The sequence below is a fragment of the Papio anubis genome, chromosome 3, assembly GCF_008728515.1.
Source record: "Papio anubis isolate 15944 chromosome 3, Panubis1.0, whole genome shotgun sequence".
Lineage (NCBI taxonomy): Eukaryota > Metazoa > Chordata > Mammalia > Primates > Cercopithecidae > Papio > Papio anubis.
Window position 1 is genome coordinate 131,642,143 of NC_044978.1, and position 72,089 is coordinate 131,714,231.

General features: G+C 39.5%; 1 protein-coding gene across 1 annotated transcript; it reads left to right on the forward strand.

The window, feature by feature from the left end:
• Nucleotides 1-30,705: 30,705 nt before the first annotated feature.
• Nucleotides 30,706-38,469, forward strand: DMP1 (dentin matrix acidic phosphoprotein 1). The gene is made up of 4 exons (XM_021938437.2): nt 30,706-30,975; nt 31,461-31,504; nt 33,659-33,691; nt 36,095-38,469. Exons 1-4 carry the CDS (start codon nt 30,918-30,920, stop codon nt 37,430-37,432), a joined length of 1,473 nt encoding a protein of 490 aa, XP_021794129.1. The 5' UTR covers nt 30,706-30,917; the 3' UTR covers nt 37,433-38,469.
• Nucleotides 38,470-72,089: the final 33,620 nt, after the last annotated feature.

Here is a 72,089-nt window from a genome sequence, read left to right on the forward strand (position 1 = left end):
GTATTCTTAGACCTACCAACTCTGTGGAAGGAAAAGCTTCCATGGGGAGTTACCCACCAAGGGTACTTGCTAAATTCTACTGATAATCCTGTAGATTTTCAGTGGGGCTTTAAAAAAATGCCCCTCAAATGCCAAAGCAATTCAGCATGATAATTTAAAAAGCTAACATGGGTATTTGTACTCATCTCAGGAATTCCGTTAGATACGTTTATGTTGTGCTCTTAAATGCCTCTCCTTCATCAACTCCTTTAGTTTCTCCTCTTTTTAACTCCCATATTCTCCTATTTCTTGTATTAGCTAATCCTGTTTTGGACTATCAACCCCGGTTTTTATCTTGGCCAATCTTTGGGACAACTGCTAGCATTGGATTGGCTCTGTCAGCTGCTATCTCAGGTAAGAGGTTCCTCGTTGCTACTTTCTACTCCTTACCATCCTCTCACTGCTTCTCATCATCCTCAGTTATGTTACATGACCCTTCTTACCGGTTCCCAGTAAGAAGGGACTAGTAATCAACAAGATTACTAGTTCAACATAAGGGACTTGTTGAACTAGTAATCACCTGTTTTGTTCTCTGAAACTCAGTAGAGTGATTGAGAGAAGTGCCACCCGTGGAAAAGATGGAAAGAGTTGTGACACAGTCCAGTGGTTCTCAAACTTGAGTATGTATCAGAAACCCACGAAGGCCTTGTTTTAAACAAAGATCCATCCCCTGTCTTTCCCTGCTGAGTTTCTGATTCGGTAAGGGTAAAGGCCAAGATTTGCATCTCTGACAAATTCCCAGGTGATGCTGATACTATTGCCTGGAAAGTCACACTTTGAGAATCCCTGAGTTAAACAATGTCAACCAGGCGAAGTGTGTGTATTAGCATCTGCAGTGAAGTGGGTTTTTTTGGAAGGGAGGCTAGGTTTAATTAGCTTGAATTAAATCAGGAAAGCCAATGTTAAGATCTAAATGCTGCATATTGATTAATATGCTTACCTAGGATACAAACTCATCCATAACGACATCTTCTTTTCCCTTCTGGAGTGTATGGTCAATAGACAATCTAGACTGAGAGCATTCCTTCATTGCAAGCTAAGTTAGCTTCTGCTGAGTAAATGAAATAGGTGTTTTCTATATTTTATAGGCATTGAAGATTTAAGGCAAATCTTTATGACCAATGAGAATTCTCTTTTTCGTATGTAGAAGTAGCAACCCATGACCTAAAAATTATATTATAAGTTGTGATGGTTAATTTCATGTGTCAACTTAGCTAGGCCATGATACCCAGATATTTGGTCAAACATTATTCTGCATGTTTCTTCAAAGGTATTTTTAAGGTATTTTAAGTTAAAGTTAACATTTAAATCAGTAGACTTTGAGTAAATCAGAATACCCTCTATATTAGTCTGTTTTCATGCTGCTGATAAAGACATATCCAAGACTGGGCAATTTGTAAAAGAAAAAGGTTTAATTGGACTCACAGTTCCACATGGTTGGGGAGGCCTCATGATCATGACGGAAGGCAAGGAGGAGTGAGTCGCATCTTATGTGGATGGCACCAGGCAAAAAGAGAAGGCTTGTGCAGAGAAATTCCTGTTTTTTATTTTTTATTTATTTTTTTGACAGAGTCTCGCTCTGTTTCTGGGCTGGAGTGCAGTGGCATGATCTGGGCTCACTGCAACCTCCGCCGCCTGGGCTCAGTCGGCTCTCTTGCCTCAGCCTCCTGAGTAGCTGGGACTACAGGCATGTGCCACCACGCCCAGTTAATTTTTGTATTTTTAGTAGAGACATGGTTTCACTATGTTGGCCAGGATGGTCTCGATTTCTTGACCTCGTGATCCACATGCCTCAGCCTCCCAAAGTGCTGGGATTACAGGCATGAGCCACCCTGCCCAGCCGAAATTCCCGTTTTTAAAACCATCAGATCTTGTGAGACCCATTCACTATCACAAGAACAGCACAGGAAAGACCCACCCCTAAGACTCGATCATCTCCCTGCCACAACACGTGGGAATTATGGGATCTACTAATGAGATTTGGATGGGGACACAGAGCCAAACCGTAACACTTTCCATAATGTGGATGGGCCTCATCCAATCAGTTAAAGGCCTTAATAGAGAAAAAACTGACATCCTGGGAAGATGAGGGAATTCAGAGCAGATCCCCTGCAGACTCTTTAGAACTACAACTCTTCCCTAGTTTTCCAGCCTGCCAGTCCACCCTGCAGATTTTGGACTTGCCAGTCTGCGCAATTGAGTGGGCTGATTCCTGAAAATAAATCTTTTTCTCTCTCCCTCTTTCTCTACATATGCATGTTACTGGGTCTGTTTTTCTGGAAAAACCTGACTCATAAGGAAGTAATGACAACTCTAGAAAACTTCTTGCTACTTGATGGGAGAAACATTTGTATAGCATTTCCTAGAACGTGATCCATAAAACCCTGTTCTGAAGAATGTTCAATAAAAAGGGGGGCTCTGGACATTGCCAGTAAGTATTAGCTCATAACAGACTCTGAAAATCCCTATAGTTAAGAAGCTCATTGACTTTTTTGAACAGAGAAGTTCCCAAATAAATCTGATCATGGAATCTTTTTTGCCCTGCATTAGTTACTGGCCGCCGAGGGAATCTATATTACAGAACAATTTGGGGATTGATATTTTAGTAATTTCATTCTCTCTTACCCTAAAAGTTACATTCATTTATACCCATTCTTTCCTCTTTCTGAGGTGCAGATGGTTTCTGCATCTGTCCAAGGCTGATCCATCTGTGTCTTAGGCCTCTGTATTTGTCTCTTAGAGTTCTTATATGTCAAGTAAGAAATCCTGCTAACTTTCTGCTGCCATCCTGTTAGGGAGATACCTTGGATGTCCAGCCCTCAGCTATTCTTGCTATCTCTGTAGTCACCAGAAATGTGACTGAAGAAGGTTTCAGATGATTCCTGTCCTAGCCAACATCTGAGAGCAAACGCAGGAGAGACCTCAGTTGGGAACCAGCCAGTTGAATCTGTAGTTGACCTATAGAAGTTCAAAAGATAATAGCAATAATAATAAATTGAGGTTTCAAGTCACTAGGCTTTGGGATAGTGTCATGTGCTGAATATTTGTCCCACTCCTCCCCATTCATTCGTTGAAATTCGAACCCCTAATGTGATGGTGTTAGGAGGTGGAGCCTGTGGAATGTAAGTAGGTCATGAGAGTGGAGCCCTCATGAATGGGATTAGTGCCCTTATAAGAAGATGCCAGAGAGCTAATCTACTCTCTTTCAGACATGTGAGAGACATCTATGTGCCTGTGTCTCTCATCAGATTTTACATTCCTGAAGAGCAGACAATATGTCTTATCCTTCCTTGGATCCCCAGCTCAGTGCCTGGAAACTAACTTGATCAATAAATTCATAACGTGAAGAGTGCGGAAAGAAGTGCTTGTGAGTTGTCAGGAAGAAGACTATCTTGACTGTTGTATTTGAAGGGGGGCTTTAAAAGATGTGTAGATTATGGCCAGGCACAGTGGCTCACGCCTGTAATCCCAGCACTTTGGAAGGCTGAGGCAGATGGATCACCTGAGGTCAGGAGTTCGAGACCAGCCTGGCCAACATGGTGAAACCCCATCTCTACTAAAAATACAGAAAGTAGCCGAGCGTGGTGGCAGGTGCCTGTAATCCCAGCTACTTGGGAGGCTGAGGCAGGAGAATCGCTTGAACCCAGGAGGCAGAGGTTGCAGTGAGCCGAGATTGCGCCATTGCACTCCAACCTGGGCAATAAGAGCAAAACTCTCTCTCTCTATATATATATATGTGTGTGTGTGTGTGTGTGTGTAAAATAAAAATAAATAAATAAAAGATGTGTAGGTTATTGGTAGGTGGCAAGGAGGACGGACATTCTGAGTGAGGTGAACCATTGATTAGAAGCAGAATGTATTGGGGGTACAATGACTAGACCAGTATGCCTGGACCATAAGATTCATAGAAATATTATGAAAAAGAAGATGAGATAGGGAGCTAAGAAAAAAATAATGTAGGGCAATGCTTGTTGCTACATTTCAATGGGTTTTGTTTTTTTAAAAATTAAATTTAAAAAAACAGCAATTTCAAATAGTTTGACCTAAAGTAATAATAAATATGATCTTGGACAAACCTATTCATTCCTTTAAATTATTCAAGGAAGGGAATGTTATCTTTTTTCAAAGTGCCTACAAGGATTCTTTCTGACCCTGATGATAATTAACAAGCACCTAGAGAAAGAAGAGAAAAAGAGGTTAAGGAGTGGAAGAAGAAATTGCGAAATTTTAAAAAGTTAAAAGAGATTGAGACCATCATGGCCATCATGGTGAAACCATTTCTACTAAAAATACAAAAATTAGCCGGGTGTGGTGGTGTGTGCCTGTAGTCCCAGCTACCTGGGAGGCTGAGACAGGAGAATCACTTGAATCTGGGAGGCAGAGGTTGCAGTGAGCCAAGATTGTGCCACTGCACTCCAGCCTGGCAACAGAGCGAGACCCTGCCTCAAAAATAAATAAATAAATAAATAAACAAACAAACAACAACAAAAAAAGTTAAAAGCATTAGCAGGCCAGGTGTGGTGGTTCATGCCTGTAATCCCAGCAGTTTGGGAGGCCGAGGCAGGCAGATCACTTAGTCCAGGAGTTCAAGACCACTATGGTCAACATGGTGAAACCTCATTTCTACAGAAAAATACAAAAATTAGCCAGGCATGGTGGCGTACATCTGTAGTCCCAGCTACTTGGGAGGCTGAGGTGGGAGGATTGCTTGAACCCGGGAGGCGAAGTTGCAGTGAGCTGAGATCACACCACTGCACTCCAGCCTGGGTGACAGAATGAGACCCTGTCACAAACAAACAAACAAACAAACAAGAAAAGCATTAGTGAAGAAATAGTAATAGATTAGATTGTTGAAAATAAAATTAGAAAATATATTAAAATGAGCACATAGATTTCAATTGATATTTATGTATGTAATTTTACATACTCAGAAATGTAACCTAGTAGACATGTAGATATTCTATTACTAAGAAAGGAGAAACTATTTTTGGTCTTACAATTAACGGGAATGTAAGAAAGCTTTGAGAAGGTTAGCAATTTTTGCACCTGTATTTAAAGAGGACACCTCTAACTTGGTTCATGTGAATTCTTAAACATACCAATCAAACCAAGGACTGCAAATGTCATAATATGATATGAAGCTTAATGCATGCCTAAGTGAAATGTTTACCGGTCTTCGTAATAATTACTGTTGTTGGGCTGGGCATGCTGGCTCACACCTGCAATTCCAGGACTTTGGGAGGCCAAGGCAGGTGGATCACCTGAGGTCAGGAGTTCGAGACCAGCCTGACCACTATGGTGAAATCCCCTCTCTACTAAAAATGCAAAAAAAATAATAATAATTACCATTGTCAAAGGTATCAGTGATTATTATGGTTCTGCTCATCAAATTCAGATAACCTAGAGTGGCAAAACACCATTGATGTAATTAACTACTGGAGAAGTCAGAAATCTACTTCAGCATCGCCTTTCTTATTATCTTTTGACATGATGGTACATTTGATGAATATTTTTATACATATATAAATTTATAGAAATGTATGTATAATCTGGTTTGCCAAAATTACATACTTTATCAGCAAAGCGAAAAATCCTAATTGGTTTAAAAAAAAGAGGTCATGAATAAGGACAAGGTGCAGTGACTCATGCCTGTAATTCCAGCACTTTGGGAGGCCAAGCGGGGAGGAGTGCTTGAGGGCAGGAGTTCGAGGGCAGGAGTTCGAGACCAGCCTGGGCAACATGTTGAGTCCCCAGCTACTCAAGAGGCTGAGCTTGGAGGATTGCTTGAGCCCAGGAGTTGGAGGCTGTAGTGAGCTATAATCATGCCACTGCATTCCAGCCTGGGTAACAGAGTGAGGCTCTGTCTCTTAAAAAAAAAAATGCCATGAGTAAAAGGTAAGGAAGCATTTGGAAGAAAATATGCCCTACCAAGTTTGTCTATATCCAGAACCAATGACTATTTCGTTGATGCTTCATGTTGAGATGCTTTGATGGTGTTGCTCTACTGTCTTATTAAATGATGTCAATGGAAGGTTTTCACACATCTTTATCGAGATCGGACTGATCTGTCACTGACAGAAGACTTATCTTCAGATTAAGCTACTCTTTTCTAGGCCAATCTTTTTCCTTTTGCTAATTAAGAACTGACTCTTCTGGAATCCTTTTATTGACCATGAAGGGTGGTAGGAAGGAAGTTTCAAGGAGAAAATGTTGGAGAACTGATGCTGTAATCTATTCTAAGCATTATTTAAAGTTGGCAAAGAAAAATGTGGGATATAGTGTTCTCAGTGTTAGCCATTTTTATTCTACTAGCAATTTTCTCCAAGATCAGAACATCTTGAGGTCTCCAGATTGGAAAAGAATCAATTTTTGTGGCAGAGCGAAATCAACCTTTTTCAAATAACCAAGCTGTGGTGTTGTAAATTCAAAAATAATCTCCAAATAGCTGCAGCTTTCAACTGTTCTTACAAATAAAACATTTTTAAAAGACCAGTTTTATCCACTTCTGAATCCTAAGACAAAGAATTAATTAAACTACCTTCATGGAGAAGAGAAACATTTTTAAAAATCAAATGCATTCTGATATGAAAAATTACGAACACTTACTTACTTAAGATTAGAAAAACCAACCAAAGTGATGCCCATAAAAATGGTGAAATTACATTATGAGCTTATAGAAGAACTGATCTTAACTATCATATCCAGTATTAACTTTTTGAAAACAGAATAGTCATCTTAAAGACTTTTTACTATTAAATATAATCCAACTTTAACAAACATTTAAAACAAATGCTTGTGTAACCACCATGCACGTTATGACAAATAATACTGCTGCCTCTCCAAAGCAACTCCATAACCCTCCCCCAGAGACAACTCTCAGCCTGACTGTGGCAATCACTTCCTTGCATATCTTTTACTTAATATATAAATATGCACCTAAATATGCATTCTGAAATACCATTGTGTGAATTCTGCCAATGGCTACTGGCTACTACATTGAAACACGCAGATGTAGAACACCTCGTCATCTCAGAAAGCTCTTCTGGACATGCTGCTCTAGAATGCCAACAACTTCAGAGCCCAGGCTATGACGCCTTCTTCTTATATCTCCATGCCCTGCCCCGAACCACAATGCCTGATACAGTATTCTTTTGACAATTTCCTGTTGGACTAGACTGCCTCCAAGGAGGCTTAGAGTCCAGTGGTGAAAATAGAAAATAAGCAAAATGTTAAATGAGGTTCGAAAGGCTGAGAACATGACAAAAGTGGCCAATACAATAGTTTTCCAATATCCTAAATATGTGAGAAGGAGACCATGAAACAAGTATTAGTGATCATTCACCTTCGCCTTATGAATGGGGGCAGGTGATGTGGGCCGGGCTGGGGGAGGTGGCAGAGAGAGAAAAGAGGAGAGAAAAAGAGATTCCTTCAGATACATTTGGAATGTTCTTGTATCACTCCCAGTCTCCATTCATAATGTAATGTGGGATAAGGAGAGGATTGCTTTCTCTTCATCATAAACCAAGTAAGAAAGGTATTAAGGAGACCATTAAGGAGACACAGCTTGCATGTGTCTCCTGGAGCCTGGAGAACATAGAGACGTCAAAAGTATAATATTTGGAATCCCCGGCTCTTTGACTTGCTGACTATGGGACATTGGGCAAGCTGGATAACCTCTTGGCATTTCAGTTTCCTCGTTTTAAGGTTTGGATATGACAATACCTATTTCACAGGGTTAACATAGGCATTAAATGAGAAAATCCATGCAAGGTACCAATAATAGCAAATTACTTCACTTCATTTGAACTGGGTCTGCTGGTTGGCAAATTCCTTTTACTATAAATCTTTGAACATGGTTTTAAGCTCAGCAGCTTTTGGCAGCTAAGCAGAAAATCTGGCTTTCTGCCAAACATGTGCTCTTTATTGTAAAATATGGAGTGTTGTCTCTGGGAGACACGTTGCTGGGCTCAGGACTCCTTCCCCTCCTCCTTGCACTCAGATATGCCCACGTCACAATGATGATCAATGGAGTGTGAGTAGAAATGATCTGTAATACTTCTAGACAGGCTTTCCCTTTTTCCTCCCTTCACACATTCCACCTTATCCACCACCATTTTGCCTCCAGTAGCAGGTAATTGAGTTATTAATTATCTTTAGTTTTTGACATGCTACTATTTCATTTTTTTTCCTTTTAGCTTCCATCCCCACACCCTTGCTGTTTTTCCCCATATCCCACAGACAGCTGAACTCTGATATTTTGGTATATCTTTCGATACATATGTATCATAGAAAACTCTATTGTGCTGTGTGTTTTAAATTAATACAAGTAATATGGTGTCACAGGTCTTATAAAACGTATATGCATGGATTAAGGAATTGCATTATCTCTCATATCGTATTAATTTTTGTAAGATATGAGGTTATATTGTACTAATATTTTGCATATGTTTTTCTATTCATAGAATGTGAATCTAAAGTAGAGAGGCTGTGTCTATCACTGGTGCCTGGAACAGTTCCTAACCCAAGGAAAGCACAGAATTCAACTGTGGAGTAGACATTTGAAAGAATACAGAAGTATAAAATTTGAAAAAGTTAATTGTTTTAGTTTTTTCCCTCTAGAAAAATCCTTGATTTATCTAAGTTCCATGTGTTTTCAAATAAAACTGAGACACTGATTTGCAAGAGTATTGCCTACTGAAGGATACTGCGTGGTTCAATGAGTCCTATTTGACCCATTTAAATTCAAAGCTATAATCTGACATGAATAAGGAATAAATTATAGTTATAATTAACTCAATTATATTCATGTACATTTGTATTGAATGCATCTTATGTAGTGCTCGTTATTGTGCACTGAATTTGCATTTTAATGAATATAATTTATATACAATTAAAATAAATTAATCCATCTGAATTTTATATACTTAAGTTGTATAGACTTACAATTTTATAGTTATATAAAATTACCTTTTATTTATAGGAAATACATCCAGGTTTCATATTGATATTATGAAATACACAAATTGATTCTCCAGATTGTGTATTTAAAATTAAAAAAAATTCGTTGAGACACAGTCTTGCTCTGTCACCCAGGTTGGAGTGCAATAGCAAGATCACAGTTCATGGCAGCTGTGACCTGATGGGCATGTGCATTCTTCCTGCCTCAGCCTCCCAAGCAGCTGGGACTACAGATGCACACCACCATACCTGGCTAATTTTTTGAATTTTTAGTAGAGACAAGATCTTGCTATGTTGCCAAGGCTGGTCTCAAACTCCTAGGCTCAGATGATCCTCCTGCTTCATTACCTGAAAGTGCTGGGATTACAGGTGTGAGCCAGGCCTTTTTATAGTTTTTAATTTTAATTTTGGGGGGTGCATAGTAGGTATATATATTTATGATGTATAAAGGATATTTTTGACATAGGCATACAATGTGTAATAGTTACATTAGGGTAAATTGGGTATCCATCCCTTCAAAATTTATCTTTTGTATTACAAACAATCCAATTATACTCTTTTAGTTATCTTAAAATGTACAATTAAATTATTATTGACTATAGTCACCCTACTGTGCTATCAAATACTAGGTTTTATTCATTCATTCTAACTATTTTTTTGTACCCACTAACAATCCCCACTTCCCCCTGTGCCCACCTCCTCACTACACCTTCCAGCCTCTGGTAACTGTCTTTCTACTGTCTATCTCTGTGAGTTCAATTGTTTTAACTTTAGGCTCCCACAAATAAGTGAGAACATGTGAAGTTTGTCTTTCTGTGACTGGCTTATTTCACTTAACATGACACTCTCCAGTTCCATCCACATTGTTGCTAATGACAGGATCTCATTCTTTTTTATGGCTGAATAGTACTTCATTGTGTATATGTACCACATTTTCTTTATTCATCCTTCTGTTGATGGACACTTAAGTTGCTTCTAAATCTTGGCTATTGTGAAGAGGGTTGCAATAAACATGACAGTGCAGATATCTCTTCAATAACCTGATTTCCTTTCTTTTCAGCATATAGTTAGCAGTGGAATTGCTGGATCATATATTAGTGCTGTCAGACTCTATAACATTTGACAATCTATTGATACTGAAGACCTGGTTAAGTATCTGACATAATATTTTATCCTTAACTTCTTTTTGTGGAAAAATTTAAAAATATACAAAATTAGAGAAAATGGCATAATAAACTACTATTATTCATACTCAGTGTCAGTAGTGATCAATCCATAACCAAATCAGTTTTATCTATTTCCCTACCCAATTATACACTCCCATTTATTTTGAAGCAAATTCCAGATAGCATAACATATAAGTCTCTTAAAGTACAGATTCTCCAGTTGGAAACACAGAAATCACCTGCCTTCTGCATTGGTCTTGCTGGGAGCTGCAGACCAGAGCAGTTGCTATTCAGCCATCTTGCCAGATTCCCTGGTTCATCTCATTGGGACTGCTTAGACAGTGGGTGCAGCCCATGGAAGGCGAGCCGAGCAGAGTGTGGTGTCACCTCACCCAAGAAGTGTAAGGGGCCTGGGAATTCTCTCCGTTAGCAAAGGGAAGCCATGAGAGATTGTGCTGTGAGGGAAGGTGCTGTCCAGCTCAGATACTATGCTTTTCCCATGGTTTTTGCAACCCGTAGACCAAGAGATTCCCTCAAGTGCCTAGGCCACCAGGGCCATGGGTTTCAAGCACAAACTGGGTGGCCATTTGGTCAGACACTGAGCTAGCTGCAGCAGTTTTTTTTTTTTTTTTGAACCCCAGTGACACCTGGAACCCCAGCGAGACGGAACCATTCACTCCCTTGGAAAGGGGGCTGAAGCCAGGGAGCCAAGTGGTCTTGTTCAGTGGGTCTCACTCCCACAGAGTCCAGCAAGCTCAGGTCAACCTGGGACCCTGTAGCTTGATTGGGGGAGGGGCACCCACCATTACTGAGGCTTGAGTAGGTGGTTTTCCCCTCACAGTGTAAACAAAGCTGCTAGGAACTTCATACTGGGCAGAACCCACCACATTACAGCAAAGCCACTGTAGCCAGACTGCCTCTCCAGATTCCACCTCTCTGGGCATCTCTGAAAGAAAGGCAGCAGACTGAAACTCCCATCTCCCTGGGACAGAGCAGCTGGGGAAAGGGGCGGCTCTGGGTGCAGCTTCAGCAGACTTAAATGTTCCTGCCTGCTGACTCTTAAGAAAGCAGCAGATCTCACAGCACAGCACTTGAGCTCTGCTAAGGGACAGACCGCTTCCTCAAGTGGGTCCCTGACCCCCCTGCCTCCTGACTGGGAGACACTTCCCAGCAGGGGTCAACAGGCACATCATTCAGGAGAGCTCCAGCTGGCATCTAGTGGGTGCCCCTCTGGGACGAAACTTCCAGAGGAAGAAGCAGGCAGCAATCTTTGCTGTTCTGCAGCCTCCACTGGTGACACCCAGGCAAATAGGGCCTGGAGCGGACCTCCAGCAAATTCCAGAAGACCTGCAGAAGAGAGGCCTGTTAGAAGCAAAACTAACAAACAGAAAGCAATAACATCAACATCAATGAAAAGGATGCCCACGCAAAAACGCCATCCAATCAACAGCATCAAAGATTAAAGATAGATAAATCCACGAAGATGAGGAAAAACCAGTGCAAAAAGGCTGAAAATTCCAAAAACCAGAATGCCCCTTCTCCTCCAAAGGATCACAACTCCTCACCAACAAGGGAACAAAACTAGATGGAGAATGAGTTTGATGAATTGACAGAAGTAGACTTCAGAAGGTGGGTAATAACAAAGTCCTCTAAGCTAAAGGAGCATGTTCTAACCCAATGCAAGGAAGCTAAGAACCTTAAAAAAAGGTTAGAGGAATTGCTAACTAGAATAACCAGTTTAGAGAAGACATAAATTACCTGATGGAGCTGAAAAACACAGCACAAGAACTTTATGAAGCATACACAAGTATCAATAGCCAAATCGATCAAGTGGAGGAAAGGATATCAGAGACTGAAGACCAACTTAATGAAATAAAGCGTGAAGACGAGATCAGAGAAAAAAGAAAGAAAAGGAATGAACAAAGACTCCAAGAAATACAGGACTATGAGAAAAGACTAAACCTATGGTTGATTGGTATACCTGACAGTGACAGGGAGAATGGGACCAAGTTGGAAGACACACTTCAGGATATTATCCAGGAGAACTTCCCCAACCCAGCAAGACAGAACAACATTCAAATTCAGGAAATACAGAGAACACCACAAACATACTCCTCGAGAAGAGCAACCCCAAGCACATAATTGTCAGGTTCACCATGGTTGAAATGAAGGAAAAAATGTTAAGGGAAGTCAGAGAGAAAGTTCAGGTTACCTACAAAGGAAAGCCCTTCAGACTAACAGCAAATCTCTCTGCAGAAACCCTACAAGCCAGAATAAAGTGGGAGCAATATTCAACATTCTTAAAGAAAAGAATTTTCAACCCAGAATTTCATATCCAGCCAGACAAAGTTTCATAAGTGAAGGAGAAATAAAGTCCTTTACAGACAAGCAAATGCTGAGAGATTTTGTCACCACCAGGCCTGCTTAACAAGAGCTCCTGAAGGAAGCACTAAACATGGAAAGGAAAAACCGGTACCAGCCACTCCAAAAACATACCAAAATATAAAGACCAATGACATTATGAAGAAACTGCATTAACAAATGTGCAAAATGAACAGCTAGAATCATAATGACAAGATCAAATTCACACATAACAATATTAACCTTAAAGGTAAATGGGCTAAATGTCCCAATTAAAAGACACAGCCTGGCAAATTGGATAAAGATTCAAGACCCATCAGGAGACCCATCTCATGTGCAAAGACACACATAGGCTCAAAATAAAGGAATGGAGGAATATTTACCAAGAAAATGGACAGAAAAAAAAAAGCAGGGGTTTCAATCCTAGTCCTGATAAAACTGACTTTAAACCAACAAAGATAAAAAAAAAAGACAAAGAAGGGCACAACATAATGGTAAAGGGATCAATGCAACAAGAAGAGCTAACTACCCTAAATATATATGCACCCAACACAGGAGCACCCAGATTCATAAAGCAAGTTCTTGAGACCTACACAGAGACTTAGACTCCCACACAATAATAGTGGGAGACTTTAACACCCAACTGTCAATATTAGAAAGATCAACGAGAGAGAAAATTAACAAGGATATTCAGGACTTGAACTCAGCTCTGGACCAATAGGACTTAATAGACATCTACAGTACTCTCCACCCCAAATCAACAGAATATACATTCTTCTCAGCACCACATAGCACTTATTCTAAAATTAGCCACATAATTGGAAGTAAAACACTCCTCAGCAAATGCAAAAGAACAGAAATCATGACAGTCTCTCAGAACACAGTGCAATCAAATTATAACTCAGGATTAGAAGAAACTCACTGAAAACTGCTCAACTACATCGAAACTGAGCAACCTGCTCCTGAATGACTACTGGGTAAATAACGAAATTAAGGCAAAAATAAAGAAGTTCTTTGAAACCAATGAGAATGAAGACACAACAGGCCAGATTCTCTGGGACACAGCTGAAGCAGTGGTTACAGGGAAATTTATAGCACTAAATGCCCATAGGAGAAAGCAGGAAAGATCTAAAATGAACACCCTAACATCACAATTAAAATAACTAGAGAAACAAGAGCAAACGAATTCAAAAGCTAGTAGAAGACAAGAAATAACTAAGATCGGAGCAGAACTGAAGGAGATAGAGACATAAAAAAACCCTTCAAAAAATCAGTGAACCCAGAAGCTGTTTTTTTGAAAAGATTACAAACTAGATAGACTGCTAGCCAGATTAATTAAAAAAAAAAAAAAAAGAAGAGTCAAATAGACACAATAAAAAATGATAAAGGGGATATCACCACTGATCCCACAGAAATACAAACTACCATCAGAGAATACTATAAACACTTCTATGAAAATAAACTAGAAGATCTAGAAGAAATGGACAAATTCCTGGACACATACACCCTCCCAAGACTAAACCAGGAAGAAGTCAAATCCCTGAATAGACCAATAACAAGTTCTGAAATTGAGGCAGTAACTAATAGCCTACTAATCAAAAATCCCCAGGACCAGATGGATTCACAACCGAATTCTACCAGAGGTACAAAGAGGAGCTGGTACCATTCCTTCTGAAACTATTTCAAATAACAGAGAAAGAGGGACTCCTCCCTAATTCATTTTGTGGCCAGCATCATCCTGATTCCAAAACCTGGCGGGGACACAATAAAAAAAGAAAATTTCAGGCTAATGTGCCTGATGAACATCAATGTGAAATTCCTCAATAAAATACTGGCAAACTGAATCCAGCAGCACATCAAAAAGCTTATCCACCTTGATAAAGTCAGCTTCATCCCTGGGATGCAAGGCTGGTTCAACATACAGAAATCAGTAAACGTAATCTATCACATAAACCAATCCAATGACAAAGAACACATGATTATCTCACTAGATGCAGAAAAGGCCTTGACAAAATTCAATACCCCTTCATGCTAAAAACACTCAATAAACTAGGTATTGATGGAACATATCTCAAATTGATAAGAGCTATTTATGACAAACCCGTAGCCAATATCATGCTGAATGGGCAAAAGATGGAAGCATTCCCTTTGAAAACTGGCACAAGACAAGTATGATCTCTCTCACAACTCCTATTCAACATAGTATTGGAAATTCTGGCCAGGGCAATCAGGCAAGAGAAAGAATTAAAGGGCATTCAAATAGGAATAGAGGAAGTGAATTTGTCTTATATTTAGAAAAACCCATTGTCTAGCCTCAAAACCCCCGAAGCTGATAAGCAACTTCAGTGAAGTCTCAGGATACAAAATCAATGTGCAAAAATCACAAGCATTCCTATACACCAATAATAGACAAACAGAGAGTCAAATCATAAGTGAATTCCCATTCACAATTGCTATAAAGAGAATGAAATACCTAGGAATACAACTTACAAGGGATGTGAAGGACCTCTTTAAGGAGAACTACAAACCACTGCTCAAGGAAATAAGAGAGGGCACTAACAAATGGAAAACATTCCACGCTTATGGATAGGAAGAATCAATATCATGAAAATGGCCATACTGTCCAAAGTAATTTATAGATTCATTGTTATTGCCATCAAGCTACTATTGACTTTCTTCACAGAATTAGAAAAAAGCTACTTTAAATTTCATATGGAACCCAAAAAGAGCCCATGTAGCCAAGACAATCCTAGGCAAAAAGAACAAAGCTGGAGGCATCACACTACCTGACTTCAAACTATACTACAAGGCTACAGTAACCAAAACAGATATATAGACCAATGGAACAGAACAGAGGCCTCAGAAATAACACCACACATCTGCAACCATCTGATCTTTGACAAAGCTGACAAAAACAAGCAATGGGGAAAGGATTCACTATTAAATAAATGGTGTTGGGAAAACTGGCTAGCCAGTTTTATACAGAAAACAGAAACTGGACCCCTTCCTTACATCTTATACAAAAATTAACTCAAGATGAATTAAAGACTTAAATGTAAGACCTAAAACCATAAAAACCCTAGAAGAAAACCTGGGTAATACCATTCAGGACATAGGCATGGGTAAAGACTTCGTGACTAAAACACCAAAAGCAATGGCAACAAAAGCCACAATTGACTAATGGGATCTAATTAAACTAAAGCGCTTTTGAACAGCAAAAGAAACTATCATCAGAGTGAACATGCAACTTACAGAAAGGGAGAAAATTTTGCAATCTGTTCATCTGACAAAAGGCTAATATCCAGAATCTACAAGGAACTTAAACAAATTTACATGAAAAAAAAAAACACATCAAAAGTAGGCAAAGGATATGAACAGACACTTCTCAAAAGAAGACATTTATGTGGCCAGTAAACATATGAAATAAAGCTCCTCATCACTGGTCATTAGAGAAATGCAAAACAAAACCAAAATGAGATACCATCTCATGCCAGTTAGAATGGCGATCATTAAAAAGTCAGAAAACAACAGATGCTGGAGAGGATGTGGAGAAATAGGAATGCTTTTCCACTGTTAGCGGGAGTGTAAATTAGTTCAAGCATTGTGGAATACAGTGTGGCGATTCCTCGAGGATCTAGAACCAGAAATACCATTTGATCCAGCAATCCCATTACTGGGTATATACCCAAAGGAGTATAAACCAATCTACTATAAAGACACATGCATGCGTATGTTTATTGCAGCACTATTTACAATAGTAAAGACTTGGAACCAACCCGAATGCTCATCAATGATAGACTGGATAAACAAAATGTGGCACATATACACCATGGAATATTATCCAGCCATAAAAAAGAATGAGTTCATGTCCTTTGCAGGAACATTGATGAAGCTGGAAACCATTATTCTCAGCAAAGTAACACAGGAAGAGAAAACCAAACACCGCATGTTCTCAGCCGTAAGTGGGAGTTGAACACATGGACACAGGGAGGGGAACATCATACACTGGGGCCTGTTGGGGGGTGGGGGCCAAGGGGAGGGAGAGCATTAGGACAAATACCTAATACATGTCCGTCTTAAAATACAGATGACGGGTTGATGGGTGCAGCACACCACCATGGCACATGTATACCTATGTAACAAACCTGCACGTTCTGCACATGTATCCCAGAACTTAAACTATAATAATAAAAAAGAAAAAATAGAAAAACTAACTATTGGGAACTATGATCAGTACCCGGGTGACAGAATCATTTGTCCCCCAAACCTCAGTATTATGCAATGTACCCATGTAACAAACTTGCATATATATCCCTGAATTGAAAATAAAAGTAGGAAAAAAAAGCTAAGTAATCTTTAATAAATGTAACAATACCGTTATCATGCTAAAAACAAAAAGAATTCTCTAAAATCTTCAGATTTCAAGTCAGGGTTTACATTTCCAATTGTTTTGTAACCGTCATCTCTTTCAGCTTTGTTTTGGAATTAGAACACAAATAAAATCCACATATTATAAGTGATTGCTTTGTCTCTCAGTTCTATTTTAATCTGTAGGTTCTACTTTCTTTCTTGCTCTCTTACTTGCGACTTATTTGTTGAAGAAACAAAGTTGTTTATCCTATAGATTTTCTCAGTCTGGATTTTACTGAGTTTGCAGTTCGGTTTGGGTTTGCAAAATAATGATATTCTAATTTTATCGTTCCTTCTTCGTTTATGTCTGTAAAGAAAAACTTCTCATTTGTTACCCAGTGGTATAGTTTATAAAGGAAAGAGAGGATAAATGCTTGATTATTTTTATTTAGGTAAAGTTCAAAAATAATGAATTGGTTCTTTAATATTCTCATTGTTGGGAAATGTGTGTGTGTGTGTGTGTGTGTGTGTGCGTGTGCATTGTTTTGTTTTTGGTATCATTAAGAATGAAAAAACTGGCCAGGTGTGGAGGTTCACACTTTTAATCTCAACACTTCAGGAGGCTGAGGAAGGAGGACCACTTGAGCCCAGGAGTTCAAGACCAACCCCCATCTCTACAAAAAATAAAAAAATTAGCCGGTGTGGTGGAGCACACCTGTAGCCCCAGGTACTGAGGAAGCTGAGGTGGGAGAATCACCTAAGCCCAGGAGGTCGAGGCTGCAGTGAGCTGCGATTGTACCACTGCACTCCAGCCTAGGCAACAGAGTGAGATCCTGCCTCTAAAAAAGGCACACACACATTGATTTAAATATATTTTAAAATTTTTATTGTAAAATAACTTCAGTTACAGAAAGTTCCACAAGATGAATCTGTAGCTCAGTGAGTTATTATATGAAAGATATGCTTGAAATCACCACCCAGGTTGAGAGATAGAGGTCGAGAACTCACGCTAGAGTTCCTCTCTTGCTCTATCGCAATGAAACACCTTCTAAGAAGTAACAACCATCCTGAATTTTATAGAAATCATTTCCTGGACTTTGTTTTTTTTACAGTGTTATTACCCAAGTGTGTGATCTTGACACTATAATTTAGTCTTGCCCATTGAAAAAAGACTGCTGTGTATTTTAAGTCTCAAAATCTTTTAAACCGTACTTCAATTTTTTATTTTTTTTCGTAATAATTTATCTGTTGAAGAACCTAGAGTATTTGAATTGTAGAGTTTCCCACAGTCTAAATGTTACCGATTACATATGTAATGCAACTCAAAATAGTCCTGCTATTTGTATTTCCTGAAACTTGATGACTGGATCCAGAAGTTTGATCACAACGAATTTGATCCCTTTAACAGACTGTAGGTGATATTGTGTTCTTTCACCAGGAACCACATAGTCTGGTTGTCTTTCTTTTCATGAGTGAAGTAGACATTGATTTGCAATGCCTGGATAAATTCATTGCGAGTTGTAAAATGGTGACTTATTTCATTTTCTATTTATTTATTTATTGAGATGGAGTCTCGCACTGTCACTGGGGCTGGAGTGCAATGGTGTGTTCTCAGCTCACTGCAACCTCCGCCTCCCAGGATCAAGTGATTCTCTTGCCTCAGCATCCCGAGTAGCTGGGATTACAGGCGCCTGCTGCCACACCTGGCCACTTATTTGAATTTTCAGTAGAGATGGGGTTTCACTATATTGGCCAGGCTGGTCTCAAACTCCTGACATCGTGACATCGTGATCTACCCGCCTTGGCCTCCCAAAGTGTTGGGATTACAGGCGTGAGCCATCGTGCCTGGCTCTTTTAATTTATTAATTGGAATATGTATTAGGATTCTCCAGAGAGACATATCCAGAGATATATATCAGGAGCCAGCTCCAATAGGGCTCTACTGGCCAAAGATGGAGCTATGTAATCTTTAAGATAGATAGTAATTGCAACAGACTGAGACCTATCAAATAATTTTAAATCTGTGAGTTCATAATAATATTACATAACCAACACCGAAACATATTCTAGTAAGATAGACATATACAGATATACCCCTGTATATGTCTCTCTGGAGAACCCCGACTCCATATATATATCTGTATCTATATAGGATATGTATACACAGCTATATATATAGAGTTGGAGTTCTCCAAAGAGACATATACATAGGATATATACACACACACATAGGATATGTATACACATATACATATATATCTGTATATATCCATGTATATCCCATATATATATTATAGGATATCTGTGTGTGTGTATATATACACACACAGATATATCCTATATATAGCATATATTTATATATATACATATATACAGATATCCTATTTATAGGTATTTATATATCCTATCATATGTATATTTATATGTTCTATTTATATAGGATATATGTGCGCGTATATACATCTGTGTATATATCCTATATGAATAGGATATATAAATATATATAATAGGATATGTACGTATATGTGTATAAATAGGATATATATATATCATATTAATTGATAAGGGACTTATTAGAGAAATTGGCTCATGTGATTATGGAGGTTGAGAAGTCCCACAACATGCAGCCTGCAAGCTGGAGACCTTGTGGTGAGGATAGTGTGGCTCAGTCCAAGTTTGAAAGCCTCAGAACATGGGAAGCTGATGGTGTAACTCTCAGTCTGAGGCCCAAGGTGTGAGAACCCGGGTGTCGGGAGGGGTAGGCTGGTATAAATCCTGGAGCCTAAAGGCCACAGAAACTGGAGCTGTCATGTCCAGGGGCAGGAGAAGAACAGTGTCTCAGCTCCAGGAGAGAGAGAGGAAATCATTTTCCGTTTCCTTTTTTGTTCTATCTGGGTCTCCAGCAGACTGGATATTGCCTGTCCATACTGGGGGCAGATCCTTCTCACCAAGTCCACAGACTCACATGCCAAGCTCCTCTAGAAACACCCTCACAGACAGGCCCAGAAACAATGCTTTACTAGTTCTCTAGGTATTCTTTAATCCAGTCAAGTTGACACCTAAAATTAATCATCACACAATTCTTTTACAAAGATAAGCTTCCCCTCACGTCTAATTTGGCTTAATTCATAAAGGTCTACACAAATGCCTCATTCTTTCCACTTACAAGTTTTCAAGGTCATGAAGTGGCTTCCTGTTATCATCCCAAGGTGATCAATTAGTATTCTATTTCATTTTTGTAACATTATTATGAACTCAGAGATCTAAAATTATCTATTTTAAAGTCTACATTGCTCCATCTTTGGCCAGTAGAGGCCTATTCGAGTTGGCTCCTGAGTCCTTTGACAGAATATTGGTAATCTTTGATAGCTGTCCTGGAATCTGGGATGACAAGATGTTCCAAACTCATCTTGCATATTTTGGGTCATAGACCTGGGATCAACCAATTTCCCAACGGGCCCCAGATGCTAGATCACACTCCGGGTTCTAGGGGTCCTAGCTACGACTGTGTTTTTAGTCTCTATGGCGACAGAGCTAAGATACACATGTGGGATGTGTGTTTGTGTGCATGTGTCTTTATAATAATTCCTGAGTAAATTCTAATCTTTTCCATTTAAATTCAGGATTACTGGATTAAGGACATTACTCTTTTTTTTAATTTTTAATTTTAATTTTTTATTTTATGAGACAGGGTTTCACTGTCACCCAGGCTGGAGCGCAGTGGCATGATCATGGCTCACTGCAGCCTCGACTTCCTGGGCTCAAGCAATCCTCCTGTCTCAGCCTCCTGAGTAGCTGGGACTACAGGTGAGAGCCACCATGCCCTGCTAATTTTTTGTACTGTTTGTAGAGACGAGGTTTCACCATGTTGCCCAAGCTGGTCTGGAACTCCTGGCTCAAGGTATCTGCTGGCCTCGGCCTCCCAAAGGGCACTTACACTTCTGTATCAAATTTGTATCTCCTTTCTTTCACACTGAGAATCCTGATTCTCATGGATGCATTGATTAAAGAAAGAGAATAATTCAAAATTGCTAATATGCTTTATTCCACGTTACACATACAACATTCTCAGAATAACAATAATACTGCCATCACTAGTATAATTATTGAGAACAGCTGAAATTATTTTTGCATATATGCTCTCCATTCGCCCCACCTTTGTAAAAGCTGCACTATATCAATGCTAAGTATTTAATCATTATATACTGTGCTGTCTCCCATTTAGCCTCACTTAATTACATTTCTGCAAGTAACTATATGTTTTATGCTTATCACCTGTTCTTGTGACAATGCCTCTCTAGTTATTTTGGCTGTCTGAAGCTCTTTATCTAGTAGATTCCCCAGCAATGGTTTGAGGAAATAATATTCCTTGAATTCTTGCCTGTTGATAACAGTTTGCTTTAGTCTTTCATACCTAAAAGTCAGTTTTGCTGACTTACAAAATCCTTGCTTCACATTTTCTTATTTTGAATGCCTTAAATATATTACCTTATTTTTCCTGGTATGAAGCATTACTGTCAAAGTCTTAATGATAATCTAATATTCCTTCCCTTATGAATCACTTGTTGCTTTTGCCTAGAAGCCCAAAGGACTTTTTCTTTATCTTCAAAGTTCAGTAATTTTATTAGAATGCGTTTTGATGTTGGTCATTTTGGACCCATATTCTCAGGTACCTGATATGCTCTTGAAATAAGAGTTTTTAATCTTCTTTTTTTAAATTCAGGGAAACTTCCTTGGATGATGTGTTTGTTATTCATTTGTTTTTTAGTACTTCTGCTGTTCTCTTATTTTTGTTATCTTCTTTAGGACTCCTATAATCTGTAATTTGGATGTTCTTTTCCAGTCTTTAATATATGTGACTTTCTCCCAAATGCTTTTTCTTTATTTTCTTAAATTTAAAATACTTTCCTCTTTTTTGCCTTCTAATTCCATTGAATAATTACCTATTATATTTATTCTCTTTTGTGGTCCTTCTAGACTAGTCTTCATTTCTAAAATAATTTTTTTCTTTTATTCCAACATTTTCCTGAGTCCTGATATTTATTTTCTGAGTTATTATAGTTTCCATGTATGTTTTTTTCACCTATTGTGTCATTTTCTTGATACTTCTTTGCTATTTTAAAAATAGAAACTTATGGTTTTAGTTTATTATTTAATTATGTCTTCTAAGCAAACTTTCATTGTCTAGCAGGTTGTTATTCTGCTCCTATGGGATTTAACCTTCATAGATTTTTTGCTGTTTGTTTTATATGAAATTGGGTTTCCTGTACTTTTAGAAAGTTCAGGGTAACTTTCAAACTTCACACGGCTCCCTCTTCTGTTGCTTTCATGTTATGTTAAAAAAAAAAATAGCAGTTTTCTAAGATTTCTTGGATCCATTCCCCTCTCCCATACTTATCTATGTTTTCTCTGTTGTCTATATCCTGTGCAATTTTTATTCCACTCCCAGAAGTTTCTCCTCTATGTGAGTCTGTCTTAGAAAGCAGCTGTAGTGGCTCAGAATCCTTAGGGGCTAGACTGCTGTAGATCCTTCAGCTGTGTTATGAACCATTGGCACCCATCAGCAATAATTCTTGATGGCTTTGGGTTCTGCTGTTCTTCTGTTCATCAGATTTCCTATTGCTTCCCTCTGCTCACTCCTGCATAGACTCTCTAGGTCTTGTGGCACTTGGTCGTTTGTCCTTAGTCACCTTGGAGTTAGTGGATATAACTTGTCACACAGGGTGTTAACTAATCAAAAATGGCCTCAACATTTCCTCTGCTCCCTATACATATGCATCCTGATCTGACACCAAAAGGTACAGAGTATTTCTTCTTATGAATCTGAGATCTTCTTGTGACTGACTGACCAACAGAATATGGAAAATTGATATTCTAGGAACTCTTGGCCCCCAGCCTTCAGGTTGTGAGAAGGCCAAGCCAAGGAGAGGCCATGTAAAGAACTGAAGTGCTCAGAATTACAGCTCCAACTGAGCTCTCAGGCAACAACTATGAAAGTGGCATCTGAAATGTTCTGCCCCAACTGAGTCTTCAGATGACTACAGCGCTAGCTGTGAGAGATAACAAAATGGTAGTTGTTTTAAAATGCAAAATATTGAAGTGGTTTTTAATATAGCAATAGATAACGAAAATGCCTGGTTTTATTGTAAATGTTATCCACAGTTTTTAACGTTGTTACTTAATTGCTCCTCTGTTTTTATGCAGGGATTTGAAGAGGGTCTAAAATAATGTCTTGTAATGCGATCTGCCCAAATCTGCCCAGAATCCAATTCTGTCATAAGATTATAAGGTTCTTCTAGCATAGATCTCAGTCAAGACCCATGAAACCATCAGAGAGTATAATTCAGAACCAGAGCAAAACACAGGGAATTTATAGCTTCCCCATACGGACTTTGGCTTTCTAATCAACCCTAAATGAAAATAGACATCTCTTTCCTCGTTGTGCACACCACCCCCTCACCATGTTATAGTTCATACTAAATACGTTGACAATCCATATATCTGACATTAGTTGCCTGAATAAATTGGGCACTCTAATTTTCTAGATCCATGTTAAGAGCATCAGCTAAACTTTTTTTTTTTTTTAACAATTAAAGCATTTTTTAAAAAGTCACAGTGAGTTATGCAGATACTGTAATCAAGTTAATAGTTTGGCTAATTTTCCAGCCAATCCATTCAGTCATTCAAAGAGTACTGAGTGCTTATTAAGAACTGTTCTAGGTATCCAGGCACTGATGTGATTATAGACCAGTAAACAAGTAAACATCCCTACTCTTGGGGAAATTAAGGTCCAGCAGCTCATATTCTCTAAATACCTGTTCAGTGGTCATCCTACTGTCACTTAAACACACGCCTTGGAAATTGCCAAACCCATTTCCAGCTCCCTACAACTTTTAGTACACTTCCTCGAAAATGTTTTGGTAAATATCATTTTATCCATTTCATTACATTTTCAGTGGTGGCATAGAATTCCTTCAAGATTAGTTTCCTTGGATGCTACCCAACTACTATTCCTCTTAATCCAATTCTGATTTCAAAGAGTCATTAAAATGTGGCAAACAGGGGAAATGATTAAGTGTTAGATTTAAATTTTTTAAATAACACTATAGTTACTAAGGGGGGTACTTTAGTGGATGCTTTATTAGATGAGTAGGAGTTTGGGATCTTTGTGTGTATATGGGAGTGGGGAGATGGGAGGAAAAGGAGGTGAGTAGTAGAGGTTGTTAAAAGAGGAAAAAGGAAGAAATAAAAGCCCATATTCTCAAAACCAACAATTTAAGAAACTCTAGTATTTTAGTAGCTTTCTCCATGTACAACCTGGAAATGTACATTAACAGGAAACTTTCTACCCACCCCTGCCTCCGCCTTTCCCATCCTTGGGTCTGCTGGGATCTGTCGGTGGGTAGAAGACATTGTCATTGTTTATAATGTTCATAAGCCTGCCTGAATGTGAATGACATATATTTAGAAATCAAAATAAAGCTTTGGGAAGATCTTCAATTTAATGGAAACTAGTCTAGTCATTTGGGAACCACAAGAGCTTTTTAGGGAAAATCTGCCTCTGCCAGCTGGAGGAAGTGTGGGTGTACCGGGGTCCCGGTGATACCTTGTGATGTCAGTCACCCCCAGGCTGAGGTTGATTGGCTATGAAGAGCTGCAGCAGAGTTTAAATTCCTGCACCATCAGAGAAGTGTCCAGAATATCAACACAAGAGTGGCTTCATTGGGCATAGATTTCCTCCGTGAGAACGTCAACCTGATTTTTGAGACTTTTTGAAAAAAGTCTTTGTGAACTAAGGAGGGTAAGCCATTTATATCACTTAATTTTTTAAAATGACTTTTGCTGGTTGTTTGGAAAATATTAAATATGTATACATGTTTGAGGCATTATACCATGAAGAGAGAGATGGGAGAGCTGTGCTTTGGGTAAAAACAGTTCATATTTTTGTGCCTGTTGTTTATGCCACAGTAAATAATGATATTAAAATGACATGTTAGGTCAACAGAGCCAGGTGTTTTTCTTGGTAATGCTTTAATTAGATCTCCGCAAGATGCTTCTAAAAGGGAAAGTTTATAGAGCAGGAGGCAGATGGAAGGTCATTTGAAATTTAGTTTTAATTAGCAAAACATACAAAACTTTTACATTTAGGTTTCATGAATATGGGAATGTTTATGGCCTACAAGATTGTGAAGAAAAATCTAAACTGGATGGAAGGACTTTCAAAATAATTTTTTTAAATTAAAAAATGTAATGTTATTCATCTAGAGAGCATCTAGTAATATTTTTTATGAACTGCATAAGTAACTAAAAGATGATTAAACTACTGAAATAACTGAGGGTGTGATCATTACATTTTTTGTATTGTTTAACTGGGTATTCACGTTAGCATGATGCCTTGGATACAGTCAGAATTCAATAAATGTTAGTTATAATTGCATTTAAAAATATTTTTTAGTGTAGAGAACTTGTGTATATGTTCCTGTCCATATGTATTTTTATGTACTGGATTTACTGTACTTCATCTGTATGACATTTAGCAGAGTCCATGTGTTTCAGCAGCTTATCTTCCTTAAGAGCAGTAACTTGTGCTTAACCATACTTTCCGTTTAACGGAGGCTTGACTAACCTATTTTAACCTTGTTTAAAAATGTGAACAAACTATTTTCTAAAGGGTATTAGTCCACTTATCTGCCTGAAAATGGTGATGTAAAACATGCCTCAGATGCTTAGAGGCCTTCCAAATCTATATTTAATTTTGGGGACACCTCACAGTTATTTTCCTGTGGTTAAAAGCATATGATATTGGATTCATTGTAATTGACCTTAAGACACTTACAATAGGAACAATTGGAATTTTTTTTTGGTTTGTTTGTTTCTCTGGATTCCTGGTAGAGTTCATATCCTGGCCAAGTTTGACTCTATTTTCAAAGAGTAATAAGAAAACAAATTCTAGCAGGTTCTAGTTAGTTGGATTCAGGGTAATTTTACTTTTGTAAAACCAGCTTATTTTATTATTGTTACAAATTTCTGTATACTCAGCACCTAGAAAAGTGTCTAGCACATTGGATGTTCATAAATATTTATTGACTGCTAATGAATGAATGTATCATTCAGTTGTGTTCTTGAAGATAACAAACAAAGCAAATTAATATGATGAATTGTTTTCCAAAAGAAAAAAGAGCCTATGACTTTTCAAACCTTTATTTTCTTCCTCTGGCCTATTTCCTTCATTTTGGTTTACATAAAAGAAGACATATATTTTACAAATGTATCTTAACCTTGAGAAAATTCTAGAACAAATTTCCTTACTTAAGAGCCCAAAGAAGTTTTGGCTACATCTGAAGTCTTGACTTTAGTTTCCCTCTCCACATTCTAAACATTTGACTCTTTTCAACTCTATGAAAACAATTCAAAAAGTCAGAAATTCTCTAATACACTGCCTTCCAAAGGGATGGAACTCAGGTTGTTGATTTCCTTTTGTTACGTCATCTCACTGTAGAATGACAGCACATGGAACGTAGAAATAACATTAGCCAATCCTTGAAGAAGAACTCAAAGTTCTAGACTTTTAATTGCAGACTTGTAGCTGTGGTTCACAGTTACTATTCAGAATAGGGCTACTGCCTATCTGCTTCTACTCTTTTTTGAATAGTAGCCAAAATGTTTATTAAAAGTTTGGAGCTCTTGTTTGGAAAGCACTTCACAAAATTACAATTATTTTTATCAAAAATACCAAATGCAAACCTAATATGGGGTTTAAGATCTGACTTTCTTTAATGCTTAAGGTTGGACTATATTCTTTGGGTGGCAACATCAGCTCTTTCAGAACTCTAGGGTGTCTTTTATTTTAGTTTACTAGACTTGCATCTGGGAAATTACTGCTTTAGGTCAGGGTGCTAAATAGTATTTCTAGAATCCTGAGCAAGTTAGGGCATCTTTCTTACGCTTTAGAATCTTCCATCCCTAAGAAACTTGAGCACTAGGGGCATGCACTTCTTTGGGAAAAAACACAACATTCATTGGTTTAGAATAAATGCACAATGGCATCCCCAATTTTCTAATTATTTAGATGAGAGAAACTAAAGAAAATACAAGAGAATTCAATAGTCATTGACCTTCTGTCAAGGCTCTAACATTTGCTAGTTTTCAGAGAATCATGAAATTATAACCGTATTCAAATTTCACTTTGAAAATTAAAATGGTGAGCTATCTAATTTTCATTTGATCTGTGAAGCTAAAACCATTGACAGGATTATTTTGAGAATATCATATTTGAGAAAATTTTGCTCTCCTGAAGAAATAAACCTAACAAATTTAAAAAACAGTTTTGATTGTGGGATCTAAAGAGAAGTAACATCTATTAAATTAAGCTTGATTTTGGTATAGTTAAGTATTTTCATGTTTTTCTTTGTTGATACTAATTGAAGGATTTTTAAAAGAAATTAAGATAGTATCAAACATAAGGACTGATATACGCTATGCTGAATTAGAATAAAGAAAGTAGCACAAATTAAGAATAACTATGCTGAGGAGAGATAATGCCTATAATATACATGAGAGGTTGTTTGAGTTGTGTGAAGGTAGAAATGAGAAGCCTGTTCAGGCTCCTTATCTTAGGATTTCTATTATTTTCTTGAATACATTAAAAATAAGGTTAAATGACTTCTTGAATCCAATGTTTCAGATAATATTCAGCATATTCAGGCATTATTGAGTGTTATACATTTATATACACATATGTACACATATATATGTATTGCATATATATACGTGTGTATGTATATGTGTATATATACATATGTATATATGTATATGTGTATACATACATATATGTGTATACACACATATATACGTATACAGGTATACACACATATATGTATATGTGTATATATACACAGGTACATATGTATATGCACATATATACATATACATACACATATGTGTATACACATATACATACACACATGTATATATATGCAATACATATATATGTGTGTATATATGTGTATATATACATATACATATAATTTTCTTTTGAAACAGGGTCTTCCTCTGTCACCCAAACTGGAGTGGAGTGGCAGGATCATGGCTCAGTGCAGCTTCAACCTCCCTGGCTGAAAGAATTCTCCCCACTCAGCCTCCTGAGTAGCTGGAACTACAGGCACGTGCCACCATGCCTGGCTAATTTTTATTTCTTAGATCAAGTGTTAAAATCTCTTGTGGAACTTTAAAAACAAACCTATTCCTGTGCCCACCCAAGTGAATGGATATATTGCCCTGGGATGGGATTTGTGCATTGGCATTTTAAAAACCCTTCCCAGGTGATAGTAATATACATTTAGGGTTGAGAATCTTTGGCTTTTAACTCCTATCATTAGTTTAGGGGCCAAGGGAAAACTTACCCCTCACCCTCTGAAGGTTCGCTGAAAATCAACTGACAAAAGATAGATTAATAGGAGAAAAGGAACACAAATTTATTTTTATGTGACACAGGAGCCTTCAGAACGAAGACCTGAAGATACAGGAGAAACTGTCCATCTTTATGCTTATGTCCAACAAAACGTGGGCAGCCATGTAGAAATATGATTGGACAAAAAGGTTTTAACCTTATACTAGTAGACCAAGTCGGGTGGCCCAGCCAGGCCTGTCCAGATTCTTCTTGGCGTCTCTGTGCAGCATTTCTTCCTTCTTGATATGGGACAGTACCTTCTCTGGAATGGGGGTCTTATGACCTACAATTAAACTAGGTAGGTCAGAGAATTTCTTTATGGCCAGTTGTTACACAGAAAGACAGGGGGACTTAGGGGAATATTTTTAGGTTTTATTGCTGGCTTTGGGGAAAAGAGGTTCTGGTTTCTATAACCTGCCTTTGGGAAGAGGGATTCTAGTTTCTATGGTTAGTCTCAGGGGAGAATGAGGGACCAGAGATAGGAGGGCAGGGGAAGGTCAGAGAGAAGTTTTTGCTTCTGAGGCCTTCATTGTGGAGTATTGTTTTCTGAGTTGCTACACTAGTAAACTATTGCAAATCAAAGAAAATGACTGAGTTGAGTCTCAATTATTTTTTGGAGACTTATCTTGTCAAAATTGAGGATACATTTGGGAAAAAGGAACACAAAACCACCAGAAACATCTATGGTAAATGTTTCTTTACAAAGAGAGTCTGAGGACTTCAGTATTTAAAGGGGAAAGAGCAGACAATAGAAGAAAGAGGAAGGGGATAAAAAGAATGGGTAGATAAAAGAGGCAAGTGGTTGCATTCCTTTGGGTCTTTGTTTAGTGTTCACTGAACCTAGATTTTATATGTGAAAGGGTAGAGGAATAGTTAATTATGCATTTGTCTCATGCTCAGTGAATCTGCATTTTTACATAAGATAAAGTAAACATAGACTAGAGGAAGCTGTCAGACATGCATCTGTCTCAGGTAAGAAGAGGAATGACTTTTAGTTCTGTCCTTTGTCCTGAACTTGTGAAGGTAAGCTGTTAATTTACATGGTGACGGTGAAATTCAGCCAGACTGTTTTAGGGTAGAGATCTCAGGGCCCACAGGAATTTCCCTGTGAGAAAACTGTGAGGGAGGTATGTAGCTTTTTATCCCTGTAGCTATCTTTTTAAGAACAAAATGGGAAGCAGATCTGAGTGACCCAGTTCCTAGGTTGACTTTTCCCTTTGGCTTAGTGAGTTTGGGGTCCCAAGATTTTATTTTCCTTTCATGGTATACATTTAACATTTAAAGAAATGAAACAAATCAACAAAAGTGAAATAAACTTGCAGGATTATTTGTGGAATATATGGAAGTTCATTGGACAAGTATGCTAAGGCAGCTACCAGGGCTTACTAGTGCAGGGTAAATTGCGTTCCTTAAACCATTTCAATAAATTTTTACTTTAGCATCTAGTACATCTATTTTTAAATACAGAACAAAGTGTTTTCCAAAGCAACAGTTCTTGAAGTGTGAAATGAAGTTACCCTTCAGAAAAGCAGTTTGATTTGGCATGTTTCTCTCTGCATGATTTACAAGTATATCCCAAACCTCTAATCTTCCCCAAATCCTTCAGTACTGTGAACGCCAGCAAAAATAATTTAGCATAATCATGTATAATGTATGATTAAATGTGTCACAGTAGATATTAAGAACTTTCTGAAGTTGTAATATGCAGCCTACTCTAGCACATCTCTTGTAGATTAAAAAAAAGCGAAAACAATCTATGTTGTGTAGACATTGTTATGCAGTCATAAACGTGACTTAGAAGCCATTGTGTGTGTGTGAAAACAAATGCCCACCACCTATCACTGGTGTCAATAAGTGTAGTTTTTAGGGAGAATACATTTGCTAGGGTGCTCTGCCACACCAAGCTGCGTAATTATTGTAAAAGTGAATGGATAGAAATTTCTGTATTCCTCTTTCTTTACTTTTTCGTCAATTTATCATACTTTATGTGTTAGTGTTTGTAGATCTCCTCATTGGAACATTTTCAATTTATTTCTTAGGAGTGAGGTTTTTAAAAACCAGTTTGTTGAGTTATAATCTATACACCACATACTTCACTAATTTGAAGTGTATAGCTCAGTGGTTTTCCGTATATTCACAGAGTTGTGCAACCTTCACTATGATACATGGAACAGTTTCATCACCTCCAAAAGAAATCCTGTACCCATTAGCTGTCACCCCTCAACCTCCCATCTGCACAAGCTCTGGGCAACCACTAATCTGCTTTTTGTCTCTGTAGCTTTGCCTGTTCTGGACATTTCATGTAAATAGAAGCATTCCAATGCGGCCTTTTTATCTGGCTTCTTTCACTTAGCATAGTGTTCTCAAGGTTCCCCTATTCTGTAGCACGTGTCAGTACTTCATTCCTCTTTATGGATGAATAATATTCTGTTTTATAGATATAGTAAATTTTATTTATCCATTCATCAGTTCACGGACATTTGGATGAATTGTTAATAAGAAGAAACTGTTAAAAAGTTGAAGCTACTTTATTTCTTTAACATGGAGAGAAACATCTATGTCCTTCGTTCCAGGTAGACGTATCACACCCAACTATGAAGATCAGCATCCTGCTCACGTTCCTTTGGGGATTATCCTGCGCTCTCCCAGTAAGTATTAGGGTAGGGATATGTGAAAAAACCCTTTTATACTTAAAACTCCGTGATTTTCACTGGCTATGAACCAAGATGGCTGTATATGTTCCAGTCCAGTAAAAATAGTAGTTTCTTAGAATGCTGTTTTCTTAAGAAATCTCATTTAAGTTGTTTTTTATTCTGTTCAGTTGCCATTCATATAGATATCATTCACATTTTTCTTCCCTATAAGCTGTGGTTCTTAAAGTGTCATCCCGGAACCAGCAGCATCAGCATCAACTAGGACCTTGTTAGAAATCCAAGTTCATGGACCCTACCTCAGAGCTGCTAAACCAGACTCTTTAGGGATAGGAAACAGAAATCAGTGTTTTAACAAGGCCTCCAGGTGATTCTGATGCAGCCTAAAATTTGACTATCCCTACTCCTATGTATGAAAAGTGTTAATAACTGTTGCTTCAGAAATTTCTCTTTGGATTTACCATGTGTACTAAATTTTCTAGGTAGCCAGGTATCAAAATAATGAATCCGAGAGTTCTGAAGAATGGAAGGTGAGTAGAAATATGACTTTTTGAAATATTTTAATTTTAATTTATTATGAGTATAACCAAATTGACTTATTGCAAATGTTGAAACTGCTAATGACTTCATGAGCATATTAATAAGCTAAACTATAGAGTTCATAGATGAAAATAATGCTGCGATTCCAAGTTAGTAGTATATACTCTGGCAAGGAAGCATATTTTCTGTTAGCTTTCTTCTTGTAATGGATGTGTATAATAGTACCAGGGGATGCATGACAATGAACCAAGAGTTTTCAGGAAATATTATGACTTGAAATCTGTTTTAACAAGAGTTATCTGGTGGGCAAGAGGTCAAGTCCTGGGAGGTGAGAAAAGCAAGAAGAATGAGAGGACACTACAGTCTCTGGAATGAGAGCTAATGTTGCTGGCATGTTATTGTATTGAGAATTATTAACTCTCAATAACTCAAGAATCATTGCCAGGCACAGTTCTGAGTGTTTTACGTATATTAACTTTCTTAATTTTCACACCTCTGTGAATTAGGCATTATGTTTTGTTCTCACTTTACAGATGAGAAAACTGACCACAGAGAGTAACTCAATCTGTCTAGGTTACGTGGTTAATTAGTGTTAGAGCCAGACTTTGAGATTATGTCACTCACTCTAGCTCCAGAATCCACATTCTTAACCAGTGTGTTACTCCCTCTCAGGAGGGAGCCTGATCTAAGAGGTCAGAAAATTCTCAAGATTGGCACTAACGGTTAAAATCTTATGTGAAATCAGAGCATTTTGTTCACTACCTTGTTTCCTACTGGCTTTTACATATGATAAAGCTTGGGCCCAGTGCTTTTGGTGGTGGCCAGATAATGTCAGCGACCTGAGGTGGGGTCTTGTCCATGCCTGAGTCTGGAATAGACTTCACAGTATTTGTTATGAACTTTCTTCAGAGATATCCATAGGCTGGTTAATTTAAAAGCAGACACTGTAGATCCTCTCTCTCATTTAACCAGAGACACACAAACATGCCCTGTTCTCAAGTCTAGCCTTGGCATGAGAAAAATAACAATGTCTTGCTCCCTTCCACCCATTAATTCCAAATGATAATTGACTGGAGCACAGCCTGCCATTGTGCCTGCCAAAGACAGAGTGATTGTCGCAGGCCAAAGACAGAGTGATTATAGCTCCTTTCTCTAAGGAGATATCCCCAGTCCAGCACCGCTGAGACGCACGTTGAAGACATATCAATAGCAGCTCCTCCCTGCTCTACTTCGTGCCTTGGGTGTTCCACACAGGACTTTGCCCTCCTCAAAGGGCAGGGGGGAGAAGTGGTGGGGAGGGGTACCGGAAGTTGCTAAGGCATTCTTATAGTGCTTATGAGACTAAAGATAGTGAAATAAATCAGAAGTATGACTAGTTAAATTTCTGACTTAGCATTTGTTTTTAAAACCAGGGCTGTTACATGACTTGAGAAAGGTTTAATGGCTTTCTCAATTCAGTTTTTTTACTATTAAATTTTACATGATGGATGTTCTCAAATGGATTTTTTCTTTAGTTTATATCATGTTGAATAAATAGTTTTCTAGATACTTCCATAGGCATTAGCTGGTTTCGCCCTCATAACTACCTTGTGGGGTAAGCACAGTGGGTGTTAATTTCCTTAATTTATGAACAAGAAACTGGGGGTCAGACACATGAAGTGAATTGCCTACCTTCACCTAGAGTAACCAACCATCTCGGTTTACCTGGAACTTAGGGGTTTCCTGCAACACATGACTTTCCATGCTAACACCAAGATGATTGGTTCTCAGGGCTAAAACCAAGACCAGTGAGTTAACTGAGACTTAAATCTGGATTCTGAGTTTCAATGCTGCTTTTCATGTGTTACATTTCCTCTAGGTTGTATGAACGGCCAGGTTCAAAGACAGCGTATTTATTTCTGTAAATGAAATATCAGAAATAGAAACATCGTCTAGGTCTGTTATATCCCAAGATCTTTTCAAGCCATTAGTCATTTTACCTTCCTTTTTGAACTATTTCATCATAAAATTTCACTAATTACTCATGTAAATGTAAGATCTCTACCAAGAAACTAAAAATAATCCTAAAATTATTGTAAATAATTACAATAATGAAATCCATCTGTGAGGGAGTAATTTGTTTTCCTTCCTTTCCTTTTTTGCAGGGTCATTTGACTCAGGCACCAACACCTCCCTTGGTAACTATCTCATTTACTTTTGTCATAAACATCTCATGAAGCAACTTTAACACTCTTTCCATTGCCCTTTACAATTTTGAAAGTAGTAAATCCAGACTGGAAGCAATTGATGTGTATCATGTTTTTTTATTTCCTAAGGAATTACTAAAAAGAAAAATAAACATTTTTCTCCTTTCAGGAGAGTAGTGAGTCATCGAAAGGAAGTAAAGTTAACTCAGAGGAACACGTAATTAAACAGACCTTTCTTAACTTTTCAGGCTACTTAGGAATGGAAGGAAATGATGTTAGATTAAATTACCTGGCAACAGTTCTAAATATAATATTTTCTAACTATGAGTTATGCTGGCTAAAGAGTCCCATAAAATAAGAAGAGAAAAATGAGTAAGGAGAATTCACATGCAGACATGCTATTCATCTTATTTTCATCACTGAGGCTAGATTGCTGGCATTGTAGCCCCAAATGTCTCTCCTAGTTAAAAAATACACACACACAGACACACACGCACTCACAAATGGTCATTGACCATTTCAAACTTACTCATCAACTTAAACTGTTGCTTTTACAATTGGAGCAGTTCAGATCAGGTGAAGAAGTGCCTGGGAACTTCTCTGTGTCAAGGGTCCTGCTTGAAGACAGAACAGGAGAGCCCTGAGGAAACTTTAAGTAAAACAATTACTTCATTAATGACTTTCTCTTTAAAAATAGTCCCATCTGTGGGACCGGGCTCTGGGAGTGAGAAAGGCAGACTCAGTTTATATCCCTTAAAGCTGGCACTCTTTTTCATTTTTCTAAGACTAAGTGTTGTTACTTTCTTAGCTATGCTATTGTTTTAACCAAATTCAATCCTGTGGGACTCCAGAGAGTTCAGGAGCCAGGTTTCTCCCCAAAACTTTGTTTCATGTTGCATTCTACACTTAGCCAGAGTTGGAAGATGAATTATTAGCCTGTTTATCCCTATTTACTTGAGGTTATCAAAGGAACATTCTAGAAATTTAAAAGCATAGAACTGGGGAAATGCTGTCTGCTGGGGACTTTGTGATTTGTTGCCTCAAGGGTCTCTAAGCTCTCAAGTTACAGTAGCCATCCCTGCTTGAGAAAGGGTTAATGAAGTATGGTGATTCCTGCAATTCCTTCTTGTGAGTTGGGTTAACGAGGTATAGCAGGTTAAACCCATGCTCAGTTCCACCATACCAGCATCAAACTCCAGTGCTAGGAAGAGAAGTCAACAGCATATACACAACTACTCCCAATTACAGACTCAGACATTGATCAGTCGGGACGTGTTAAACAAACAAACAAACAAACAAAAAACTAGCAGGTATGCTCTGTTGTAGGCTATGGTAAAGAGAGCAGATATTTTGGGAGCATAATGTGTGAAGACTCACTGTCCTTCCTTACTGGTACAGTGCATCCAATTGTTTTGCTTACAGGGCTCACCTCTCTGACTTCCCACTCAGCACTAAGCTGCCTTGGTGGTCACACTAGTTGGTGTCTTCTAGCTGAATCATCTATAGGCAACTTTCTGGTTGTACCAATGAGGTAGAAACATGGTTTGGGTGAGGTATATACCTTACTACAATATTTTATTTTCATTTTACCTAAATATTTTATCCTCCTGTCCTAGTACATTTTTCCCTCCAGATGAAAAAAAATTGGGGTCATTTTAAGATCACTCACTATTTTTGAAAACTCTGTTTTACACCAAACACTTTCATGCATGAGCATTATAAACCAACTGTTTAATTCAGAAACAATTACCTAAGAGGTTTTGTTGTTGTTGTTGTGTTTGTTTGTTTGTTTGAGACGGAGTCTAGCTCTGCCACCAGGCTGGAGTGCAGTGGTTCGATCTCAGCTCACTGTAACCTCTGCCTCCCGGGTTCAGGTGATTCTCCTGCCTCAGCCTCCTGAGTAGCTGGGACTACAGGTGCGTGGCACCACGGCCAGCTAATTTTTGTATTTTTCATAGAGATGGGGTTTCACCATGTTGGCCAGGATGGTTTTGACCTCTTGACCTCGTGATCCACCCACCTCGGCCTCCTATTGCTGGGATTACGGGTGTGAGCCACAGTGCCCGGCCCAAGAATTTTTGTTTTTGTTTTTGTTTTTTAAAGGAATTATATATACAGTATGATTTGAATTTCATAAATGTGATTTCCAGAAAGCTTTTTGAGAAAATGTTAGCAGCATTGAGTGAAGTGTGCCTATATAAAATGGAACCACTTGAGTTTCAACTTCTCTTCCTTCCTGTTTAAGCTCTGGTGGAGACGTTATTGAGTAGTAAAACTGACCATTAGAGGAGGGGACGTAGGATGAAGGAAGCAGAAAGACTAGACAGGCTCTAGATAACTCCTTCTCTATCAGTTCCTGGAATAATGACCATATCTGTTAACCCCAAATTCTAGGCAAATGAAGACCCCAGTGACAGCACTGAGTCAGAGGAGGGCCTGGGCTCTGATGATGATCAATACATTTATAGGCCAGCTGGTGGCTTCTCCAGGAGCACAGGAAAAGAAGGAGATGATAAAGATGACGACGAAGATGACAGTGGAGATGATACCTTTGGCGATGATGACAGTGGTCCAGGGCCCAAAGACAGACAAGAAGGAGGAAACTCCAGACTGGGAAGTGATGAGGACTCTGATGACACCATACAATCCAGTGAAGAGGGTGCCCCACAAGGGCAAGACAGTGCCCAGGATATCACCAGTGAGAGCAGGGAACTTGACAATGAGGACCAGGTGGACAGCAGGCCTGAGAGTGACAGTGAAGAGCACTGGGTGGGAGGTGTCAGCGATGGGGAGAGCAGCCATGGAGACGGCTCTGAGTTTGACGATGAGGGAATGCAGAGTGATGACCCAGACAGCATCAGAAGTGAAAGGGGAAACTCCAGGATGAACAGTGCAGGCATGAAATCAAAAGAATCTGGAGAAAACAATGAGCAAGCAAACACTCAAGATTTAGGTGACAGCCAATTGCTGGAGCATCCCAGTAGGAAAATTTTTAGGAAGTCTCGCATCTCAGAGGAAGATGATAGAGGTGAATTTGATGACAACAACACAATGGAAGAAGTCAAGAGTGACTCTACAGAAAACAGCAACTCCAGAGATGCTGGCCTCGGCCAACCCAGGAGAGACAGCAAGGGTGACTCTCAAGAAGACAGCAAGGAGAATATGTCCCAGGAAGACAGCCAAAACGTAGATAGCCCCAGCAGTGAGTCCAGCCAAGAGGGCAACCTGCCATCTCAAGAGAACAGCAGTGAGTCTCAGGAAGAGGTGGTGAGTGAGTCCAGAGGAGACAACCCGGACCCCACAACTAGTCATGTAGAAGACCAGGAAGACAGTGACTCCAGCGAGGAGGACAGCTCGCACACACTCTCCCACTCAAAAAGTGAATCCAGAGAGGAGCAAGCAGACAGCGAATCCAGTGAGAGCCTCAGCTTCTCAGAGGAAAGCCCGGAGTCCCCCGAGGATGAGAACAGCTCCAGCCAGGAGGGCCTGCAGTCTCATAGCACCTCAGCAGAGAGTCAGAGCGAGGAAAGCCAGTCTGAGGAAGATGACAGTGACTCTCAAGACAGCAGCAGATCCAAAGAAGATAGCAACTCCACGGAGAGCGAATCAAGCAGTGAGGAAGATGGCCAGTTGAAAAACATTGAGATAGAGAGCCGGAAATTAACAGTTGATGCCTATCACAACAAACCCATTGGGGACCAAGATGATAATGACTGCCAAGATGGCTATTAGCATCAGCTGTCCTAAGAAGCAGCTGTCACATAAAGGAGCCTTAGGGACTTGAAAGTGTATCATGATAACTATAATTTATTGATGTGTTGATCAAAAGAATAACCAGATGCCATTTTTTTCCTGAAAGGAATTGCTGGACATTACACTTGTTTCTAGGGTGTCATCATTTCATAGAGGTTTAAATACTGTGGAGTAACACCAGAACACATCCAAAGAGGCTAGAAGCAAGAAAGGATCTGCATGATAACTTTGCAGCTGAGATAGTTCCTAACTCATCAACCTAACAAATAAAGCAACTGGGGGTCCATGATGTACCAGGCACTGTGCTAGGTGTTGAAAACGTAAAGCAGGTTAAGACTTGCTTCTTGCTCCTAGGAACTTATAGAAGGATCCACAAAGCTACAGAGTTAAAGAGGGATATGTATAAGAGAAACAAGAATTGTTACAACCCAGTATGGTGAGTGCCAAAACAGAGTTATGAACACGATATCTATCTGGAAGCACTGAGAAGGGTGACCAATGTGTTGGAGAACGAGGGAGGGCTTCACAGCAGAAGACATTGGAGTTGGAAGGTTGCACAGGGTTTCCTCGTTGGAGACTGGGGAATTCTATTCTTGGGATAAATAATAGTAAATTCTATAGGATTAAATACTTAGTTTGCAAAAGCACTTTGAAATTATGGCACAGTGAGTTGTTTTGGATAAGAAAGTATTTTTCTCCCAATTAATTTACCAATTCATCATTTTTTTTTTTTTTTTGTAGAACTCCCATAAACATCACCTTACTGATCACTGGTGATGATAAGAAGGATTGGGTCGGGAAGAGTGGGAGAAAGAAATTCCTCTTTACATAGATACTTTTTAGCTTTATTTTTCTAAAATCAGTTTGTGTGCAATGCTAGAAAAAAACTGTTCTCTGAGTCCTTTACAGAGAAACATTCTGTATATAAGATTCAATTGATTTTTTGCTAAATACCATTTGAAATATTACCTCAACATAAAATACTTGTTTTGTAATAAAGATTACAATACCCAAAAAAATGTGCTTATTTGTAATCGTGGTGTTGATTATCAGGATTTATTTATGTTAAGCAACTCTTTGTTTAAAGCATTCCCAAATTGTTCATTACCTTCCTCCTATTAAAACGCAAGATTTTCTTAAATTATTTGCTGAAAATTTTATTTGTAAGTCAGGTAGCATTTGATAAAAGTACTATGTGTTGCTTATGATATTTCACTAACTATACCTGTTACAGAACAGGGAGAAAAATGAAGCAAACTCTCAATTTTTGTTTGAGGCCACACTAAAAGTTTATGATGTTCAGGCTTAACATTAGTTCCTGCTGGTCTCTCAGACTCATTTGTGTAAGCTCTGGAAGCTACAGAGAACCACATTCCTTATATTTTTATTTCTTTGAAAGAAATGACTTCATCTCAGCACTTCTACTTTACAAATGTGTTTTTACCCACACTTCCACTAGAGTACCTCAGAATTCCCCACAAAATTATTAAAAGAATCAGGAAGACTTCCTGGCCAGGCGCAGTGGCTCACGCCTGTCATCCCAGCACTTTGGGAGGCTGAGGTGAGCAGATCACTTGAGGTCAGAAGTTTGAGACCAGCCTGGCCAACATGGTCTCTACTAAAAATACCAAATGAGCCAGGTGTGGTGGCACGCCTCTGTAGTCTCAGCTACTCAGGAGGCTGAGGCACAAGAATTGCTTGAACCCGGGAGGTGGAGGTTGCAGTGAGCCGAGATCGTGCCATTGTACCCTAGCCTGGTAAAGAAGAGCAAGACCCTGTCTAAAAGAAAAAAAAAAAAAAGAATCAAGAAGATTTTCTAACTTTCAGTCTCACCCTTCCCATCCTTCAATTTCTCTGTTCCCTCACAAGGTCAAAGGTGTGTTTACTTGGGGAGATTTAAAAATCGTGTGTGTGTGTGTGTGTGTGTGTGTGTGTGTGTGTGTGCTATTCTCTAATACTTCCCCTTGAAATTTTAGAGTTTTTAATTTGGTAGGTCTGGAGTGAGACTCAGAGTTCCACATCTCTAAAAGGATTCCAGGAAATTCTGATGGAGCCCATCCAATATCGCTATTTGGGGTCTCCACTTGGATTCATTATCTGACTCCATTAACCTACAGGTTCCTGCCAACCCATTGCTCCTCCTAAGAAGAACTGCCCCATGCTCAGACCTCCTGGTTGCCTGAGGCACAGGTGGCCAGGTTCTAACCACTCACATGCCCCACCTCACCATAAGGGACTGGAAAGAATGAGCACCTGACATGAGGCGAGCCTGACTGGCAGCCTCCAAGGAGGCGTGTTGCAAAGGCTCTGCCTGAACGCGGATGATGGGGGCTTGAAGTCTAATCTTATTTTCCTTCTCTGCAAATTTGAATATTTAGGGAAAGAGATGTCAGAAAGCGGTTAGAACAAAAACAGAAGGAAATACACAGAGAGGCAGAAATAGAGAGTGGGCTAAACCCCATTAATGTGGCACACAAAATGGAAAATTATGGAGCTCCTGGTGCTGAGGGGCAAAATAACCAACTTCCTGCCTGTAAGTTGGACTTGACTCTCCTGTTGCCCCCAGGCCCTTCCTGGATCCTGGGATGTTTTGTCTTCTCAAATGCCCCCTGCATGAGAGCACCCACCTTTCTTGAGGCAACTTGAGTGAGTCTTTGTTCCCGGCAACCAAAGTGCCTAATGAACAGAGACTTAGAAACTTATGTTAGCTAGTGTTCCTAGGTTCTGTAACCCAGTGGTCCCCAAACTTTTTGCTGTCAGGGACCAGTTTCGTGGAAGACAATTTTTCCAGGGATAGGGGGTGAGGAGGATGGTTTCAGGGTTATTCAAGTGCATTACATTTATTGTGCACTTATTTTCTATTATTATTACATTGGAATATAAAATGAAATAATTATACGACTCACCATAGTGTAGAATCAGCCCTGAGCTTGTTGTCCTGTAACTAGATGGTTCCATCTGGGGTTGATGGGAGAGAGTGACAGATCATCAGGCATATACAAAATTCACAATAGGGTTCCCGCTCCTATGAGAAGCTAATGCCACTGCTGATCTGACAGGAGGTAGAAATCAGGCAGTAATATGAATAATGGGGAGCAGCTGTAAATACAGATGAAGCTTCACTTGCTCGCCTGCCTCTCACCTTTTGTTGTTGTGGCTTGGTTCCTAACCAGGGTATGAGGAACCCTGTTATAACCCCTTTATCCGGATAATTCACAGGACTTTTAGAAGAAAGAACAGTGATAAGAATTTCAGCTATGTTCATGATAGAACCCCCCTCTGGGGCAGATGTAGGAGGGTTTTCCTTTAAGTTCCCATTGACTCATTTAATGTGCTTGCTATAGGCATTGGTGCATCTTGCAGTTGGAAGTGGTAGAGACACATTATTCAAAGAAAAGGTGGCTGGACTTGATCTTTGGCTTTCAAGGTGTACAAGTTTCCTCATGGAGTTCCTCTTGAAGTCTGTAGTAGATGAGTCCACTTGGGAATCCAAATTATAATTAGCAAATAATTTTAAATTTATAACGGGAAAGAATAAGAATGAAAAGCCTGCATGGTGAGCATAAACGGGAACAGAGGGAGCTATGCAGTGTGAATGCTTAACAGCACTGGGCTAAAGTAAGACGGTGCATCTACGATGCTCCCTGGAAACCTCACAGTAGGAACTGAAACATTCTCTCTCCCTGAAAAGTGCTCTAAAGTGCCAAGATTAACTTTTGCCTCAGCGGTTATTTTTCTAAACTTGTGAGGGCTGATCCACTCTTCATTAAATTGCCCATTCTTTATTTAAAAAACATTTTAAACTGAAAAGTAATAACTGCACCTATTTGTGGGGTACATACTGATATTTTGATACATACAATGTATAGTGATCAGATCAGGATAAATAGGATATCTATCACCTCAAGCATTTATTATGTTTTTGTGTTGGGAATGTTCAATATCCCCCTTCCAGCTATTTGAAACCATATATACATATATATACACACACACACACATACACCCACACACACACACACACACACATACACACACACACTCTCACTTTTTTATATATTATGTATATATTTTGTATAATATGTATATATATACACATTCTTTTTCGTCAGACAATCAATTTCTTTTTTTAAAGGTAACTTTTATTTTAAGTTCAGCGGTACATGTGCCGGTTTGTTATATAAGTAAACTTGTGTAATGGGGGTTTGTTGTACAGATTATTTCACTACTCAGGTTTTAAGCCTAGTACCCATTAGTTATTTTTCCTGATCCTCTCCCTCCTCCCACCCTCTACCCTCTGATAGGCCTCAGTGTCTGTTGTTCCCCTCTATGTGTACATGTGTTCTCATCATTTAGCTCCCACTTATAAGTGAGAACATGCAGTATTTGTTTTTCTGTTCCTGCGTTTTAGTGAAACTGTATATTATTGTTAAATACAGTCATCCTGCAGTGCTATGGAACACTAGAATTTACTCCTTCTATCCAGCTGTAATTTTGCACCCCTTAACAACTCTCTACCTTCCTCCTACCCTTCCCCACAGCTAGTATCCTCTGTCCTACTTTTTACTTCTATGAGATCAACTATTTTTAGCTTCCACATGTGAGTGAGAACATGTGGTGCTTAGCTTTCTGTTCCTGGCTTATTTCACTTAACATAATGTCCTCTAGTCCCATTCCTGTTGCTGTTAATGACAGGATTCTATTCTTTTTATGGCTGAATAGTATTCCATTATATATGTATACCACATTTGTTTTATCCATTCATCTGTTGTTGGACACCTAAGTTGATGCCATATCTTGGCTATTGTGAATAGTTCTACAATAAACATGGGGATACAGATGTCTCTTCAATATAATGATTTCCTTTCCTTTGGATGAATTTCCAGTAGTGAGATTGGTGGATCACATGGTAGTTCTATTTGTAGGTTGTTGAGGAACCTCCATATTTTTCTCCATAGTGGCTGTACCAGCTTACATGCCCACCAATATTGCCATTCTTTCTTAAAGTAGTACAGTCAAGTTGCTTTCTATGGAGTCTGGCTGGCCTGGGAGCCATTCTGTCTTGTTTACATGATTTCACATATCTATATAGCTCTTAAAATTTAGTTTCTACATGGCAGTCTTATTTTACTCATCCTAAATCTCTGGTGAGGTGGGCACCTCCTTGTGGCTCCCAGATAAATACAAATTGATGGTTTCGAACTCAGACCATTTGCTCATTAACATTCATTATTTCAATGAAGCGCACATGCTATGATCCAGGCATTAGGCATAAACAAGGTTGATCTAAGGAAGTGAATGAGAAAACAGGAGAGAAGCACATTCCTAGTAGAGGGAGCGCCAAAGTAAATGTACAGAATTGTTTATGGCAAGTTAAGATGTGATTTTTAAAAATCTGGAGTCACTGATGCTTGGGGAAAAAAGAAAGAGGGAAAATGGTAAGAGAAGAGATTGGAAAGGTGAGCTGGGATCCAATGGGAAGATCTCTGAGTAACAGACTAAGGAGAGTAGTCTTCATTTTTCTTGAGAGCTTTCCCAGCACTAATTTTTCATACATGATATATTACACATAGCACAAATGTTTTTGAGATGGATATTATAAACTCTCTCCCCCTTAAAAATAGATGTATAAAATAAAGGAGAGAAATGGAGCATAGGAAATCTAAGTTAATTACTCTAGTTCAAAATCCAAGAAATGGCAGGGCCTAGATTTCATTTCAGTTCAATGATAAGGCACTGAAAGTTTTAAGCAGTGGAATAACATTCATGAATATGACCTTATCTGCTCAAAATAAAATAGGCAAGGGAAATGCTATATTCTCTGCTTGATCTCAACACTTAAAGAGCCCAAGAGCCTCTCAGTCACTTCCTAATGGCTTGTTTTCCTAGTTCTGTTATTTTGAGAGAGTCACGTTTAGTAGAGTTCATTCTTATTCTCCCAAAGTTTCCTCATGAAGATATAGATCAGAGTGATAAGAATTACTATTTAAGCTTTTGCAAAACAAAACAAAAAACTGCAGTGGTGATTTTGGAGAAATTCTAGAAATACTGATTTCCAAAAATGGAAGGTTATACTGGAGTCTTTAACAAACATGATTTAGTGCACAGCAGAACTCAGTCAGCCTGGAAGCTTCAGATATTGCCACATAGCACTAGACACTGTGGCTTGTACTGCTGATCCCACTGGCAATAACTCTAGATGCTGCCAATAACACTGGAACTACTAATACCCCTAATCTCCAGCTGTCATTGCTGCCAGAGACCTTTCTCCATAGGCCCTGGTTTGTTGTATCACAAGTTCTTAACTCTCCATTCGAAGAAGAGCCTATACCAAGTGCCCATGTGATAGTTACAAGTTAATTTAGAAAGATAGCATCTTGCATTTTTAGCATCTCTATAACAAGGTACATTTTGTCTCATGTGCAAACGTATAAAGGGATGATGTATGCATCATACGTAAAAAAAGAAGGTTCAGGTGCTGAGTGAGCAAAAAGATTAAAAAATGTTTCATTGATGAAGTGAAGAACCATGTCCATGCCAGAAGGAGGAGCAGCATTTAATGATGTGGGAATAGCCAAGTCAACTTCCATGGTGGGGAGGTATGATCTGTGTTGAGGAAGATGGGAGGCATAACACTCATCCCAAGGGGAGTGTGTAAAACACCAAGGGATTCTCACAGAGAATAGAGGAGCCTTGAAACGCAAGGCAACTGACATTTATTGCATAGGCACTATGCCTCAGGTCCTGTGCTAGATGTCTCACCTTAGGCCAGTGCTCCAGGAATTTCACTGATGGGTCCCGGAGACACAGATTCATGATTTTTATGTGTACTTTGCCAGGTTGCTGTGAAAAATGGGAGGATATCCCTGTATATATAGTTAAGGCATTCTAAAATTGAGCTTCATAGGGAGAGGTTTTCCTAAAACCCCTAAAATTATTGATCTATGTAAATAGAGAATCCATGATTTTCATGAGATTTTCAAAGGAGTCCATGAGTATGCTGCTGGAATCCATTCAACTGAATAAAGTAATGACATTTACAATCATAAGATCTGTCTAGACCTTGTTCTGTTAAACTCTTATCTTTTTGAAAAACCCAAGTCAATGCTGATCTTAAAGAGTTAGAAGTATACTGTGATCCACATTTCATGTGTCACTTACTAGGGTTAGTAGATAAAACTATGTATAAAGGAAAATAGTGTATCATAAAATATCTTTCTGATCAAATAAACACAAAATTTAAGCTTTTGAAGAGTTAAAAGGTATAATGAAAATACCCTCAAAATAAAATTATAAATAATATCATTTATTTATATTCCAAGTATATTTAGATTGAGTTTTATGAAGATGTTGTTGAGACTGACAATTTCCACAGTGTCTATTCTCTTCTTCTTTGTATTAGAAATAGAAACCTTCAGTTTTCAGTTAGGTATACAATTGCCTGGATGGAAATTCCAATTTCCTAGCCTTCCTTGCATCAAGGAATACAAATGTTGCTAAGTCCTGGCCAGTGAAATGTGAGCAGAAGTGATGTGTTACGCCTTCTTCCTTTTCTGTCTTCCCATTGACTGGAAATTGGCAACTATTGGAATAACCTTTTTGTACCAGAAGATATTTTCTTCTTGGTTATTTTATGAGGGAGAAACAAACTTCAACATTATTTGATGCACTGTATTTTAGGATCTCCTTATTACAGAAGCTTAGTCTCTATCCTTACTAAAATCTATGTGGTATACAAAAAATGCACTAAAAAATCAGTTAAAATGAATAAAATATTTAGTCTTTGCAAATTTGGGTAATGAATGCCCTAGCATATATACTGTTCCATGAGAATAAATTGAAGTTACACCATTTTAAGAACCTGCTAGGCCGGGCGCGGTGGCTCAAGCCTGTAATCCCAGCACTTTGGGAGGCCGAGACGGGCGGATCACGAGGTCAGGAGATCGAGACCATCCTGGCTAACACGGTGAAACCCCGTCTCTACTAAAAATACAAAAAACTAGCCGGGTGCGGTGGCGGGCGCCTGTAGTCCCAGCTACTCGGGAGGCTGAGGCAGGAGAATGGCGTGAACCCAGGAGGCGGAGCTTGCAGTGAGCTGAGATCCGGCCACTGCACTCCAGCCTGGGTGACAGAGCGAGACTCCGTCTCAAAAAAAAAAAAAAAAGAACCTGCTAGATTACATTTAAAAGGTAGAAAGATCTCAAAGTAACAACCTAACATTGCACCTCAAGAAACTAGAAAAACAAGAGCAATCCAAACCTCAAGCTAGCAGAACAAAATAAATAACAAAAATCAGAGCATAACAAAATGAAATTGAGACAAAAAAAGTTATATAAAAGATCAACAAAACAAAAAGTTAGTTCTTTGAAAGGATAAAAAAATTGACAGACCACTAGCTAGATTAACCAAGAAAAAATAAGGAGATTCAAATAAGCACAATCAGAAATGAGAAAGGTGACATTACAACTAATAAAATGGAAATACAAATAATCATCAGAGACTACTGTGACATACACATCTATGTGCACAAACTGGAAAACCTAGAGAAAATGGATAAATTCCTGAAAACATACAACACCCCAAGATTGAATAAGTAAGAATTAGAAGTCCTGAATAAACCAATAATGAGTAATGAAATTGAACCAGTAATAAAAAATCTTCCAACAAGCCTAGGACCAGATGGACTCACCACCAAATTTTACCAGATGTATAAAAAAGACCTGGTATGAGTCTTACTGAAATTGTTCCAAAAAGTCAAGGAGAAGGAATTTCTCCCTCATTCTATGAAACCAGCGTCACCCTGATACCAAATCAGACAAGGACACAACAGAAAAGGAAAACTACGGGCCAATATCCCTGATGAATGTAGATGAAAAAATCCTCAACAAAATACTAGCAAACCAAATTCAACACCACATCAAAAAAATAATTCATCACAATTGAGTGGGTTTTATTCCAGGAATGTAAGGATAGTTCAACATTGGCAAATCAATAAATGTGATTTACCACATAAAAGTAAGTAAAAACAAAAACCATATGATCAAATCAATAGCTGCTGAAAAAAAGGCATTTGATAAAATCCAACATCCTTCTATGATAAAAACCCTCAACAAACTAGCATCAGAAAAACATACCTCAAAAGAATAGGAGCCATACAGCCATATATGACAAAATCACATCCAACATCATACTGAATGGGAAAAAGTTGAAAACATTCCCTCTAAGAACTGGAATAAGACAAGGATGTCCACTCTCACAACTCCTTTTCAACACAGTACTAGAAGTACTAGCCAGAGCATCAAATCAAGTAAGAGAAAGATATGAAAAATATGCATATTGGAAAAGAGGTAGTAAAATTATCTCTGTTTACTGATGATATATCATATACCTAGAAAACCCTAAAAACTCCTCCAAAAGACTCTGAGACTTAAGCGACTTCAGTAAAGTTTCAGGATACAAAATCAACATTAAAAAACCAGTAACATTTTTTATACCAATAATATTTAAGATGAGAACCAATCAAAAACCCAATCCTATTTACAATAGCTACAAAACATTAAAATACCTGGGAATACATTTAACCAAGGCAGTGAAAGATCTCTATAAATAGAACTACAAAACACTAATAAAAGAAATCACAAATGACACAAACAAATGGAAAAATAGCCCATGCTTATGGACAAGAAAAATCAATATTGTTAAAATCGCCATACTAATCAAAGCAATCTATAGATTCAACACAATCCTTATCAAATTACTAAAGTCATTTTGTTACACAGAATTAGAAAAACAATCCTAAAGTTCATATGGAATCAAACAAGGCTGACTAGCCAAAGCAATCCTAAGCAAAAAGAACATAGCTGGAGGTGTCACTGTATTAGTCCATTTTCATGCTGCTGATAAAGACATACCCAAGACTGGGAAATTTACAAAAGAAAGTGGTTTAACAGACTTACATTTCCACATGGTTGGGAGGCATCACAATCATGATGGAAGGCAAGGAGGAGCAAGTAACATTTTACATGGATGGCAGCAGGCAAAGAGAAAGAGCTTGTGCAAGGAAACTCCCCCTAATAAAACCATCAGATTTTATGAGACTTATTCACTATCATGAAAACAGCATGGGAAAGAACTACCCCCATGATTCAATTACCTACCACTGGGTCCCTCCCACAACATTTAGGAATTCAAGATGAGATTTGGGTGGGGACACAGCCAAACCATATCATTTTAACCCTGGCCCCTCTCAAATCTCATGTTTTCACATTTCAAAACCAATCATGCCTTCCCAACAGTCTTCCAAAGTCTTAACTCATTTCACCACTAACTCAATAGTCTACAGTCCAAAGTGTCATCCAAGATAAGGCAATTACCTTCTGCCTATGAGCCTATAAAATCAAAAGCAAATTAGTTACCTCTTTGATACAACTGGGGGTACAGGCATTGGGTAAATACAGCCATTCCAAATGGGTGAATTTGGCTAAAACAAAGAGGCTACAGGCCTCATGCAAATCTGACATCCAGTGGGGCAGTTAAATCTTAGAGCTCCAAAATGATCTCCTTCCACTCCATGTCTCACATCCTGGTCACGCTGATGCAGGAGGTGGGCTCCCATAGCCTTGGACAGCTCTGCCTTGTGGCTTTGCAGGGTACAGTCTCCCTCCCAGCTGCTTTCATGGGCTGGCATTGTGTCTGCAGCTTTTCCAGGCATATGGTGCAAGCTGTCAGTGGATCTACCATTCTGGGGTCTGAAGGACAGTGACCCCCTTCTCACAGTTCCAGTAAACTGTGCCCCAGTAGGGACTCTGTGGGGGGGCTCCAAACCCACATTTTCCTTCCACACTACCTTAGCAGAGGTTCTCCGTGGGGGCCCCACCCCTGCAGCAAACTTCTGCCTAGGCATCCAGGAATTTATGTACATCCTTTAAAATCTACACAGAGGTTCCCAAACCTCAATTCTTGACTTCCGTGAAGTAACAACCCAAGCTGTACCTTGGCCCCTGTAGTCATGCTGGAGCAGCTAGGATGCAGGGCACCAAGTCTCTACATTGTACACAGCAGAGGGACCCTGGGCCTGGCCCACAAAACCATTTTTTCCTGCTAAACTTCTGGGCTTGTGATGGGAGGAGCTGCCATGAAGAACTTTGAAATGCCCTAGACACATTTTCCCCTTTGCCCTGGTGATTAACACTGGGCTCGTTGGTACTTATGTAATTTTCTGCAGCTGGCTTAAATTTCTCCTCAGAAAATGGGATTTTCTTTTCTATCACATTGTCAGGCTGCAAATTTTCTGAACACTTATGCTCTGTTTCCCTTTTAAAACTGAATGCCTTTGGCACCCAAGTCACCTCTTGAATGCTTTGCTGCTTAGAAATTTATTCCGTCAGATACCCTACATCATCTCTCTCAAGTTCAAGGTTCCACAAATCTCTAGGGTGGGGCAAAATGCAACCTGTCTCCTTGTTAATACATAACAAGAGTCACCTTTGCTCCAGATCCCAACAAGTTTCTCATTTTTTTCTGAGATCACCTCAGCCTGGATTTCATTATCCATATCATTATCAACATTTTGGTCAAAGCCATTCAACAAGTCTCTAGGGAGTCCCAAACTTTCTCACGTTTTTCTGTCTTCTTCTAAGCCCTCCAAATTATTCCAACCTCTGCCTGTTACCCAGTTCCCAAGTTGCTTCCACATTTTCAGGTATCTTTTCAGCAGTGCCCCATTCCACTGGTACCAATTTACTATACCATTTTCATGGGGCTGATAAAGACATACTCAAGACTGGGCAATTTATAAAAGGAAGAGGTTTAATGTACTTACAGGTCCATATGGCTGGGGAGGCCTCATGAACACGGTGGAAGTCAAGGAGGAGCAACTCATGTCTTACATGGAGGGTGGAAGGCAAAGAGGGAGAGCTTGCACAGGGAACCTCCCCCTTATAAAACCATCGGATCTCATGAGACTTATTCACTATCATGAGAACAGCATGGGAAAGACCTGCCCCCATGATTTAATTACCTCCCCACTGGGTCCCTCCCACAACATGTAGGAATTCTAGATGAGATTTGGGTGGGTACACAGCCAAAGCATATCAATCACATTGCCTGACATCAAATTATACTACGAGACTATAGTAACTAAAACAGCATGGTATTGGTAAAAAAAAAAAAAAAAAAAAAAAATAGACACATAGATCAGTGGAACAGAGTAGAGAATCTGGAAATAGAGCCACATACCTACAACCAACTGATATTTGACAAAGTTGACCAAAATAAACGATAGGGAAAGGACACTCTAGTCAATAAATAATACCAGGGAAATTGGATAGCTATATGCAGAAGAATGAAACTGGACCCCTATCTCTCATCATATATAAAAATCAACTCAAGATATATTAACAACTTAAAAGTAAGGTCTGGGCAAGGCACGGTGGCTCATGTCTGTAATCCCAGCACTTTGGGAGGCCGAGGCAGGAGATCGAGACCATCTTGGCCAATATGGTGAAACCCTGTCTCTACCACAGATACAAAAATTAGCTAGGCATGGTGGCGCATGCGTTTAATCCCAGCTACTTGGTAGGGTGAGGCAGGAGAATCACTTGAATCAGGGAGTCAGAGGTTGCAGTGAGCTGAGATGGCTCTACTGCACTCCAGCCTGGCGACAGAGCAAGACTCTGTCTCCAGGAAAACAAAAAAAAAAAGGAAGTAAGTTTTGGGAAACTATAAATGTCCTAGAAGAAAATCTAGAAAAAATTCTTCCAGACATTGACCTAGGCAAAGAATTTATGATGAAGAACCCAAAAGCAAATATAACAAAACGAAAAACAGACAAATAGTACTTAAATAAACTAAAAACTTCTCCACAGCAAAAGAAATAAACAACAAACAGACAACTTACATCATGGAACAGAATATTTGCCGCTGACAAAAAAAATTAATATTTAAACTCTATAAGGAACTTAAACAACTCAACAAGAAAAAAGCAAACAACTCAAAAACTGAGCAAAGGACATGAATATTCTTATCAGTAGAATTGATAATAAGATAATGGGTAGGGTGACTTCATATGAAATTGTCTGGACTACAGCTTGCAATGGGCTGATTAATCCATAATTTGAAATAGATGCTCATCCTGATCGTAGAATAGATTGGCCAAAAAACACATGAAAAAATGCTCAACATCACTAATTATGAAATGAAAATTAAAACTACAGTGAGTTATCTTTCATCAGTCAGAATGGTTTATCAAAACAATTTTTAAAACCACAAATGTTGGCATGGATGCAGAGAAAAGGAAATGCTTATACACTGTAGGTGGGAATATAAATTAGTTCAATCTCTATGGAAAACAGCAGAAGTATGTCCCAAGGAATTAAAAAGAAAACTACAATTTGATCTAGTAAGCCCATTACTGGGTATCTACCCAAAGGAAAATAAATCATTATACAAAAAAGACACCTGTACTTCTGTTCACCACGGTGCTATTCACAATAGCAAAGTCATAGAACCGACCTAAGTTTCCATCAATTGACTGGATAAAGAAAATGTGGTATCTATACACCATGGAATATTATGCAGCCATAAAAAAATAAAATTATGTCCTTTGCAGTAACATGGATGGAGCTGGAAGCCATTATCCTAAGAAAACTAACTAGAAAATGGAAACACAAGTACCACATGTTCTCAATTATAAGTGGAAGCTAAGCAATTGGTACATATGGACACAAAGATGGAAGTAATAGACACCGAGGACATCAAAAGTGGGGTGAGTGGGAGAGAGTGAGGTCGAAAAGTTAACTATTTGGTACAATGTTTACCCTTTGGATAATGGGTACACTAGAAGCCCAGATCCCCACCAGTGTACAATTTACCCATATAACAAACATGCACATGCTCCCCCGAATCTAAAATAAAATTTAAATTAAAAAAACAATCTGCTAGATACTGTTTGGTAAACTGCTACATCAGAAACTATAATTATTGGTCAGAATTTTAAATTGAGACATTAATTATGCAATTACAGTTTGCAAATCTGTCCATTATAAATGAATGTCATGAAAATAAGATCAGAATGTAAGCTTGCCTACCATTGTAATCTACCTACTAGTACTAGTTCTCAGCCCTGGATGCACATCACCTGAGGAGCTTTTAAAGACTGTTATTGCCTGGGCTCCATCCTAGAGATTCTCATTTAACTGCTCTGAGGTTAGGCCTCCATAGTGGTACTTTTAAATTCTAAAGTGCAGTCAGCATTGACAACACCTGCTATCATATAATAGTTACTTCTGGAAACTTTTGGCCGTTCTTGGGTCCCAAGCATAGATCAAATATTGGAGATAGAATGTTAAACAAACTCTGATCCGTTTCTTAAGATGGGTTAAATTTTTAGCTCAGTCACGTAGGCTCTCCTGCTTCTTCTTCCAACACATTAATAGGCCCAGCATTTCAGTAACTGGCACTTGTAGCTTTGATCAGCTCACATATGGTGACTAGCGAAGGCATAACCAGTCATCTGAAAAAATGTAAGAATAGTTTAATTTTTGGTAAACTGCACAACCCAAAGTCAATCATAATGCAATGTCTCTGAGTTTCACTCTCATTGGCTTTCCATTAGCATCTACCTTGTCATCAAAAGAAATCTCACCTAAGCTTGTGAATGGTTTCCCTCTGTCCTTGTACCACAATACAACAGATGGAAGAAATTACAGCAGGAAAAATAGCTACAGACCGGAGGTCTCATGGTCAGACACATGAAACAGAAAGTCTGGCCTTCCCTTTTCGGCACAGATCATAACTATTATTTTAAGCAACCGAATGCAAATGTAGAGTTCTCTCAGAGGCCTCATTGTGTAACTGATATGAAAGAGACCGCTACCATCCTTTTATGCAACACAAGCTATCCTTTATAAATTGTAGGTCTAGCAGATTGGCTGGAAATCCCCCATGGGGAGGAAGGAAGCATGCTAAGCTCGCCTGACTAGCGGAGAGAGAGTGGGGAGTCTGACTGGGTCATGCAGTGGGCTCACATCCACCCCCACCCCAAGTAGAACTTCAACCCTTCCTCATCTCTTTCCCGGGTTCGGTGTTTCCCCACTTAAATCATGCTTCCACTCCAATCCCAGGCAATATCAAAAGACAGTAATAAATAGGGAATTTACATAGATGCAGAAAGGAGAAGCTTTGCTATGTTTTAAAATGAAGACAATATCAGTAAGAGAAAGTTTTGTCTGTCTTTTAGATATTTCACTCTGAGGATGGACCTCAAAGGACCACTGTCCTTTATCCTTTCCTATGTGAGACTTAAGGGATGTGACTTACTCTCCCCACTTTTCTCTGCTCTAGCTTCACCAAGGGGTAAATTTGATGGAACCAGATGACCCTGAGGGATGAGAAAGGAGTAAAATGAGAGGGCATGAAAGGAGAGAAGAGAAGAAAGAGGAAGACAGAGAAAGAAAGAGGAAGAAAGAGACATCCTTATGTTCATGGGAACTGGATTCCACATGGATTAATAATTGTCTGAGGACCAAAGTAAAGAACTGTTTTCACTGTCCTCTGGAGATTGTGTATGTGCTTGATGCTGCAATGTTATGATTTTCTAATTGAGAGTGGACTGTACCTTCCTAACTTTTCAAATGCAGTATTAAGGAGAGTATTGAAGACAGGGAGAGGTTCAACAGCAAGCCTGAAGGTTTATGGCAAATTGAAATCTAATCCATATGAAGTCAGTGGATTAAAGAGCCCAGGGAAGGTTCTATAGAAGGAAGTGGTACAGGGGCTTCAGACCTTGGCCAAAACTAGATTAATATGGTTAGGATTATGATACATGGCAAAGGTACCGTAGAGAACATGCAAATGCTTTAACATGAAGAGTTCCATAAGGAGAAACACAGCTTGACTTCCTGGGATCCCATTCCATAAGCATGCATATTTTTCCACAGTTGCAATTACAGCAATTTTATTTTCCTCATTTAATTTACATGTTCTTAGATTTTTACAGTTTTCAAGGTGTCATACATTACTTAATTACTTGTCCGTCTTTCTTCTCTTTTTCTTTTGCTATTCATGGTGAAGCAAGGAACAACTTTAGGCAAATATCATTTTGCTACTTAAAACACTAGATTACCTCTTGTAAATTAACTAAAGAAAAGAGCATCCATTACCAAGAGTAACACTGAACAACTTTTCCCTCTAGCAAGATGCCTTTTAATTTAATTACATTTATTCTTCCACCCAGTTTGAATGGAGAATCACAGAGTTATATGTGCCCTAATGCCCATCTATTGCTAAACACATAGGCTATAGTTTCTTGATTTAATGCTGGTGATTTAATGACACCAATTGAGAGTTAAAATGTGAATTACTCAAAGACAGCATCAATTCCTAAATTGCAGCCTTCCCAGAGTTCAAGTGTAAGAGTTATAATTTAACAATACCTTTATGACATAAACTATAACAATTATCATTAAACACAACTGGAACTTGTTTATGTTTCTTATTTAAAAAACAGGATTTTTAAATATACCTTTAAACCCTGAAATCCAAGAATATTTGAATAGGTAATCCAATTCTGTAATTTCTCTAACTCCCAGTAGGTGGCGATGTTGCTCGCTGGTGTGGTCCCTGAGGACCCGGAAGAGTCACATTCAGAGCACAAGGGGATGGTCAACCTCGGACAAGATGAAACATGGGCAGTTCTTGCATCAGAGGGATGCAGTCTTTTGTTAACCACTAAAAATTTCTAAAACTATTTATTAAACTGAGTTAGCTTCACTTAGTAAAATTAGCTTTTCCCCCACGTGGCCCCCTCCCTACAACTGCACATAGTTCCATTTGATTATACAAAAAGTCTTAATTCCTTAATCTGAAAATTAAGAGCTTTCACACACTGATTCCAATTTATCTGTCTGTCAGTGGTGAAGGAGTTAAGAACATGGTGTCACAATATGCTGCTCTGGAATACTGATTATTTGGAGTTGAAGGTACTTGGAAAACAGCAGGTGCAAGAAGGTCACTCTGACTTTCCTTCTGTTTCTTAACAGCAGGCGACGAAAGTCCCATGTGAAAGATGTCCTTCCTATTCCAGAGGGAAAGTTCCATTCTCATCAGCAGGGGAAAGGTGAAGCTGAGGGGAATCTGTGCAAACAAACCTTATTAAATTAACCCTTATCTTCCTAATCACATCTCCGCTTAGTTAACTCCCCTAGCCTAAACCCCTTGGCCTTGTCACATTTTCACAGTTTGCTGCTCTTTGTCCAATTCAGTATCGAAATCTTCAACTGTAACTGCATCTTGGGGTCTTCATTTTTTATGAGGACTCTTGTGCCATGCAAAACTTGTATTAAATAAATGTGTATGCTTTTCTGCAAGTAGTCTGTCTTACGCCAATTTCAGTCTCAGGCCCAGCCAAAAACCTCTAAGTGAGTAGGGGTAAATTTGGCCTCTCCTACAGTGGTATACAGGATGGATACAAATAGGGAAAGACAGGAAGCAGGGGGAACAATGAGGAGATTCCCACAGTGTTTTAGTTAGAGCTATTTAAATTACTGAAATTTAAAAAGGAGTTCATTATAAAGGATTGGAATGCAGCAGCAGGCCTGAGGAGTAATAGCAACAGGGAAAGTGACCACTATCAGACCTCTGCCTCTAATTTCTGTCTTTGCTCTTATCTATATATTTGTTTCCTTCTCTCTCTTGAAGATGGGCACTCTCTCTCTCTCTCTCTTTTTTTGTTTTAGATGGAGTTTCGCTCTTGTTGCCCAAGCAGAGTGAGTGGCACAGTCTCGGCTCACTGCCACCTCCACCTCCCGGGTTCAAACGATTCTCCTGCCTCAGCCTCCTGAGTAGCTGGAATTACAGGCATGTGCCACCACACCCGGCTAATTTTTTGTATTTTTAGTAGAGTCGTGGTTTCTCCATGTTGATTAGGCTGGTCTCAAACTCCCAACCTCAGGTGATCCTCCTGCCTCGGCCTCCCAAAGTGCTGGGATTATAGGCGTGAACCACCGTGCCCGGTCTCTTTTTTGGTACACACAGGAAGAAGATGATGACCAGCAACCCGAATCCTACATTTTCCATCATCACAGAAACCGATTCTTTTGTTAATCTTAGGGACAGATTTTGATTAGCCTAATTCAGACTGATCATCTGTGACCAGTGGAATATGATCAAGTTGTTCAAAATGGTTGTGTCCTAACCATGCAGATGGGAGAAGCAGGTCGGTTCCTGGAAGATGAGGCTGGGCTGCAAAGACCTGACAATGTGCCCCATACATATTGAGGCCTACATGTAAGGTAATGCTGTTCTGTGCCACAGTGATGTTGAAGGAATAATAAAAAGAGGACATACATAGGAGACATTTGGGGGAAATAATTTGTACAACCTGGAGAATGATTAGATAAAAGGTGAGAGAAAGCATCAAAGAACTCCAAGTACTATAAATCAAAACAAGAAAAGGGAAAAGGTGGAACTATGGGGGATGACGTGAATGCAATAGAATGATTTGAAGATGCAGAGCGTTTTGAACTGGCTTGGAACGTCCACCAGGATTTTTGTGGCAGATCGTAATATAGGTCAAGAAGGATTTAAATTTAGTTCTTATATTCTCAAATTGATAACTCAATGAATTGCTTTAAGTTTTGAAAATTTACTTTCATGAGAGTCAGATCTGAACTAGCTTCTCTATTTTGGCAGAAGCACCATCATGAATCTCAGAACCTTTAAAAAGACACCCAAGAGTAGCAATTTTCTTTCTGGGAGTACAGATTCTATTTCTGACATGTAATTTTCCTTATACTGAACACCAGAACTGGGGACTTGAATCATAAACATATTTAACACTCAGAGGAGACATTAGTAGGATCCTTTTAAATATTGAAAACATAATGAAATCAGGATCCCAGTCCAAATAATCTGCCTTTTTCTTAAAAGACAAAAACAGATAGTGTGGGAGACTAAATCCAGGAGTTCTTGATTCAAATCTAATTTGGGCTCCATTTAACTAGGACCTCTGTATTATTTTTATTTTATTAAAGAAATGTTATCCATATTACTCAGACTAGACAACCAATAAGAAATAGAAAAGGATTATAACTAGACAGAATGTATAGATATACTACATGCTCTTTTTACACTTAGAGGATTGATGATATTGTCACTGTTGCATTAAGAGGTCTGTGATTTGGGAGAACAAAGGCGAAGTTTGACTAGCTTAACTTGGACTGATCATCTGTGCCCAGTGGAATACGATCAAGTTGTTCAAAATGGATGTGTCCTAACCATGCAGATGGGAGCAGCAGATTGGTTTCTGGGGGATGAGGCTGGGGCTGCACAGACCTGACAATGTGCCTCATAATTATTGAGGCCTAGACGTGAGGTAATGCTGTACTGTGCCACCGAACCTAAAGAACTTAATCCAATGCCCTATCCCACTAGATAGGCACTGAGCTATCTTGGGCAACTGACTTGCTTCTGTATCACAATTTGCTATTTCACTGTCTAAAATCAGTGTCTACACTGAGGAATCTTGGCTGAATTGTGGCAAGGGCTACTCATTTATCCATTCCTTAAACACTGGGTTTATTTAGTGCTTATTTAAAGCAAGTTTGGGGAGGGTTTGTCTCCTTCATTCCTCCACTCTCTTTGTTCAAAATCCTTTTCTTTTTCTCCTTCACTTTTTCATTCCTCTGGGTTGTCTTGTATCCTATGTCTGCTCCCATACAGGTGAAATTACTGATTTATATCCTAATCAATTTCCCCACTTTTCCTTTAAACTTCTCTTCCACTTCCTACCCAATTCTTGCCCATTCTATGCAATATATTTATTTTGTTATTGTCATGGTAAATACTCAGGGACAGGGAAAGTTTTAGTTATTTAAAGTGGCCTGTGTACTTTAGAAACAGAAGTGTAAAATCTGTGAGTGTATTAGTCATCTGTTGCTGTGTAACAAGTTATCCCACAACTTAGTGGTTTACAAAAAAAAATGTTTATTATCTCACAGTTCCTATGGGTCAGGAACCTGGCCTTGGCTTAGCTGGGTCGCCTGCTTTAGGGTCTTTCATAGGCTACAGTCAAGATGTCAACTGGGTCTATAGTCATCTCAAGTCTCAACTGGGGAAGGATCTGCTTCCAAGCTCACTCATAAGGTTGTTAGTTAGATTCCGCTCTTCCCGCTGAAGGCCACAGTTCCTTGCTGGCTGTTGGCTGGAGGCCACCCTCAATTCTTTGCCACGTGGCCTCTCCATGGGGCAGCTTAGAACAAGAAAGTCAATTTCCACTGGTAGGAAGCAAGCAAGAGGGTGAGCAAGACAAGTCATAGTCTTCCATAATCTAATCTCAGAAGTGACATCTCATCCCTTTGCTGTGTTCTGTTCGTTGACAGCAAGTTTTTAGATCCAGCTCACACTTAAGAGGAGGGGATTACACAAAGCCATGACTATCAGGAAGTAAGGATCACGGGAGGCTATCTTTGAATTCTGCCCCACACCTAGCATATGCTATATAGTAAATAAAAGAAAGAATGTTACAATCCTAGTGAGGTATTTGAGAGATGATGCTCAGCTGCATTTTTTCCTATTTGCATACCTATGTTTGTGTGTGGCTGTGTGTCTATGTTTGGGTGCTTAGAGAAGAGTAGTTTGTGTTCAGCCAGCAGGAGAGAGCAAATAACAAGCATTCCAAATCATATGCCCTCTCATGAGTTTCCCTCATCACCTGAGCCCAGGATCTCTGCACTTCTTCCTACATCTCCGCTGTTCTCCCAACTCTCAGGAAATGGCTGTTTCTTCTACTTTGCAAAGAAAATAGAAACCAGCGAGTACAATCCCCCTGATCACTCAATGCTCACATCTACAAACATCTCCAACTCCCTCCGTCTTTATCCTTACTGCACGCTGAATTAAGGACTGCCTGCATTCTGTTCAGGCAGCACCATCTACCTGTGCCCTGGGGCCCAAATTCTTCTACCTTCTCAGGGCCACAATTCATCAGTATTTTTCTTTAAAAAGACAGGAAGCAAACGTTTCTTCTGCCCTGAATAATCCTTTGGTTAGTACCTTCTCTTACTCCATCCCTTTACAACCAAGCTTTCTGAAAGAATCATTTGTTTTTTCTTTTTCTTTCTTCTTTTCTTTTTTTTTCCGAGACAAGGTCTCACTCTGTTGCCTAGGCTGAAGTGCAGTAGCGTGATCATAGCTCACTGTAACCTCGATATCCTGGGCTCAGTTGATCCTCCCACCTCAGTTTCCCAAATAGCTGGGACTACGGGCATGCGTCACTATGCCAGGGTAACTTTTTGGGTTTTTTTTTTTTTTTCCTGTTGAGATGGGGTTTGGCTATATGGCCCAGGTTGGTCTCGAACTACTGGGTTCAAGTGATCTGCCCGCTTTGGCCTCTCCAAGTGCTGGAATGACTGGCATGAGCCACTGTGCCCAGCCTTTTTTCAACTTCCATTCACTCTTCAACCCACTGTAATATGGTTTGTAGCCATCTCTCATCTGTGACAATAACAACAATACAACTCCTTCTGCTGCCCCCACTCCTCCACCGACTGATCTTCATTTATTTGCTCCTCTTTGCAACAAAACTCCTCAGTATTTCAAATGTCTCTTTTAAACTCATCTTACTCAGTGGGTTGCCTCTACTGTTACAGTGAAATGCTGTTTCAAAGTCCTCAATGACATTGTTAAATTCAATGATCAATTCTCATTCCACAGCCTACTCGATTTAATGGCAGGATTTGGTGTGGTTGATCGGTAGACTCCTCTTGCTGCATTTTCTTCACTTGATTTTGAGGATAACACATGCACTCGATTTTTCCTCTACCTCATTGGCCACTCTTTCAGTGATTTGTCTTCTCCATCTCTTAATATTAGAGGGCTCCAGGGGTCCGTCTTTAATCCTCTTCTCTTCCATTTGATGAACTCAACCTGTCTTATGGCTTTAAATACCATGAACTGAGCACAGACTCTATATTTGCATACTAACTACCTATTCCAACAGAATATTTAACAGAATGTCAAACTTCCTATGTCCTAAACTGAACTCCTGATTTCTCCCCTACCCAAACTTGTTCTATCCATTATTTCCCCACCTCAGCCAATAACATTTGCATTGTTCCAAGTTCTCAGGCCAAAAACAGTGGCTCCTCTCTTCATCTCATACCCTGTTCTCATGTGAGTTACTTGTTCTTTATGGACTTGCTTATGCATAGTTTCATACATCATCTCCATCAGAAAACTCTGCTGGCACTATCTTGAGAAAATATCTAGAAGCTGCTCTGTTCTCACCACCTTGGCTACCTGGTCTGACCAGCGCCTCTTGCCTAGAGGGTTGTACGAGCATTTTATTTAGCACCCTCTTTTCACCCCCACCCTAATATGTCCTCTCCTGCACCCAACAGTCTATTCTCCTTCCTGTAGACAGAGTGAGTCTTTAAAACAGGAGGAGTCAGGTCATGTCAGTCTTCTTGTCAAAACCCTCCAGAGGACTCACCATTTCACAATAAGTGAAATTCAAAGTTCCTACAACAGCTCACAAGGTCTTAGATGAGCAGAACTCTCTGACCCCAACTCCATTGCTTTTTCCTTGCTCACCCTCCTCCAGCCTCACTGGCCTCCTCCATATTTTTCAAACATGCCAGGGATGTCTGTAGCCTTTCCAGGAGCCACTTCTTCCACCTGAAATCTCTTCCCCAGATATCCTCATGGCTCACTCTTTCGTGTCTTTCATGTGTTTGCCTGAAGGTCACCTAGCCAACAATGTTGACTCAAGTCATCCTCCTCCATGGCCTCCTTTCACCACCCCTTCCTTTTTCCCCCATTTTATTTTTTCCCATAACACTTTTATCTTCAAAGTTAAATCAAATTTACTTTTTACTTATGGAATATGTTTATTTGTTATTGTCTAGAGTGTAAGCTTCATGATGAAAGGGATTTCTGTGTTTTCTTCATTGCTATATCCCTAGCTCCTATAAGAGTACCTCGGAGTAGGTAGGTATGCTTTTTTATTATTATTATTATATTTAATGTTCTAGGGTACACGTGCACAATGTGCAGGTTTGTTACGTATGTAGTGCCATGTTGGTGTGCTGCACCCATTAACTCGTCATTTACATTATGTATATCTCCTAATGCTATCCCTCCCCCCTCCCCCCACAACAGGCCCTGGTGTGTGATGTTCCCCTTCCTGTGTCCAAGTGTTCTCATTGTTCAATTCCCACCTATGAGTGAGAACATGCAGTGTTTGGTTTTCTGTTCTTGTGATAGTTTGCTGAGAATGATGGTTTCCAGATGCATCTTTGTCCCTACAAAGGACATGAACTCCTCCCTTTTTATGGCTGCATAGTATTTCATGGTGTATATGTGCCACATTTTCTTAATCCAGTCTATCACTGATGGACATTTGGGTTGGTTCCAAGTCTTTGCTATTGTGAATAGTATCACAATAAACATACATGTGCATGTGTCTTTATAGCCCCATGATTTATAATCCTTTGGGTATATACCCAGTAATGGGATGGCTGGGTCAAATGGTATTTCTAGTTCTAGATCCTTGAGGAATGGCCACACTGTCTTCCACAATGGTTGAACTAGTTTACTGTCCCAGCAACAGTGTAAAAGTGTTCCTATTTCTCCACATCCTCTCCAGCACCTGTTGTTTCCTCACTTTTTAATGATTGCCATTCTAACTGGTGTGAGATGTTACCTCATTGTGGTTTTGATTTGCATTTCTCTGATGGCTAGTGGTGATGAGCATTTTTTTCATGTGTCTGTTGGCTGCATAAATGTCTTCTTTTGAGAAGTGTCTGTTCATATCCTTTGCCCACTTTTTGATGGGGTTGTTTGTTTTTTCTTGTAAATTTGTTTGAGTTCTTTGTAGGTTCTGGATATTAGTCCTTTGTCAGATGAGTAGATTGCAAAAATTTTCTCCCATTCTGTAGGTTGCCTGTTCACTATGATGGTAGTTTCTTTTGCTGTGCAGAAGCTCTCCAGTTTAATTAGATCCCGTTTGTCAATTTTGGCTTTTGTTGCCATTGCTTTTGGTGTTTTAGACATGAAGTACTTGCCCATGCCTGTGTCCTGAATGGTATTGCCTAGGTTTTCTTCTAGGGTTTTTATGGCTTTAGGTCTAACATTTAAGTCTCTAATCCATCTTGAATTAATTTTTGTATAAGGTGTAAGGAAGGCATCTAGTTTCAGCTTTCTACTTATGGTTAGCCAGTTTTCCCAGCACAATTTATTAAATAGGGAATCCTTTCCCCATTTCTTGTTTTTGTCAGGTTTGTCAAGTATCAGATGGTTGTAGATGTGGTATTATTTCTGAGGGCTCTGTTCTGTTCCATTGGTCTATATTTCTGTTTTGGTACCTGTACCATGCTGTTTTGGTTACTGTAGCCTTGTAGTATAGTTTGAAGTCAGGTACCATGATGCCTCCAGCTTTGTTCATTTGGCTTAGGATTGTCTTGGAAATGCGGGCTCTTTTTTGGTTCCATATGAACTTTAAAGTAGTTTTTGCCAATTCTGTGAAGGAAGTCATTGGTAGCTTAATGGGGATGGCATTGAATCTATAAATTACCTTGGGCAGTATGGCCATTTTCACAGTATTGATTCTTCCTATCCATGAGCATGCAATGTTCTTCCATTTTTTTGTGTCCTCTTTTATTTCATTGAGCAGTGGTTTGTAGTTCTCCTTGAAGAGGTCCTTCACATCCCTTGTAAATTGTATTCCTAGGTATTTTATTCTCTTTGAAGCAATTGTGAATGGGAGTTCACTCATGATTTGGCTCTCTGTTTGTCTGTTACTGGTTTATAAGAATGCTTGTGATTTTTGCACATTGATTTTTTATCCTGAGACTTTGCTGAAGTTGCTTATCAGCTTAAGGAGATTTTGGGCTGAGATGATGGGGTTTTCTAAATACACAATCATGTCATCTGCCAACAGGGACAATTTGAATTCCTCTTTTCCTAATTGAATACCCTTTATTTCTTTCTCTTGCCTGATTTCCCTGGCCAGAACTTCCAACACTATGTTGAATAGGAGTGGTGAGAGAGGGCATCCCTGTCTTGTGCCAGTTTTCTATGGAATGCTGCCAGTTTTTGCCCATTCAGTATGATATTGGCTGTGGGTTTGTCATAAATACCTCTTATTATTTTGAGTTATGTTCCATCAATGCCACATTTATTGAGAGTTTTTAGCATGAAGGGCTGTTGAATTTTGTCAAAGGCCTTTTCTGCATCTATTGATATAATCATGTGGTTTTTGTCTTTGGTTCTGTTTATATGCTGGATTACGTTTATTGATTTGAGTATATTGAACCAGCCTTGCATCCCAGGGATGAAGCCAACTTGATCATGGTGGATAAGCTTTTTGATGTGTTGCTAGATTCAGTTGGCCAGTATTTTATTGAGGATTTTTGCATCAATGTTCATCAGGGATATTGGTCTAAAATTCTCTTTTTGTTGTTGTTGTGTCTCTGCCAGACGTTGGTATCAGGATGATGTTGGCCTCATAAAATGAGTTAGAGAGAATTCCCTCTTTTTCTATTGATTGGAATAGTTTCAGAAGGAATGGCACCAGCTCCTCCTTGTACCTCTGGTAGAATTTAACTGTGAATCCGACTGGTCCTGGACTTTTTTTTGGTTGGTAGGCTATTAATTATTGCCTCAATTTCAGAGCCTGTTATTGGTCTATTCAGGGATTCAACTCTTCCTGGCTTAGTCTTGGGAGAGTGTGTGTGTCCAGGAATTTATCCATTTCTTCTAGGTTTTCTAGTTTATTCGCATAGAGGTGTTTATAGTATTCTCTGATGGTAGTTTGTATTTCTGTGGGGTCGGTGGTAATAGCCCCTTTATCATTTTTTATTGCGTTTATTTGATTATTCTCTCTTTTCTTCTTTATTAGTCTTGCTAGCAGTCTATCAATTTTGTTGATCTTTTCAAAAAATCAGCTGCTGGATTCATTGATTTTTTTGAAGGCTTTTTTGTGTCTCTATCTCCTTCAGTTCTGCTCTGATCTTAGTTATTTCTTGCCTTCTGCTAGCTTTTGAATGTGTTTCCTCTTGCTTCTCTAGTTCTTTTAATTGTGATGTTAGGGTGTCAATTTTTTGTCTTTCTTGCTTTCTCTTGTGGGCATTCAGTGCTATAAGTTTCCCTCTACACACTGCTTTAAATATATCCCAGAGATTCCGGTATGTTGTATCTTTGTTATCATTGGTTTCAAAGAATATCCTTATTTCTGCCTTCATTTCGTTATGTACCCAGTAGTCATTCAGGAACAGATTGTTCTGTTTCCATGCAGTTGAGTGGTTTTGAGTGAGTTTCTTAATCCTGAGTTCTAGTTTGATTGTACTGTGGTCTGAGAGACAGTTTGTTATAATTTCTGTTCTTTTATATTTGCTGAGGAGTGCTTTACTACCAACTATGTGGTCAATTTGGGAATAAGTGCGATGTGGTGCTGAGAAGAATGTATAATCTGTTGATTTGGGGTGCAGAGTTCTATAGATGTCTATTAGGTCTGCTTGGTGCAGAGTTGAATTCAATTCCTGGATATCCTTGTTAACTTTCTGTCTCATCGATCTGTCTAATGTTGACAGTGGGGTGTTAAAGTCTCCCATTATTATTGTGTGGGAGTCTAAGTCTCTTTGTAAGTCTCTAAGGACTTGCTTTATGAATCTGGGTACTCCTGTATTGGGCACATATATATTTAGGATAGTTAGCTCTTCATGTTGAATTGATTCCTTTACCATTATGTAATGGCCTTCTTTGTCTCTTTTGATCTTTGTTGGTTTAAAATCTGTTTGATCAGAGACTAGGATTGCAATCCCTGCCTTTTTTTGTTTTCCATTTGCTTGGTAGATCTTCCTCCATCTCTTTATTTTGAGCCTATGTGTGTCTCTGCACGTGAGATGGGTCTCCTGAATACAGCACACTGATGGGTCTTGACTCTTTATCCAATTTGCCAGTCTGGGTCTTTTAATTGGAAAATTTAGCCCATTTACATTTAAGGTTAATATTGTTATGTGTGAATTTGATCCTGTCATTATGATGTTAACTGGTTATTTTGCTCAATAGTTGATGCAGTTTCTTTCTAGCATCAATGGTCTTTACATTTTGGCATGTTTTTGCCGTGGCTGGTACCAGTTGTTCCTTTCCATGTTTAGTGCTTCCTTCAGGATCTCTTGTAGGGTAGGCCTGATGGTGACAAAATCTCTCAGCATTTGCTTGTCTGTAAAGGATTTTATTTCTCTTTCACTTATGAAACTTAGTTTGGCTGGATATAAAATTCTGGGTTGAAAATTCTTTTCTTTGAGAATGTTGAATATTGGCCCCCACTCTCTTCTGGCTTGTAGAGTTTCTGCCAAGAGATCCACTTTTAGTCTGATGGATTTCCCTTTGTGGGTCACCCGACCTTTCTGTCTGGCTGCCTTTAACATTTTTTCCCTCATTTCAACTTTGGTGAATCTGACGATTATGTGTCTTAGAGTTGCTCTTCTTGAAGAGTATCTTTGTTGCGTTCTCTGTATTTCCTGAATTTGAATGATAGCCTGCCTTGCTAGATTGGGGAAGTTCTCCTCGATAATATCCTGCAGAGTGTTTTCCAACTTGGTTCCATTCTCCCCGTCACTTTCAGGCACATCAATGAGATGTAGATTTGGTCTTTTCACATAGTCCCATATTTCTTGGAGGCTTTGTTCATTTCTTTTTACTCTTTTTCTGTAAACTTCTCACTTCATTTCATTCATTTGATCTTCAATCCCTGATACCATTTCTTCCAGTTGATCGAGCCTGTACATTGGTCACATAGTTCTCATGTCATGGTTTTCAGCTTGATCAGGTCATTCTCTACTTTGGTTATTCTAGTTAGCCATTCGTCAAATCTTTTTTCAAGGTTTTTAGCTTCTTTGCGATGGGTTCGAGCTTCCTCCTTTAACTCGGAGAAGTCTGATCATCTGAAGCCTTCTTCTCTCAACTCATCAAAGTCATTTTCCATCCAGCTTTGTTCTGTTGCTGGTGAGGAGCTGCGTTCCTTTGGAGGGGGATTGGCGCTCTGATTTTTAGAATTTTCAGCCTTTCTGCAGTGCTTTTTCCCATCTTTGTGGTCTTATCTACCTTTGGTCTTTGATGGTGGTGATGTACAGATGGGGTTTTTGTGTGGATGTCCTGTTTGTTAGTTTTCCTTCTAACAGTGAGGACCCTCAGCTGCAGGTCTGTTGGAGTTTGCTCAAGGTCCACTCCAGTCCCTGTTTGCCTGGGTACCACCAGCGGAGGCTGCAGAAGAGTGAATTTTGCTGAACAGCAATTGTTGCTGCCTGATTGTTCCTCTGGAAGGTTCGTCTCAGAGAGGTGTGATGTGTGGTGTCAGTCTGCCCCTAGTTGGGGGTGTCTCCCAGTTAGGCTACTCGGGAGTGAGGGACCCAAGTGAGCAGGCAGTCTGTCCGTTCTCAGATCTCAAACTCCATGCTGGGAGAACAACTACTCTCTTCAAAGCTGTTGGACAGGGACATTTAAATCTGCAGAGGTTTCTGCTGCCTTTTGTTTGGCTATGCCCTGTCTGCAGAGGTGGAGCCTACAGAGACAGGCAGGCCTCCTTGAGCTGTGGTGGATTCCACCCAGTTTGAGCTTCCCGGTGGCTTTGTTTACCTACTCAAGCCTCAGCCATGGTGGGCGCCCCTCCCCCAGCCTGGCTGCCACCTTGTAGTTAGATTTCAGACTGCTGTACTAGCAATGAGGGAGGCTCCGTGGGTGTGGGACCCTCCGAGCCAGGCGCAGGATATAATCTCCTGGTGTGCCGTTTGCTAAGCCCCTTGTAAAGTGCAGTATTAGGGTGGGAGTGACCCGATTTTTCAGGTATTGTGTGTCACAGTTTCCCTTGGCTACGAAAGGGAATTCCCTTCCCCTTGGACTACCTGGTTGAGGTGATGCCTCGCCCTGCTTCGGCTCTCACTTGGTGGGCTGCAGCCACTGTCCTGCACCCACTGTCTGACACACCCCAGTGAGATGAACCCGGTACCTCAGTTGGAAATGCAGAAATCACCCATCTTGTGTGTTGCTCACGCTGGGAGGTGGAGGCTGGAGCTGTTCCTATTTGTCTGTCTTGGAACCACCCCCAGGTATGCTTTATTAAAAATGGTTAACAAAAATTGAATTTCCAAAGCCCATTGGCTCATTTCATTTTCAATTTTACTACTTAGCATTTAATGATACAGAACTCTTCTTCTTTTATATTTTTCTCTCTCCTGCTTCCCTGGTAACTTGTTCTCTTCCTGCCTGACCAGTTCTGACCGGTTTCTTTTTGTTTTTTTATTTTGAAATGGAGTCTTACTCTGTTGCCCAGGCTGGAGTGCAGTGGCATGATGTCAGCTCACTGCAACCTCTGCCTCTGGGGTTCAAGCGATTCTCATGCCTCAGCTTCCCTGAGTAGTTAGGATTACAGGTGCCCACCGCCACACCTGGCTAATTTTTGTATTTTTAGTAGAGGTGGGGTTTCCATGTTAGCCAGGCTGATTTCAAACTCCTGACCTCAGGTGATCTGCCTGCCTCGGCCTCCCAATGTTCTGGAATTACAGGACTGGTTTCTTTTATAAGTTCTAATTTTCTTATCTATGAGTTTGTCATGATTCTGTCCGGAATTTTATACATTCCCCCTTCACAATCTTATCCACACACCTATGTTTCAATTACTATCTTTTCTTCAGCCTTTCTATATCTCCAGTGTCCCATAAGACACCATCGGATCTCCCACAGATGTTTCATCATCAGTAAGGCCAATCTGAACTCATTAATTCAGATTTATTCTTTCTCATTTTCTTTTATTTTTATCTTTATGAATAGTATCATTATCCACACAGTTGCCCAAGAAGGAAATCTGGAGGTTATTCTCAATTACACTTTTTCTTTATCACTCACTATTGAATCTAATTGACCACACAGTCACGTCAGTTTTACATTCTATATATTTCATTCTAAATATTACATTCTAAATACATCAGACCATCATTATCAGCAATCTCAAACCATACGGGGGTGAAACTTACTTACGTGCAGTCCTCCAATCTATTACCAGAGAGATCTTTCTAAAAGCCAAGTCTGATGGTGTTGTTTCCTTACTTAACATCTTTGGATGTCTCAGTTAGCCTAAAAGCCCCTGACTTCCAGTCCCTCCTTCCCTTACTTCTCCATGTACATCTTCGTTTCTAAATTACCTGCTGTTACCCATATTTGTCATACATTTCTCTACTCTGTGTCTCTACAGGCTGTGCCTGAAGCACTGTTTCTGACTTTCTGCTTTTCCTTGGGCTATCTTCTCTATTTAAAGCACATTCCCTCCCCTTTTCCACTCAGCAACTCCCATCCATCTTTATTTATTTATTTATTTTTGAGACAGAGTCTAGCTCTGTTGCCCAGGCTGGAGTGCAGTGGCACCATCTTGGCTCACTACAACTTCCACTCCCTGGGCTCAAGCGATTCTCCTGCATTAACCTCCTCCACCATTTAATTCTCCTGCCTCAGCCTCCTGAGTAGCCAGAATTACAGGTGCATGCCACCACGCCCAGCTAACTTTTGTATTTTTAAGAGATGGGGTTTCACCATGTTAGTCAGGCTGGTCTTGAACTTTCATGCTGCTGATAAAGACATACTCAAGACTGGAAAGAAAAAGTGGTTTAATGGACTTATAGTTCCAGATGGCTGGGAAGGCCTCACAATCATGGCAGAAGAAAAGAAGGAACAATTCACATCTTATATGAATGGCAGCAGGCAAAGAGAGAGCTTGTGCAGGGAAACTCCCATTTTTAAAACCATCAGATCTCATGAGACTCATTAACTATCATGAAAGTAGCCCAGGAAAGACCTGCCCCCATAATTCAATCATCTCCCACCAGATTCCTTTCACAAGATGTAGGAATTGTGGCAGTTTACAATTTAAGATGAGATTTGTGTGGGGACACAGCCAAACCATATCAGGTGAGTAGAGATTAAATGCCTAAGCCTGGCACACCAAGCAACTGTATAACCTGATCTTCATGTCAAAAACTGGATGTTAGGTTTTACAAATCATAAAGTTGGACTTGTATAGGATTATTTTATTATTACATGGAGATGGTGTATGACAGTGGTCCCCAACCTTTTTGGCAGCAGGGACCAGTTTTATGAAAGAAAATTTTTCAATGGATGGGGTGAGGGGGTGGATGTTGCTGATGGTTTAGGATGGAACTTTTCCACCTCAGGTCATCAGGCATTAGGTTCTCATAAGGAGTACCCAACCTAGATCCCTTGTATGTGCAGTTCACGATAGGGCTCACCTTCCTATGAGAGTCTAATGCTGTGGCTTATCTGACAGGAGGCAGAGTTCAAGTGTTAACACTTACTTGCCTGTGTTTACCTCCTGCTGTGTGTCCCAGTTTCTAATAGACCACAGACTGGTATGAGACCACACGTAAGCAAGATAATAAAGAACAGGTAACTTACCTAAGTAGGTGGCTAGCATCTCACCAGGCTCTTGTAACGAAATTCCCTCCCTTGGCACCTTCAGACCTAAGAGTGGCAATGGTGTCCCACTATGGCTAGTCTCTGGGTGCCTCACCATTCTGTTGGGATCCTTAGGCCTGCCCATACATCTGCAGGTAATCTCTTCACTACATTCTTAAGTGAAACCCTTTTGAGTGAATGAATTATCTACTACCTACTATGACCCCGACCCTGATTTACTACACAAAATACATACTCAAATGTACATACACACACACACACACACACACACAATATTACACACAATATTCCCATTATCCAGGATTATGCCAAAAAAAAAAAAGGGGGGGGGAAGGAACCTGAATGAGTCAAGAGAAATAGCATGCTGTTTTAGAAAACAGATAATCTCTGGAGTTACATGCTCTGAGATTTAATACCCAAAGTCATTATCTGACTTTGGATAAATTTATTTTCCCCTTTGAACCTCAATTTCTTAATCTGTAATGAAGAAAATAAGATTATCTCATAAGCCATTGTGATGATTAAATGAAACAATGTGTAATAATACATAAAGCACCTAAGATACTATATGTATAATGTGTCACCTAACTAGTTGTACGAGTACAGTAGAGGATCATTTATCAAGGAATATAAACACTAGAAGTAGCCAAATGAACTTTTCAAAGCGTTTGCTTTATGATTATGTATTCTGAAAAAAATCAGAGCAGTTTGAATAACTGAAGAACAAGTCAGGCGAGGCATGGTGGCTCACGCCTGTAATCCCAGCACTTTGGGAGGCCGAGGCAGGCGAATCATGAGGTCAGGAGTTTGAGACCAGCCTGGCCAATATGGTGAAACCCAGTCTCTACTAAAAATACAAAAGATTCGCTGGGTGTAGTGGCAGGCACCTGTAATCCCAGCTACTCAGGAGGCTGAGGCAGGAGAATCACTTGAACTCAGGGGGTGGAGGTTGCAGTGAGCCAACATTGCACCACTGTATTCCATCCCGGGCAACAAAGTGAGACTCTGTCTCAAAAAAAACAAAACAAAAAAACAAAACAAAAAAAACAAGTCGCTATGGTGCGTCTTGCTGGGTAACGGTGAATTTCCACCAGACGGCAAAAGGCTGTCCAGTGTTAGAATCCACATTGCCCTTACAGAGTGTTGGGGATCCCAGTGGATGAGTTCAGTGACATCTTGGTAATCTGGCTGGGACAGCATGACTTGTGAGACAGGCTGTTAAGAATGTGAGTATACTTTACATGTTTTATCAGATCGTCATTCTTCTGGGAGGTAAAATATCAAAACTGTGGAAATAACCATTAACTGAGAAGAGTCTGAGTCCTTGGCTTTCAAAATTAACAATTTTCTACCTCATACACTTTGCAACTGCTGGCTACTGATAAAACCTGTACTCACCTTGAAGTGCATAGTGGATTATTTTTCCCCTAATAGAATCATGGACACTTAATGGGATAATTGTATTTTCATTTAATTTAGTTTAGCTCTGTGTTGTTACTATAAAAGGATTCGAGGCAGCTTACAAAAATACACAAATGGGAAGAAAGTAAATAGATGAGCAAACCTGGGTGAAGGGAAATGAGGGTAGGAAAATAAAATAAAATCCAAGGGAACTGTTAGTATGTAAAAAATCCAAGTCATAAATTACTATGCACTTATTAAAGCAGGGCCACAAGCAGAAGAATTGCTTGAACCTTAGAGGCAAAGGTTGCAGTGAGTTAAGATCGCACCACTGCACTCCAGCCTGGGCAACAAGAGTGAAATTCTGTCTCAAAAAAAAAAAAGAAAAAGAAAAAGAAATTTCTAAGCAATAAAGCACTCAAGAGGTGGCTTGGGTGCTGTTGAAGGCATTCAGTTTTATAAGGGAAGCAGAGCATAAAAGTTCATAAAATTTGCAACCTGACAATGCAATAGAAAAGAAAATCCCATTTTCTGAGGAGAAAGTCAAGCTGGCTACAGAAATTTGCATAAGTAATGAGGAGCTGAATTTTCATCACCAAGACAATGGGGTAAATGTCTAAAGGGCATGTCAGAGGTCTTCAGAGCAGTCCCTCCCATCACAGGACCAGAGGCCTAGGAGGATAAAGTGGTTTCATGGACTGGGCCCAGGGTCCTCATGCTGGGTACAGGCTAGGGACTCAGTACCCTGCATCCCAGCTGCTCCAGCCATGGCTGAAAGGGACTAACATAGAACTAGGACCGTGGCTTCAGAGGGTGCAAGCCACAAGACTTGGCAGCTTCCATGTGGTGTTGAGCCCGCAGGTATACAGAACTCAATAACTGAGGTTTGGGAATCTCAGACTAGATTTCAGAGGATATATGGAAATGCCTGGATATCCAGGCAGAAGTTTGCTGCAGGGGCAGGAATCTCATGGAGAACCTCTGCTAGGGCAGTGTAGAAGGGAAATGTGGGGTCAGAGCCCCCACACAGAGTCCCTACTGGGGCACAGTTTAGTGGAACTGTGAGAAGAGGGTCACCATTCTTCAGGCTCCGGAATGGTAGATCCACTGACAGCTTGCCCTCTGCATCTGGAAAAGCCACAGACAATACCAGCCCATGAAAGCAGCTGGGAGGGAGGCTGTACTCTGCAGAGCCATAGGGGCAGAGCTGCCCAAGGCCATGGGAACCCACCTCTTGCATCACTGAGGCCTGAATGTGAAACATGGAGTCAAAGGAGATCCTTTTGGAGCTCTAAGATTTGACTGCCCCACTGGATTTTAGACTTACATGGGGCCTATAGCTCCTTTGTTTTGGCCAATTTCTCCCATTTGGAATGGCTACATTTACCCAATGCCTATACCCCCATCGTATCAAGGAGGTAACTAACTTGCTTTTGATTTTACAGGCTTATAGGTGGAACGACTTGCCTTGTCTCGGATGAGAGGTTGGACTGTGGGCTTTTGAGTCAACGCCGAAAATAGTTGAGACTGGGGGCCTGCTGGGAAGGCATGACTGGTTTTGACATGTGAGGACATGAGAGTTGGGAGGGGCCAGGGGCAGAATGATACGGTTTGGTTGTATTGCCACCCAAATCTCACCTTAAATTGTAACTCCCACAATTCCCATGTATCATGGGAGGAAGCCAGTGGGAGGTGATTGAATTATGGGGTCAGGTCTTTGCTGGGCTGTTCTCATGATGGTGAATGAGTCTCATGA

What these genes read in the sequence shown, in the direction of transcription:
- DMP1 (XM_021938437.2), top strand. Translation starts at nt 30,918, where the DNA reads ATGAAGATCAGCATCCTGCTCACGTTCCTTTGGGGATTATCCTGCGCT. An exon ending in ATCCTGCGCTCTCCCAGTAA is followed by an intron (nt 30,976 to 31,460) that starts GTATTAGGGTAG and finishes TTTTCTAGGTAG; the next exon opens with CCAGGTATCAAAATAATGAA. An exon ending in AGAGTTCTGAAGAATGGAAG is followed by an intron (nt 31,505 to 33,658) that starts GTGAGTAGAAAT and finishes CCTTTTTTGCAG; the next exon opens with GGTCATTTGACTCAGGCACC.